Consider the following 71,908-nt stretch of genomic DNA (forward strand, 5'->3'; position numbering starts at 1 on the left):
CACAATTGCCCGTGCTGAAAAATGGAAACCTTTTCTCTTGTGGGAACTTAATTAATGAAGATTTAAAAAAAAAAAGCAAAACAACACAGCAAACCCCCCCTATTTTGACAGCTCTCTGGTAGGCTTTGCAGGGCTGACTAGCTAAGAATTCTTTGACCTTGTAAACTCAGCAGATCCAGAGTGCATCTGAAGCACAGGGTAGGTACCAAGCTTCATTCTCACACATGCTTAAAACCTCTCTGTCCAAACTTACGCATTCAAGTACATATAAACCTTCATCAAAAAAAAAAAAAAAAAAAAAGGAAGTAGATTTTGGCCAAATTAATTTTACTGAATGGTAGCCAAAATACCTATCGTGTGTCAGTGCCTTTCCGTAACTACATCTATGCAATGCTGCATGATTTCAGTCCCTTTAAGACAAGCATTGTTCTCCTATAGACATTCCAACTTCAGGCATGCAGTAGCCTTCCTTAAACCAGGAAAGTTGGATCAACTCCTAAGTACTTTACAGCTTTACATTTCAGCAGCCAGATGTCAAAGCAGCTTGGCACATTGATTAACTCCTGTGTCAGGGAACAACAAGAACAGACCACAAAAGCTTCAGATAAATACAAGAAGAAGGCTGTTAAATGTGTTCAGTGGATATTTATTTACTCGTGTCAGAGTACTCCAAGGCAAGGCATACACAACTGTAAAAACCAGCAGCTCCAATAGATGAGTAGCTTGTCACTGCATGTCATGGAATCAGAGATGTTTTGGAGAAGGGTGAACACACCACATATGTTTTGGAGGAGAGTCTGGAACACTACCATGATGAAATGTCCCAAAAGCATTAATCATTAGCAAGGTTTAGGAGCCAAAGTGCCTCTCATCTAAACTCACTCTTGCTAATAAGCTGAGAAAGGGGGCAGAATCCATGAGCCAAGCATCTAACACTCTTATGGTAAAAGAAGGGGGCTATTAATTTTCTACTAGTAATATGCAAAGGAATATGTTTCTATGCTCCAAACTATCAAATCAATCATGTACAAAAAGAGGCCATCAATTCTTTTTCTTTGGGATTTATTCTCTTCTGAGACTGTCATCCCAACCTTGGCAGGAGCTCAGAGCGAACTAGGACAACCCATCACCTCTCAGGGACATGGATGAGAAAAATGCCATCAAACTTTTTCTCCAGTGTGGCAGCAGATACTGCAGCAGTTCAGTCACATAAATGGCCCATTTATAAGCTGCTGTTCAATATGAGTTAATGGTGATTTTGGAAGAGTGGTTCCTCTAAAACCCAGGGGGAAAACAGCCTATACCTGCAGATGAAAAATAGTTAAAGTAACAGCAATAAAAATACACGGGTTTTGTAGCAAGAATGAGTCGCCCTTTATGCTGGTACCTACTTTTCATACACATAAAGCATTTTTGTAAACACTTTTTACCATATCAGAAGTCGATATCCCACACAAAACCATGACAAGCAGTGAGGTTGGTGACATTTGCAGAAGACAGATTCTGATGTCTGTTTCACATTGTGTATCTAGAGAAGGTACAGAACAGCACCATTGCTGTGCAGTCCCCTTCAGGTTTCTGCAGGAAATCTCTCTTGCAGTGTTGGAAATTACTTATCATACAACATTGCTGTAGCCTTTGCTATTGCATCTGATGATCTACTGATTAATTTTAAATCAGTAGAATTTTAAAGAAAGAAGTTCTTTCCCTGTTAAACATGGCTGTTAATAATATGGTATGTGACAACAAATTTCGTAAGGGTAATTTTGGGTACAAGATAATTCACCTCCATTCAGAGGTGTCTAACAGCTTTCCCTCTGATGGTAATTTTTTTCCCTTTACATTCTAATTAAATAATTTCCAGTGAATTTCTACTGTATCTTGTGCACAAGAATCCTCCAGCATTTCTCTGTCCTTGTTTATTAGTTTCTTCAGGAAAAAGGTTACCCTGTTTTACATCTCTGGAAAGTCCCTAACAGTTGTTCATAAACAGTCTTAAAATATTTCCATTACAACACGCTTCCCTTTCATTTATTGTCATTTACAATTTGTTTGGCATTGGCAGTGCTGGCTGTGGGTGTGGGATGTGTTAGCTTCAGATTACTTTCACAAGAGTAGTCTGTCTCTCCCATGACTTCTCAGGTCCAAAAGCAGTTTGCAATATCAGGATACAAACAGTGGAAGCTGAAATGGTGGGTGTGCATGCACTGGCTTTCCATAACAAACATTCTGTTGAGCAAGTGTAGAAAAAGGTCTCTGGGTTTAAAATTCTTGGCAACCTGTGCAGCTAAATACACACGGAGAACAGCTGCTCAGGAGAGACTGAGTAATTGCTGTGGCTGGTGCCTGCAAAGCAGAGAAGAGGGGTATGGAAATGAGTATGATAACCTGATGTGTACATGGGCAAGTCCCACACATTTCCAGATTCTGTTTTTGTAGGCCATGTATCCCAGTGAGTGCAAAGATGTGTTGGGTAGTTTAGCAACACAGCTCTGTTGCACTGACCTTGTGCTGTCCTGTGGGTGCTTTACCTACAAATACGAGTTTAGCAAAGGGAGGTCTAGGCACTGAGGTCAAAGGCAGTATGAACAAGAGAGTAAAAGTCAGCAGTGAAACTATGACAGGCTGTAGCAGCAGCAATTTGAATCACAGACATTCGGCTTGTCTGGCCCATGGATTTAAGAAACATTGTAGGGTGTACTCCCTGCACTGTGCAAAAGTGACAGGTCCCACAGAGAGTCAGCATGGGCTTTTGGGCAAAGCTCGAGCAAAGCTGTTGAGCACAATTTCTGTGGGTGCTGATGACTTCTTAAACTGAAGTAAATTATTTTTTTTGAACAGAGCCTTTGTCTCTATACAGTATGAAGCGTTTGTGGGCTTAGGGAGCCTGATACCTCGCCTGAGCCGCAGTATGGATCAACATGATCCTAACACGCTGCTAGAAATGTTTCAGCTATTGCAGATACCTCCCCAGTACCATGCTGTACATTAAAGATACATCCTTAGTGTTTCATGCTGCCACAATATTCTTGGAGGTATATGCTTTTAACACATAAGTGTCTTGTGTTCTTTCTATCCCCTATATGAGTGTACAGTAGTGGGGCTGACTAGTTTCAGTACCTGTTTGCTGCAACTTTCTGCATGAATATGTTTCAGTGAAACGCCAGTTTACATCTGCCAAATGCTCTGCTCCTGTGCTCTAGTAGCAAAGCTAAGCAATTCCTACAAGTATTTAATCGTAACGGGGTAGGCCATCCCCAGGTACTACTTTGGAAAATAGACATAACACATCAGCCACAATTATTATAATTGCCAGGCAGAAGTTGAGGTGAAAAAGTTAATCTGAGTGAGCCCTTTAGTAATGAACTCCATTACAATACTCTTTTATAGTGCTGTCACCTAATAAGCTTCGATCTCTGTGTATTTATACAATGCCTGTCTAGATACTCGAAGCGTGAGAGGAGATTGAATTTCATCTTTTTACTTTGCTCTTCTTTGTGAAAGAAGCAAGAGTATGGAGCTGTACACCCAGACTGGTGGCCTCCAAGGAGGCAGGGGCAGTATAAGCAGCAGCAGGAGACCAAACACTTCACTTCCCTGCCCTGCACTCTCCCTGTTCTCTCTGCCTCACAGAGGTACACAGCATCACACACAAGGGCAAGTGACTGCTGGCTGAGTGGCTTCATCATGGAAACCAATAGCAGTAAAAGTGTGGGTGAAAAAAAGTATTGTGTTGATGAAAATACTCCAGCTTTAGTAAAGTATTTACTAATTGAAAAGATGGATGACTGTATTTCAGGAAATTAGCAGGGGACTGTACAAGTAGCGAAAAGGTACTATGATTTCCTTTAATTGCCTTAACATTTTCTCCCTACTAGCTAAGAATTGCATTAAGAACTATTGCATAGCTTGTATATTCAATATATGGTCATTTAAACCAGTATACCCTTTCTCTTGAATTCTGTGATGATACACTAAAATATTTTGCAGCTACACTAGGAAAAAAGGTGTGTGTTTTGAACTAACAGGCTACTTCTGCTTTACTGGCACAACGGGGAAAGACTAAAAGTCATTAACTCTCAATAGTTACTATGGTGTCGTGTGTATGTTCTTCATGGTTATTGTGCAATGTAAAACAATTTTATTATTACGCTTGAAGTACACAGTAGGTACTGCAGAGCCAATGTAGCTATCACAGATTTTTCTGTGTTACTCAGTTTCTGGGAACATCCATACAGTCAGCAGTTGCTCAGTTAAGTCAGTAGGACTTTTGCTATGACCTACTGATTCTGTGGTAATACCCATAGGCTTTGAAAGACATTTTGTCAATTCTCAGAAACCACAAGGCATATCTAACTCAACAGCTCATTCCTCTGCTCGCTGTAGCCCCTTCATTGCTATATTAATCTAACAAAAAATTTTTGTTGAATCTGTTTCCTGCTTTATTTGGCTTCAGCCAGAGTTAATATTATCCTCTTAGGGGCTATGTGAATTTGGTATGAGTCATAGCTTGTTGACATATGGCATTGGAAAGAAAATCACTAAATGTCTAGCCAAATTTGCTGGTTATCAGGGAAAGTTTGTAAACTTGTGAGCATTATTTGGAAGTTGTCTTCCCATTTTACAGTATGTCAATGTAGCTCCGTATAAAGTGATGCATGATGTACACAAAAACACTATGAAATCTTATACCTGCTCTTTGTAAAGATCAGCTGAACAAGTTAGGTTATGAATAGAGACAAAAATTTGATATTGTTCAGGAAAAAAAACAAAGAAAATGCATTTCCAGCTACCCTTCATCTATTTTTCATTCAGGGTAAAATGCCTGTCATTGCAACACTGCAATGTAGTGGGAAGCATTAGATAACCACAAAAAAGTTTTGAAGCAAACACATAATTCACAGGACTGATTTTTATGTGGTGATCAATCCCCTTCAAAATGGAGCATCAGCAGATCTGAGTGAGCAGACATCACCGTGTAGGGTTGATGTGATCCCTTCTGCTGTCATTAAACTCAAGCCTTCTTCTGAATGTCATAAATTCTAAAGAAACAACCAAAGGAAAGAGGTTTTTCCATTTCCAGAGAAGTGAGCTTAGCCTTTCTTCTATACTTCTATGTGAAGTAAGAAGCCTTGCATTACTTTTTAAGAAATTGCCACACAATTTCCATTGTCCTATTGGTCCTTCAAGACACCCATGTTTCATGGCCAACATATGTGACTAGGAATTCTCAGTGGAATCACAACAGTGAAGATTAAACAATTAAATGATACTTTCAGTTATAAATAATCCTCATCTTGTCTACCAAGAATTCTTACAGAAAAAAGACTTAAAACTATCTAATCCCATTTTCCTACTTTATTTTCTTGTCTACTCCTTGAATTTGATTAGAAATAGGTAATAAACTTTTATTTTCCTTTAGTTTATAGGCTTTTACTTGCAGCGCTACTTTTTAAAAACAGATACACGTAAATCTTCCATTTCTAGGGTCAAGTGATTTATCCAAGATTCTCAGTTTATGAGTTTGTAGGCTTTGTGACTGTGATGAAAATCAGAGCATATAGACATGTATTTCAAAGCCTAAACAGATAAGTAAGGAAAATAAAAGGATTGGAAATGTTTTTCAAGAGCCTTAATCCATGATTAGTGAATAGCCAATGTTTGGTTGTGATACAACAAAACAACAACTTCATAAAAGCTGTGGTTGATAAAGCTCCATTTTCCTAAAAGTCTAATGTTTTTTCAAAGTCTTGAATTCTGGGGTTGTAAAATCTCCTTTGAAGAAATGTTCTTTGAAATGCAACATTTATTCCTTATGAAGAATCTTCCTTCTGGGAGTTTTCATTGAAACAACTGAAGACAAGAAGAGTTCTTACATGCCCCAGGTCTCAAAGAGTCATCAGGGACCCAAGGAAGACAGCAAGACATAATAGGGACACAAGGATTTTTGGAATAGGTAAGGTTGGGCCTAAGAACTCTGCTAACACTTTCAATGTCTCAGGAGAGCTGATATGAAGAGATCCATTTACATTCATTAGAAAGATTACTGATTTACTGGTCTTCTAGAGTAGATAGAGAATGGAAACATTTAGCAATTCTATATTTCACAGTTCTTCACTAAGTTCCAAAGTGCTAATCAAAGGTAATAACTTTAAAAATAATCACGTAAATATTAAAAATTTTAATAGCTACTAAGAATATTATTTATAGAAGCCTGAAAATAAGTTGTCATAAGCCATGGAAGTTCAGGTAGTAGTAGAAAGAGTTGTATCACTGAAATAATTAATAAACATATATTTTTATATATGAGTGAGCACATCAGCACTGAGTATTGCCATTGGTTACCCAGGCAGAGAAGGTTGGCTCTTACCAGATCTGCATGGAAGTAGTAACAGGGCAAGTCAGAGCAGAAGACAGAGAAAAGTGGGAGAACCAGTTACTCAGGGTGTACGTTAGCCTATTTCAAATTTACACTGAGAATGTTCAAAGCCTTCAGCATCGGTAGATGAAGAATTCATTGACACATACAGCATACAATTACTGCTGCTGCTTATGGAGGATAAATGCTGAGTATGGCAGGACCTGTTTCCTGTAACGGAATTAATTGTATTTTTTGTTTATCACTCAATTGCAGACTGGCACCAAGAGGACCAAAAAGATAGAAACTGGCAGAATATGATAAAAATTTTATGAGATAAAAACTCTAATTCTTTACTCTTAAGTAAATTCTCTCTAATACCTGTACTCGTACATCTTGACCTATCTTGAATGAGGATCTTGGATGTGGTGACCTCCAGAGGTCCCTTCCAACCTCAACTGCCATTGCAGAGCCTTTCCCTTCAGTGAAAGGGTCAGGAACTTCTACCCCCAGTGAAACCCTTGGAAGAGCTGAGTTAGGGTGTTCCCTGCACTGGTACTCAGGAGCTCACCAGGGCTCCCCCACTGCAGTGTGAGGCTGCCCATTTTCCAGGTCTCCATCTTCAGCACACTGGCCCCATTTCACACATTGACCCTGAGGTTCAAACCCACTTCCAGAACTTCCCTCTCCTCTACTCAGCTGCGCAGGGCTGTGTAGAATCCTTGGTGCCTGCCCTGGGACCAGACATACCTGGAGATCTCCAGGGATTTCAGCAGCATCGAACATTGCCCAGATTTTCTGAGCACCTCCTGAAGGCACGTGCCCTGTGCCAATCCAGCTGGTGTTTGGTGAAGAGCACGGTGCTTTGGGGGCTGGGAGGCTCCAGCTCTCCTCTCAGGTCCCACCACAGTTTGCCCCAGGCAGCTTGAAAGCTGGGGAATTGCTGAGGAGATCCATGTGGGCTTCCCCACAGCTCTCTGTGCTTTTCTCTGCTCCTCTTCTCCCGGCACCAGAAAAGCTCCAGCCCTTTGCCCATCTCTCTTGGCAGGACATAGCACTGGGCAGCATTGAGCCAGACCTGCAGGAGCACAGAGGAGGAGGAGGAGCCCATCAATGCCCCCTCTCCCTGGAAGATGTCGAGGACTCAGCCTGTGTGCTCTTCCGCCTCCACGGGTTCTGCTGTGCCTGCATCCAGCCCTGGGCGAGGCAGAGTGCCATGTGCCCTCTCTGCAGGCAGCAATTCCAGCTGCTCCTGTGCTTGGTGCCAGCAGACAGCCACCACACAGAGGACACAGTCCCCTCACTCACCCAGGGGAATGTACCAGGACCAGTGCCCGGCTGGAAGCTGCACTGGCACAGCACATCCACTTTCAGATGCTCTCCAAGGGTTGTTTTTTTTTTTTTTTTTAATTTTCAGCACCAAAGACCCACTCACTCTAGGCAATGCTTTCCAGCACTGTGTGGCAGCCAGCTGCCCCAGGCTGTGTATTTTGCGAATGGAGAGCGAGCATTTGGAGCAGGGAGGTTGCACTGCTGCCCAACACCAGTACACACATACTAGGGGAGAGCACAGTGCATTGTTCTGACTGAACTTATCTGGCTCCTTGAATTCCTTAAAGGTGTCATTCCCATAACTCTGAGTGCTCTGGGGCCCTCTGCATCCAAGATGATATAGCATTCCCCTGGGTTCTTCACTTCTTTGCTTAGCTCCACTTCGGGGAATGGACTATTTTGTATCTTTCAATATTTTTATGTTGTGTCCAAAAGCTGTGGACACAGAATGCCATGGGGCTAAAACTGACACTAAGATAAGAATCAGGTTTACTCAGAAATCCTAGAAATGCTATGACATTTTAACTCTATCCCTCAAATCACTCTGAAATGAATGTGCAGTCCAAAGCAGCCACAGTGTAACCCTCCTCTCTGCCACTACTCACCATAAATCAGAAGATGACTATAATGCTTTTCACAGCTTGAAGGAATGACCCAAAGCCACATTTAGATTTTGTTGTGACAGACCAGGAGAGACAAGAGCATGTCTCCAGCATCTTACTGCAACTGGCTCTTCTCTGATGTCATTTTCTGACACTTGGTTTATAGCTGTTCAGCACTTTTATTGCCCTCCAATTCACAGAAAAGCTATTCCCTGTTGTTTGCTATAAATGCTGCAGGAAAGGGTGAGACACTGCAGAAAGGCTACTTACAAAGCTCCAGGGGATCTCCTGCTGCCCAGCCGGACATCCACATGGATATGACCCAGCAGCATGGGGCATGGTCATGCTGAGGTGCTTGGGCTTGAGCACCCCAAGGCATTTGGTGGCTGCCCTGTCCCATTTGCTGGGGAATAACCACAGGCAGGGGGCTTTGGCCTCGGTCTGTGCAAAGCAGACAAGTGCAATCATCACTTTTTTATTTATTGGAAATGTTTGCCTGGATTTTCATGGGGATAAAAGTGCAGATATCTGCTGCATAAACTGTTTGCAGGCAAATCCAAATCTCTACTTCAAACCTGAGGTTGCTGGAGCTGGTAGAAGGTCTTGGTACTTTACATCAGGCAGAGAAAAAGCAGTGACACATTTTTTCCTCAGCCTTGGCCCCAGAAATGGGCAAATTATCTTGGCTGAAGCTTTTGGAGTGTGGGGAAAAATCAACTGATAACAGATGCTCATTGTGTAAAATTTAATTCCAAGTTGTTAAAGAACTGTAAGCACAACTTTTCCAGCTTTTATAGCTGGTGCCATCACTTTGTATTCATCAAACAATAATTGCTAATTCTGTGTGCCTTCTGTTCTTTCTGTATGCTTTTTGTTCTGTTCAAATTTCCAACAACACACAATACCATCAAATTTGAAGTGCAGCAGCTGGAGACAAAGAAATTGTCGTTAATTGAATGATTTTCATACAAATACCATGCTCAGGAGCTAATTGGGAAGTTCACTTACCTGAAAGATGGAAAGCTGCTTGGCAAATAAATGTCTTCACCAGGCCAGTACATTTGAGGTAGACATATCTCACTGCCCACAATAGTTTGACTTCCTCATCTGTCATTCATGAGAAGAGATGGACTGAAGAAAAGCATTAAATCAAAGTGACTGAAATCCATAACTCCTACTCACGGGTAGCCCACAGATCCTTCTCCAGGCTCCTCTTTCGCAATACCCCAGAGTCCCCAGGTGCTGCTGTTGTGCGGCCTCTGGCACTGCCAGCAATGCTGTCTCTGAAGGAAGATGGGGAGGAAGAAGTACTACCACCCCAGGGTGGCTGCCTAGTTTGGTGGCTGTGCTTGCCAGGACTGTGACTTTTGATGGACCACAGCTGTAAAAGGCTTTTTTACCCAGTGCTAACATCTCTGAAATATCTGCTGGCTCTCTTACAGACCTAATGTTTTACAAAGAGAAGCCAGATCCCACCAAAATCAACTTAATGAACTAGGGATATAAATATTATGACTGGAAAGTTCCGTGATGCTTGAGTCCTCTCCATGGCCCTTCTGACTAAAAAAGTACCTCTCCTACACTGGGGCTGGTCTGGATCTGATACTGGAGAATCTCAGATGCTGAGAGATTTAGAGATGCTTTAGAGATAATGAATGGTGTCTGAGAAGGTCTTGACTGCCAGGGAAATACAGACAACTAAAAACAGTTTCCCTGCTGAATAGGAGCTAATCTTTTTACACTGGGCAAGTTTGAATAAAAATGTGTAGTTCCTACAAAGGTAAATATCATATACAATTGAAAGAATACTCTTAACGTAACACATTTTCTATGCAAACTACAGCCGCAATTATAGTGAAATTCAAATTTTAACAGAGGCATCAAAAATATGTGCCATATGAGCACACAGTTGCATGTGTTCATGCAGTTGCCTCTGTTGAGTAGCAATGTCTGTGGAAATATTTGCAGAATCCATTAACTGGGACAAAATGCATATATATTTGTTTAGCATTGACATAATCACATTCTTCTCAGTAATGCATTTGGTGTTTGGCTTCTCAGGGCTGCACTGGACATGCAGCACCAACAAACTAAAGATGTGAATTGAAAAGTCAAGAATTTAACTGCATCCTAGCCAGGATTTCAGTTTCCCTAATTCAATCTGCTTTAGTTCTCCTTAGAAATTAAATAAATTACTTTAAAGCACTTTAGATTTTCTTTTTTTTTAATTTTGAATGAGAATATCCAGATAAAAGTGTAAAGAAATTAAACTAATACACCTTAACAGACCCATTCACATGCATTTTCTTGAGGTTGCCTCGAGACACCTTACCTGATTAACATGTGGAGTTCAGGTAGGCTAAAGGCTGACACCTGCAGTTCCTTTCTTATCATTTACTTTTCTCTCTGTGTTGTTGCCCACAGTCAGCAGATGTTAAATGAGTGTCCATTTCTGAACTCACAGCCTTAATTAAAACTGCCATCATTTGCTACTGAGGTACCGATTTTGGGAAAGTAATTGTGTGATAGGAGGGTGGATACCTAGCAAGGAAAATGTTGCTTAATCTGAATATCATGGGGCTCTTTCTCCTCTCAAAGACACAAAAATGAGGGTTTGTTTTATATTTGCAGCCAAACTACACTTGTGTGATTGCATAGGCAAAGAAATAAAGGAACAAAATGCCAAACAGGTCTCCCCAACAATAAAAGTGTTTTCCAGTTGGTAAATAGAGAGAGAAGCAAAGGCTTAAGAGAGGATGAAACTTCAGTACCCAACACAGCAGTGAGCAGCTTAGCCAAGTTGTCCCAAGGAACACAGGGAGGATGGTGATGTGTCACCAAGAATTTTGTGACCACGTCTTAGGCAGCACCTCCTGGGATTTCCTCATACGGTGCTGATGGGAAGCACCAGGCCAAACACCAAGCACACAGGTTTCTAGATTGTTCTCAGGGATCAATATGTGAGAATTTTGCAAAACAGGTTACGTCATGGTGGGTATTTGCAGCTTCTGGGTCACAAGATAAGGAGCTCAGCCTAGAAGGAGGTTTTGCAGGGGGTGACTGTAAGGTAATTTTGTGATTAAGCTTATTCTTGGGTAGCTGATCCTGGACATACCCCATGCAAGTGAGGGCATGCTGGGGAACACACAGAAAGGGAAAACTGAAGAATGAATTAAAAAAAAAAAGAAAATCTACATGCTTTGCATGAATTTTCTTTGAGGTATGGGTCTTTGACACCAATGCAGATCAGTTACCCATGTGTCTGTCACCTTTACCATTTTTCTCACCAACTCCTTGGATTATGGAAGAAAAAATGTATATTTTGGACTATGTGGCTACAGACTACCATTGCCAATTCTGTTTGTTTTTCAATGAGACATAAAAACTCTCTCCTTAACAGCTATTTATCACAAAGTGCAGAAAAGAGGTTGAAATTTGTTGCCTATGAATGTTGAGTGAACGTACTATGTTCATAGCAAGCAATCACAAGCTTATTTTTTAAACATTAAAATATACTATATTCAGCATAAAATACAGTTTACATTAGAAACTTCCGTTTTCATGACTTGGAAAAAAAAGCAATGGGCTTGGAAATTGTTACAGCACAGAACAACAGCTATAGAGCCTTAAATGAAGTTCTACAGGGAGCACTAATCTGTGGCATGGGTTCTGAAATCTGATGAGCTGCAAAAATTGCTGAGGACAGACCTGAAAAAAGTTAAAAAGTTAAATCTTGTTTAAAAAGTCTAGTAGTTAAAACAGAAAGGGAAATAACCACCTTTCTTTGCACTTTCCTTTTCATTCTAAGACTTTCTGGCAGTGCAAAGCTGCCATTCTTTGGTGTCTAGGAAGGTGGTGCTAAACTACAAATTATGGGAAAAGCTGCAGGAGCTGCACTCCCTGAAGCTAAAGGACTTGCCGATGGTTGTTGCCATTTCTTAAAATTCAGAAAGACTGAAGAAGGAATGCTGTAGGCATTCAAAAAAAGGAAGGTGAATAGGGTTAGGATACCATTATTTATCTCTCCTAATGACATTACCAGTTCAGTGTTAGGAAAGCTCAATCCTTTCTGCGGCATCTCTTACTTTTGTAATGTGAAAAACAAGTTCTGCTCTCAACTTTGTGGCTTTTAGTCTGCTTATATTGCAGAGTGATGTATGTGCTCTCTACTCACAGCACACAGTGCTGTGGCTGCTGTTTGCATCATAAGAAAGCTGCATCCAGCTCACAGAAGTAGATTTTACTCTTCATATGCATAAAGAATTTCATACTGTCTCAAGTGACGGGTTTTGTTCTGCTATGCATAAAATTCTTTGATTTGCTGTTTTTTAACCTGAGTTTAAAAGTGAGCTTCTGCTTCTGGGCACATTCTTTTTCAAGTCCGAAGACTTTTTCACTTAAATCAGAGATTGATTGCAGTGCAGGCATGTGGGATGTCCAGGAATCCTAGGCTTGGGCTACTGGACACATTGACCCTTCACTGTCAGTGCTAATGCTATCAGCTTCCTTTCCCTAAGAAACTTTCTATACAATAATGGATTTTTTTGAGGAATGGCCTGAGAGAAATGTTAATAGTGCTTGTTTCCTCAATGTTGTGACATTATCAAACAATTTCTTTACTCATCACTTTAACAGACAGAAATTATGAGATCTTCTTCCTGGAAAAATGGTTTCAAGTACTGACTTAAAATGTGTTTAGAAATCAAGGATTTCTGAAAATGGATCCCTCTGGGTTGCTCAAACTCATTGTTTTGTTCTGAGGCCTCATCTGTCCAGGCTGTCTGCATCTTCAGTTCCTTACCCGATTCTAACAACATCTGGGACAGGTGATTATTATAGCAGAGAGCAAGACATAAATACTCACTCCTGGTCTACAGAAGAGAAGGGTGATAGAATTTATCATAGAATCAGTATTTTCTGAGTGCCAGCTGTGTGCTCATTACCCATTTGTGTGATGAAAAAAAAATCTGCATCACTACTAACATGTCCTAATTTCTACTAAGTAAATTATTTCAGTGTGAAAGTGTGATTTGCACGTAACCCTGTATGAAGCAGTGGTAATGTACAGGCAGTTCCAAAAATACTCATGTTATTTCTCATCTTCAAAATCCCAGTGAGATCTGCATGGACTTGCTGCATAAAACGTGGTCTGAAGGACATGTGTGGTATTGCAGAGGTCTAAAAGAGCAGCCTGCAGTTGTCCTCCAGCAAACTGCCTCTTATTCCCTGAGAAGAGATGATTAGAGACAAGAACCATCCCCGGGGCTCCAAGACTGAGAAGAATATATTTTTAGAAAGCCATCAGATGTCTGCCATTTGAAAGCTGGAGACTCCCACGAGCAGGACACCAGCTGGCACAGCAGCAGAACCCTTTATAAAAGTCATCACACCGACCTCAACAGGGATATGTATGTGCTGGTTGCTCCTGAACTCTGTGGCAAGGGACAGCAATGTAACCACATCCAAATGAGCACATAGCAGAGTACAGTAATTTCACGAATACAAGCCGCACCAATTTGACCAAAATTTTGGTGGAAACCCGGAAGTGCGGCTAATATTCCGGGGCGGCTAATCTATTAACAAAATTCTAAAAGCTGCCAACACGGAAGTGAGAGCCCGCGGCAGCCCCAAGCCAAGCTGGAGCCCGGCCGGCCCCGGCAGAGGTGGGAAAGCCTGGCAGAGGCGGGGCCAGCAGTGTGGGGGGCGGGCGGCAGAGCCTGAACCAGCAGGGCGGGGCAGGGGGGCGGCAGAGCCTGAGCCAGCATGGCGGGGGAGCCCGGGAGAACTGGGGCTAGCAGTGCAGGGGAGCATGGCAGAAGCAGGAAGGCCGGCGGGTGGGGCTGCCTGGCAGCGGGGGAAGCCCAGCAGAATCGGGGCCAGCAGCGTGGGGGAGCCCGGCGGTGCGTGGGCATGCAGTGCCGGCCAGGGCGAGGAAACGCGGCGGCGGTGCAGATGGGAGGGGGCGGCCGGCGAGCCTGGCAGCGGCGGCAGTGCCTGGCCCGCCGGCAGGGCGACTACGTAAACAACGCAGCGGCAACGCAGCCGGCATGCCTGCCAGCGGCGGCAGTGCCTGGCCCGCCGGCAGGGCGACTACGTAAACAACGCAGCGGCGACGCGGCCGGCATGCCTGCCAGCGGCGGCAGTGCCTGGCCCGCCGGCAGGGCGACTACGTAAACAACGCAGCGGCGACGCAGCCGGCATGCATGCCAGCGGCGGCAGTGCCTGGCCCGCCGGCAGGGCGACTACGTAAACAACGCAGCGGCGACGCGGCCGGCATGCCTGCCAGCGGCGGCAGTGCCTGGCCCGCCGGCAGGGCGAGTACGTGAACGCAGCGGCGACGCGGCCGGCATGCCTGCCAGCGGCGGCAGTGCCTGGCCCGCCGGCAGGGCGGGTACGTAAACGCAGCGGCGAGGCGGTGCTGACGGGAGAGGGGGGCCAGTGAGCCCGGCGGCGGCTGCAGCACCACCCAGCCGGCCCCGTCGGCAACCATGAGCGGGCCGAGCCTTCCTGGCCCCGCCCCGAGCCAGTAAAGCCCGCTATGCCGCGATCCTGTTACTAATTGGCCAGTTTGTGAAAGCTGCGCACGGATTCTCGCGACGAACGAAAGTGCGGCTAATATTCGGGGTGCGGCTTATCTATTGACAAAGACAGCAACATTGTCGAGGCACCGGGGGTGCGGCTTATAATCCGTGCGGCTTGTATTTGTGAAACTACTGTACTTAATGCTCTCACACAGCAGGACTGCCCACTGGTTACAGCATTACCTGGTAATGTTCATAGAAGCGTACTACATCTAAAAATATTGACTTCAGTTCATGGAATACATATTGTTTTCTTGATGTTTCAGTTTTTAGAGTATTAGTTTCCCCTCAATTTTGTGTATGCATGGATATTTATGTTGTGGTTATTTTGGAGACATTATGCAGGAACACTTTGTTTAGGAAGCACAGAGCTTGTCCTCCACGAAAAGGAAGTCCATATGTCACATTCCTTGTGTGAGCAGTACAGCATGATGGCTATAGCCTGCGGGTAAATGGGGCTTACTGTGACACTGATGGTTGCTTTAGGATTAATACTTCCCACATGAAAAATGCATGTTTTCACAAAAGCACAAAAGCCATGTTCACAGACTTCTAATTTCATCCCAAAGGCTGACAACCACCAGCAAAGCAGGACCATTTTACTGGCCTTTACCATTTTAATGCAGGATGGCTTATCAAGATGAAACTGCCATCAGCATTCACTCAATACATAAGAGATTAGAATTGACTGGCTCTGATCTTGGCACAAGTCACATCCTTTTGCTTATCTGATTTCTTCATAATTCACCTTGAAGAATTTGCCACTCAGAGATGTCTGGAGCTTTGGTACCTGTCAGTCCTTGAAGGTTTGGATGGGGTGCTGGATATTAAAATGCTAAAAATGAAAGTGTCAATTGGACCCATCATCCAGAATTCAAGACTTTGTTCCATGAGACTTAGGAGGGTTACAGTGCTCTCAGGAACATCCCTGGAGACCAGCTCTGCAACACAACTTGGTCAGTAATAGGATGTGTCTGTTTTGTAATGGCCCTAGAAGCTGGTTTATTTTGATATTACTGGAAAAGCTTTCAAGATGAAGTCAAGAACATAAATACATACATGTATGTAGATAGGTATTATTTTGTCTACATAATGTATATTCCATATATGGTCCACGTTATATTTATACTGGTTTTATGCATAGCTCTATATAGGTATAAGGGCAATGAAGCTGGTGAAGGGTCTAGAAAATGTCATATGATGACAAGATGAGGGAGATTAGCTTTTATTCTGCTAAATTAAGTATAGGCAGAGACAGGCAGACACGGAAGTTAAGCACAGCATTTTGAAGGAAAATAGAAATACGTGCAGACTCCCCACAAGAAAGGTGTTAAAAGAGAAATTCAAGGAAAATAAGTGTGTTAAAAAAAAAAAAAGCACAGTAGGACATTTTTCATGGATGTTTTCAGGAAAAAAACAGTTGTGGGTTATTATGAGGCTTTTATGCTCAAGGCAACTGACAGAATGCTGCTGTTCCAAATCTTGAGATGTCTCAGTTATTTCTCTCCAGCACTGTTATTCCTATACCAGTGTGAGACCCCTGAACATGGTGGCTTTGCAGCCACACAGAGGAGGGGAGGGCATCTGCACCTCATCAGGTATCACACCAAAGAGCAACTGGTGGCATTTTGCAGATCTGCACTCCAACACTGGGATTTGTCTCCATTCTATTAAAACACAGGATAATGCATGGTCCCAGCCAGCGGACAAAACAGTAATTCACTTCCAGCTCCTCTACGGAGGTAGGAGCACTAATGAAGCAAATCACATCTCAGGGAATATAGCCATGATTTAGTATGTGTATAACTGTAATGAAACGTTGTTATGGCTGAGATTGTTATGTTTTTAATGGAAAAAAGAAGAATTAAGATTGAAATTGAAAAACAACCCAGTTCCTATAAAAGGTAAAAATGTGCTTGGATAAAAGGTTAATAGAGTTAATTGTGGGGAGTAATACAAGACAGCAACTCATGCTAGAGAAGATAATTGTGATTCTGATAAAGGGGAATTGTAATTAAATAGAGGTTGGATAAACACGATTATCCTGAAAAGGTTTCCCAGCACAGCACTGGGAGGTTTAAAGATGCAGAGGCAGACGCCTGTACGTGATCTGGAAGTAGAGACACCGCTGCTGCCAGCCCTGCTGGGTGCTCACCACTGCGGCACACTGCCCACGCTGCTGCTCTGGCCAGCCAAAGGTAATAAATTGAGCTCATTTTGAAGTTAAGTTCCCTGCAACACTGTCTTGCTCTCAACTCCCCAAGACTTCTCATTTGTGCTGGTGCCCATTTCCACCCCCATCCTGCTGTGGGGGGAGCAGCCCTGGGTGCTGGCCAAGGTTGATCTGCCGCAGGACGGCTGTGGGCTGGAGCAAGTGAGGGCATCCCACCCATACCACGCTTTTTCCAGAAATGAAAGAATTTTTTATACAGATATTGAAAGGAAATGCAGTAGTTTGATACTGAACCCTGAGAGGGAAACAGAGGCATTCCACACTGATCTGTTTTACTGAAATGGGTATTTATGCTTAATATTTTTATTTGCTGAGTTACAAATGTTCCACAATAACCTATATGAGATAAAGGGAATCAAATAAGCATATTATTGGCAGGACATGCGGAAGAATCCCAAACCAAAATTGTTTTTGTTTCCTTTCTTTCCTTTAAACTGTGAAACAATTTTACTGTATTTTCAGCTTTTACTATGTATCATTAAAAATATATATACTGAATTTGAATATAGGATGGTATTAATTCACATTTTTCTGTCATTCCTATAGATTATTTTACATAACACATACAGAATAAAAAACCCTGAGAATTTACTAAGAAAAACTATCAAATACTTCTGCTGCTCAATTATTTATAGTACTGTTTGGAATCACTGTATATCATATACATTCCCAAAAGCCTAAGGAAAATTTCTACCGGAGTTCTATTATTCCCTATTCGGAGCAAGTGAGCGTCTCTCTAGGGACTAAGCCTTTTTTCCCTGTCAAAAAAAGAGGGGGAAGATCTTTTTGCTTTCAAATTTTTGTTTTTCCAGTGCCAACCGTATTCCAGATCTTCAAGCAGATTTCACAACCCCATATACAGAGACTAGTTATGAGCCCTTACTGTCACCTTTAAGCTTGCCCCTTCAAACTTTTTTTCCTTTAAATTTTCTTTCCAGTCTCTGTGCTTGCCTTATATATTTGTCAGTTTAAAAACTGCAGTGAATCCTAAAAGTGGACCTGGACTCAAAATGTGTCCTCAGAGTTTTTTGGGCATAATCTGCAACACACTGGGTTGCTGACAATATACATATTGGAATAATCCCACAAGTATTAGGGTGGATAGCATCTGTTGTGATAGTGAATGAGACTGAGACCAAAAGTGAATTGAAATTACTTGTGGAAACACCCAGAAGATTTTCTTTGGCTTTTTATCTCTGCAGCTGACACACAATAAATAGTCTTATTCACATTCCTGTCTTCTCTGCTTGTTAAGTGAGTTTGTTGAAGTTTCTTGTATCAGACACGCATTTATTTGCAACCATTTCTAAGATCATGACTCTATTGCCTAAATCAGTTGCTGAAACTTGAATTCCCTGCAAGAAATATTTAGCTATCAAAGTAATTTTTGAACTCAGTCATGCACAACACCACCTTTGCTTCCCAGTCTACAACTACATTTTCTTTGCAAGAGCTCCTGTTTATTGAAGTTTAATGAAAGAGGGTTTTTATATATTAAAGTTTCTACTGAGTTCATTTCCTGGAGGGATATTCCTTTTTGTCACTATGCAGCAAGTATACACAGACACAGGTCAGAGATGACATAGCAACATGATTCCCACAAACCACCTCTAAGGATATTGGTTGCCTATGCTGCATACACAGGTTTTGGCATCTGAAAAATGAATGTAGAGATAGGAATGTTAAGACCAAGTTGTACACCTACCTAAAATACATTTTGAATAGTCTGCTAGTCAGTGTTCCTGAAAAAACCTTTCACTGTTGAGTGACATATTTTCACTTCCTAAAGGAGAGAGGGATTTAGAGAATATATATTTTTATTAATTCTGCAACAATTAAAACTGAACTCTGGAAAGTGTGTTTAATTTCTACGAAAATGCCAGTCCTTTGGCTCTGACTTGCTGGCAGTGATTTTCCCCCAATGCTTTAGCAACAATAACATGACACTTTCACTTCATAAAGTGGCACATGCTGTAATTTTGTGTTTTCCCAGGAGGAAAAAAGCGCAAGAGCTTTAAAAAGGAAACAGTGAAATGGTTACTGCTTGTGTTTACCAACAACTGAAGGTGAAACTTTCAGTTACTTTGCTGTCTCCCCAGCCTAACATGAGGAACACAGCTCCCTGCCATGAAGAACCTCTGCACGACTTACAGGAAGTGCAATGATCCAGTAAAGCAGGGCAGCTTCATAAGGAAAATTGAGGCTAACACTTCAGAATTGCAAAAGGGGTATTCTAAAACATTATGTTTAAACTCAGTGAATGCAGCTGTCCCACTCCAGTGCAAACTACCAGTAGGAAAGGTGATACTGCACAAGACATCAATGTTCTCTATTCTAGATGTCCAACTCATCTTCACCAAAATTTTGATTTAGGCCTCTCTATGTATGTGTTTGCATGAAACAGAATTTAAGAAAATTTTGTAAGCATGGGTGCCAGCCTGGTCCATAAAGATCAAGAGAACTTCAGCCTCAGGAGGAATACGGAAAGAAGTAATCAGTTCCCATAAGACTTCTAAGCTTAACTTTTTTTTTTCTGCAGAAGATCTACATTCCTATAAAGCTTTAATACTCCTGAAGTTTCAAGGAGCTTAAATAATCTTGCTGGCGATAGGTATCTAGCTAGTACAAAGTTGATAAATCAAGCTATGAAGTGGTGTTTTTTTTTCCTTCACTGATGACACGTTCCTAGAAAAAGGATTCCAAAAAGCTTTCCTCCAGTGAGACTGGAAAGCATTTGAGCCTTGTATTTGCCATTTCTTCAAATTAAGAACAACAATACATCTAAGGACAGATAAAGGTGGATTTCTTCTGCTACTTTTTAATCTTCATTTTATCAAGCATATTGTCAGATATTTCACAACACAGAAGTGATGTCCTTCGCAGCTGTGCCCCCCATTCACAAAATATACTGAAGCATCCTGGTAAATCTGCTTAGCTACCAAGGTGATGCAGGTAGTAAAAGAAAATAATGTGGAACACTTCACGGATGAAAGACATGCCCTGATCCTGATAAACACCACATGTGTGTTTATCACATGTAGATGCAGACAAGGTGGGAGAGAAGTTTAAATGGAATATTGTGGTTTTCAAAACATTGTGAAGGTAATGCCCAACCCAAATTCCTCCTGACACAGCTTGAGGCCATGTCCTCTTGTCCTGTCACTAGCTGCCAGGGAGAAAAGGCCAACCCCCACATTTCTACAACCAGGTGGAGCAGCATGGCAAATACCAGAAAGAGCAGATGGTAGTGATGTTCTGTTTGCTGGTAATTTATTTAGATGACACCAATATTAAAGTCATTATCTTCAGTTATTTGTCATAGGTGTGTGCCTCCAGCATTCCTACCCTTACATGCCTAGATATCTTTTACATCACTAACGTTCTATTCTACCTTCTTACCTACAAAGGTATCCAAAATGAACACAGTCAAACTAACCCTTTCTTTATTGCAGTGGTAGCGGGAAATCCAAGCCAAGGAAGACAAAAAAATCGCCATTCAAACCTAAAACCTTGGAAAACTCAGGTTTTGGGTGTGCAGAAGTATTATCCAGCATTAAACTGTTTATTAGGAGTCATTATTTTCCTATGTTGAGAATATCTGCCATGATAGTTCTGCTATATTTCATTGGTTTCACTTTAAATCCCGTATCTGTCTTTATCAGAAGTCCTCAGTGGAGGCCCTGAGAGGCTCCTTCCTGTAACACAGCCCTGAAGCTGTGAGACACAATTGGCAACAACACACAATTCATGTGCAGACTGGCTACAACATTATCCGATGTGAGATAAGGTAGCAGCTTTGATCATGGGCTATCTGTTGTCCTCTATGACAATGGTTCTTCTTGGATAGGTCTCAACATCCACAAATATGTAGCGAACCTCGTATCTTCCTGTTTCAAGATTCTGGAAAGAAAAGTAATTTCAGAGTGTTTTTTTCTCTTTGGTAGTTTAAATTCAAGACTAAGCTTGTCAGGTGTATCAAGCAATTGTACATACCTCTTTGACTTCCACATGGACTGTTCCCTGTTTCCCTGATTCAGTGCCCTCAATATAGAACTTCAAACGCATATGTTTCAGTCCGTCCTTTACGTATTCAATGTGACTAAAAACAGCAACACAAAACAAAAACCCAACCACCCAGCAAGAATACAGATTATATGCTAGTTAAGACTTCAAATTTAAACTTACTTAGAGGAGTTGCTTACTTATTTTGTAAGAAAGTGTATTCCGGTGGTGTCCTTATGCTACCTTGGGTTCCTTCTCTACTGTTCCTCTCAAGCTTTACTGTGAGTGCCTAAGGACTAGTGGAGTTAGAAGAGCTAATTAGCTGCTGAGGATTAAGAGATGAAATGCTTAGATGTCCTCACCCCAGTCCTCCCCTCAAAACGGAAAAGTGATCCAGTCCTGAAAACTATGGAAATTCCTTGTATTTATCCTCAAAAAACTCCATATTTGGAGCCTGACATCTAGAAAGGGATCCCACATCACCAAGACTTCGAGATCTTTTTTGGGCATTGAGTTTAAGTTATCAAGCCAAAACACACACAGCATGTTTTTCCAAATTAATTATCAGGTTGGTTAAACCATAAACATAAAAACAAACAGTTTAATACATGCTTTGTTGTGTTACTGTAATTTTGCTCTGCTGAAATAGTATAACTTTGGCACTAGTATGAAATCTTCAAGGTAAATGCTGGTATTTAGACTGGAGTTGGGTTAAGCTCAAGCATTAAATAAATAGTAGATCACTTTCAAAGTAACCACTTTGGGAAACTAATGATCCCATGAGAGTTCTGGTGCCAGTTTATGTTTCCTACTGAAATTATTAACTGCTGTTTAGTACCAATCTCTTATTTCCATCAGTCATGCCCAGGTACATGCTGTGAAATAAACTTCCAATACAGTTTAAAGTGACATGATGGGGTAGAGAGAACAAATATGAAGAGCCTTACTGCAGTAAATTTATATTCAAGGTGTTAATACACAAAAACACCCTGTAGATTTTTGAGACATTAAGGATCATTCTTATACTGCAGATGCAAACTCTACCATCTTACACAGCTCTTAGCTGGAAAATTTATTTAAAATACTGGGCATTCAAAATGATGGAAATTAAATAATAGGAAAGCTGATTCATAATACATTTACTTATTTACAGAGAGATGCTCAAAATGTTTGTGCATATCAATTTCATTTAGCAGCTTCACATTAAACATTTTTTCACAGAGTCTGGTGAAGAGATAAAGCTTCAACCAGCAAAAGTCACTTTCCTCAGAAAAAATAAAAAAATCTCAATTTCATGGTTCAACTTGTGTCTGGGCCTGTGTGTCTCATCCTATATGAAACCTCACTGAACATATTCCTGCCAAATAACCCAATAAAGGCAGAACAGGGAGGACTTAGGTTTTGTAAGAAATAATTCTGTTGTTTCTTTCAAAAGGAAAGTAATAAATTGACACACTCATGAAAAGTTTAGGTGATAGATGTTTTAAATACACAGTAGATATGTTGCCTCAAGTAACAAAAAGCTGCATTATCAGCTCAGTTTAGTTTCAGACTGTAAACTTCTGTCAAATTACTATTCCCCTCATGCAAGCCTAGGCCTCTGTACCTCTTTTCAGAATCATCCTATTTTTTGGAGAGCTGTCTGTCTACCATGATGACCATTGCTTGTTTTGAGGCACTCAGAATTGGCATTTTATATTGTCTGTACTTAGTGGTATATGGCACACGAGAGGCACTGCAAAAAACTTCTATGTTAAATCAAAAGTGACAGGATATGTCACATACAGTTCATCACTCTAGAACTAACTTGTGATCCAAAAGTATCTTTGCTGTGCAAAAACTGATGTCTTTATGGAGCAAACACCAAAGGGTACCTGACATGCTGTCGTCTTCCTCTTCTTGTTGCCTCTCCATAACCTTTGATAGAGTCACCAAAAACACCAATTATCTACAAGAGAAAAGAGGTTTGAGCTGTCAGAAAGGATCACATACAAACAGGTATTCCAGTATCAGCTCATGCCTCTGCTGTCAATGCATCTTCTTGTAACAAAATGCCCCTGGAGAATATAACATGTCAAGGATAGAAGCGTTTATGAAAGAAAACAGTTTAAGTAAACTTCTCTGTATTCCAGTCCTTTTTTTTTTACAGTCTCGTATTAAATGCCTAAAATAAATCCTATTGATATCTTCCATTTGTACTGTTCTCTGAGATGAGGACATGTAAACTGACATTTTGTGTAAAAAGAAAAAAAGAGCACAAAATATTAGCTCATGTCTCCTCCAAGAGAATATGTTTCAAAGTTTAAAATGCAAATGCATTCCCCTTCATACTATCTAAAAAAACCCACTACTGAATAAGAAATTCAGTAATTTTTTTTCAGATCTGTAAAGTCAAAGTATATCACCTTAGTCTTAAACTTAGTTTACATTTGGTTAGAAGGGAAGGTTAAGTTTTATTGTGCAAGTACTGGGAAGAAGTTTTAATTCTACAAACTTGTTCCAAGCAGTCTTTATTTTTATTTGAGCAACAACTTGTCACTTCATTCCTAGGTTATCCTCAAAGGCATCTGTGGCAACCTTGTTTGCAGGGATGTTTTGTCTGGAGTAGTGGTTTTTAAAATCTAGTTTGACATTGATTTTTGTTTACACCTAGATATGATGACTGTGTGATCCCACAACTGCTCTCCGCCTGTTTTCCTGTTAGCCACATGAATGCTGATTGTGCTTCAAACGAAGAATTTAAATTCCTAGCTATCAGTGCAGTGCTTCACAGAATGACAGCACCATAATGAAGTGTCACAATAGAGTAAGTGTGCTGAGAAAAGGTAGCAGGTTAGATCTACAGAACTTAGTGGGATCAGTTGCCTCTCTGACCCACTGAATTCAAGTGCTACATTTAGCAGGCACTCAGGTAAGTTCTGAAGACTTTCTGTATGGTGGCGCAATCACAGTCTGAAGGGCAGATTGTATTTCCATCAGTTTTTGTGCTGTGGCACACTCACTTGGCTTCCAGCAGGCTAGTTCACACAAGCTCAATGCCTGCACTGACTTGTCCTAACGAAGGCTCTGCTCTGGAGCTGACCCACCTCATGCCAGCTAAAAGCACTGGCAGAACTGCTAAAGCACTACATGGGCTTCATTAGTTATGTGAGATTCCCAAGTTTTGACTTGAAGAGAGGCAGTAACTACTGAGAAACACAAACTTATGACTGAAGTTCAAAAACCAACCTCAGGGTGAGATCTGCATTTCTCCAAGGCATCTCCATAGATCTTATTTGGACTAGAAGAAGAGAATAGCTCTTTAAAAATCACATAGAACAAACCACCTGTAACAGAAACAACAGCAGATGGAATGAAAACTTATCAAAACGGCTGGAATTAATGAAAAGTGTCTTCTGATAAAGAATGTAATTTAAAAAAATAACCTGTAACACCAATTCCAACAAGCACCACAATAAAATAGGTAAAGTCTCTTCCAGCTTCTTTCACTGAAATTAAACAGAAAACAACACATAAGTAACAACCTTGGATAATAAGACTTGTATGACTTTCTTACATAAATGCTCTTCTGTTAGCATGTAGCTCAAATAACATTTTAGCAGAAGAAAAAAAATCCAGTAATAGTTTCCATAATGCCTCATTGCCATAAAAGAGACCATGGAAAACATCTCTTAGATTGTACAGGGCACGTTTACATCTCTGTTTACAGAGATCCTTATTCCTTTCTGTTTGCCAGATGTTTTCAAGGTCCAAACTACCAATTACTGCTATTTTTTAGGTATGTAAGAACTAGATTTTTAAGGATTTTTAAGGAACTATTTAGCACTACAGCATTCATGCTACCACCTAACCCCACAATCGCTGCATTCCTCATGCAAAGAAAAGAAATAAAAATAAAAAAGTGAAACCTTTTAAGTTGCACATGCTAAAAAAACCTGGTTTTATGAATTAGTGATCAACAGAACAACAAAAAGGAGAGTATTAGACCCAATTACACATTAACATAATTAACTGTTGTATGTCTGATTAGTTTTTATGTTTCAATTTTGATCTAAAGTACAAATGTCAGTACACACTGCAAAAGAAGTCATATGAGATTCTCTGTTTCGAAATATTTGAATATTTGGAAAGAGACTACCTTTTAGCGATAAAGTGCACATTTCAGTGGAGCACAAGTTATGGAGAAAACGTTAATAACTCTCCTGCAGTCTTCTAATCAGTTGAAGATGTTTTTCTTAAGTAATTTCAAAGTACTTAAATTATCTGAGACTAATTATGTAGTAATTACTTTTCACTGAAGTGAATGAGACCAACTAAAGTGGAAGCAATCTATAAAGAAACTACCATCACATGTAGAGCTTTGACAATTTTATTGGAGGTGAACTTATTTCAACAGCCCTACAGAGAGGCTGCATGTGATAGAATTTCCTTCAGAAAAGGCAAACGAGAGGCTATTACATCTTCTGCCTGATAATTAATTACTTAAACCAACAGACTGTTAAGGAGAAGTCACATAATTTGTTCTGATTGTGCAATGCATACACAGAAATGCAACAGCTGCTCTAAACAATACGATGAGAAAAGAGACCGGCTGGGTGTGCTGGGACTTTTTTTTTTTTTTCTAGATACTTGACGTTTGGAACTACAAAACTTTAGCTGCAGAAGGAACCGTCTCAAGCCCTGCTAAGTAGCACACAGCATCCTCCGCCTTACCTTTCTGAGCCGCCGACACCAGCGTTTCCTCGTTCACCGTCCTTTGCACGGACACATCTTTGCTATTCCCGCCAGGTTTTGCGGCTTTCAGCCCTCCCGCCTGCGTCCCGATGCTCTGGCGGGCGGCCCTGAGCAGCAGCGGGGGCTGGTGCCGCCACCTCGGGCAGGAGCAGGTCCCGGTGCCGCTGCCCAGGAGCGCCCACCCGCGAGTGGCGAGCAGCCAGCGGCCCAGGCAGCCCCGCCCGAGGGAGGCGGGCAGGGTCCGGGGCAGCATGCCGGGCATGGCTCCCGCCGGCCGAACGGAGAGTTCGTGCCGCTCTCCCGGGGAACCCTCGGGAAGTGCCCGGGCAGCCTCCCGCCCCGAGCGGCCGCTGCCCCAGCTCAGGAGCACACCTGCACCTTCCCCGCCGGCGGCCGCCGCTGGCCGCTGCCCCGGCGGAAATGTTTGGGCTGCCGGAGCAGCGAGCGGCGGCAGCGGGTCCTGGGAGCCGTAGTTTGAGCGGGCTCCCCCTCCCGCCCGCCGCCGGGAGCGGCTCCCAGCGAGGTCACTACAGCGCCCGCCATGCCCAGCGCCGCCACAGCCACAGCCCGCCCTCCGCGGCTCGCTTCAGGTGGGCAGGAGGGGCTGCCTGCGGTGCCGCTCCCCCTTTTAAAGATGTATTTTCATACATGTTTTTCTTGGTCTTGCACACATATATGTGTTAAAGCGATGCAGCTGGCGCTGATGGAGACGGCTAGAGGGATCTGGACAGGCTAAATGGATGGACCGAGATCGACGGCATGAGGCCAACAAGGCCGAGTGTCCTGTGCTGCCCGCAACAACTCCAGGCAGCGCTTCGGGCAGAGTGGCTGGAAGGCTGCTGGTGGAAAAGGAGCTGGGGGTGGTGATGGACAGTGGCTGAACAAGAGCCCGTGTGTGCCCAGGTGGCCAATGGCTTCCTGGCCTGTAGCAAAACTTGGCACTGTTGAGGCCACACCGTGAGTACTGTGTTCAGTTTTGACGCCCATGATTTAAGAAGGACACTGAGCTGCTGGAGCGGGTCCAGAGAAGGGCAATGGAGCTGCTGAAAGGTCTGGAGCACAGGCCTGATGAAGAACGGCTGAGGGAGCTGGGGATGTTTAGCCTGGAGAAAAGGAGGCTCAGGGGGACTTAATCATTTTGTACAAGTCCCTGAAAGGAGGCTGTGGCCAGGTGGGAGTCAGTCTCTTCTACAAGGGGAAATGGCCTCACGTACCAGGGAAGGTTTAGGTTGGACATGAGGAAGAATTTCTTCACAGAAAACGCGTTTAAACATTGGAATAGGCTGCTCAGTGGTGAAGCCACACTCTCTGGAGGTGTTTAAGGAAAGACTGGAATTGGCACTTAGTGCTCTGGTGTAATTGACACGGTTGTGTTTGCTCATAGGTTGGACTAAGTAATCTCAGAGGCATTTTCCAACCTGATTAATTCTGCGGGTCTGAGGCCGAGAGCTCCGCGCTCACTGTGGGCCAGGGAGCAGCCAGCTCCCGTCGCGGCGGGACGTTAACGCTTCCCGAGAGCCCCACACGGGCGCTCCAGCACCGCCTTCCCCGAGCCAGCGCTCCCGGCACCGCCGCCTCCCTCGGACTGGCACCGTCCCACCCCGCTCCGGGGCGTTCCACAAGAGGAGGCAGCGCTTGTTTCGTTACTTCCCTCCCCTCCCCGCCGGCGGTGCGAGGCCGGTGCTGTCCCGGGGCGGAGCGGCCATGGCGGCGCGCCGTGGCAGGTAACCATGGGCACGCCGAGCGGGGCTCTGCCGGCCCGGGGCTGCCTGCTCGCCCTTCTGCACCTGCTCTGGGGAGGATGGTTTGGTGTTTTCCATCAGCTCCCATTGCTCATCTGGGAAACTTACTTCACCTGCTCCACGGCTCTGGTTTCTAGCTCTCGACTCTTCACGGCGAGGGCTCTGGCCATGGTGCTCTCCTCGCCCTGCTCCTGGCCCTTTGGACACCTTGCAGTGGGAAAACGCTGGTGTTGCCAGGTGCACATAGGCCTGGGTTTAACACTTTTTTACTTTTTTTTTTTTTTTTTCCTGGGAAGGGGAGCTTAAACTTAGCTATGTCTTTCAGCTTGGAGTAGTGCTATAACTTGGTATGACGAGTTTGCACAAAGTTAGTTTAATGGCTGCTTTATGTGTGTTCAGGGTGATTAGGCCTTTGTAATAAATAGGAGGGTTTCACTGTGGAAGGTGTGATTACCTTAATTCTTACAGCACAGGTTCAGCTTTAAAAATTTTAAAGCATCAGTCTTAGAGGCAGAGTTGAGAAAGCAGACCTATTTGTACAACCTTGCTTTTCATAGCAGTTTCATTCCTCCTGCTGTTTTTTTTCTTCATCTTTTTTTTTAACCTGCAGATGGATTGTGGTAATATCCATATTTTAAAAAGACTGAAATTGTTAGCTGAGGAAAAAACAACCCAACCAGCCCATGTCAAAACATTTGTGATTTTTGTTTATCCCCAGATATGCTTTAGCAGGTGGAAGAGACAGGTTTTTTTACTACTTAAAACTTTGTGTGTGTTATTTGAAATGTTACTTGAAAGACAATTGTTTGCTGACCATCAAAAAACCAAGGTGTATTGCAAGTATTATAGGGTGTGAAAGTGGAAATACTGGTCCAAAACTGAGCCCCACAGGTTGGAAGCTAATGAAAAAGCAGTTGAAGTTGTTGTGCCTCTTAAGTAAGATCATCTCAGTTGTTCTAGAAGTCTCTAAAGAGGGGGTGTAACAGCTGTCATTGACTTTTATCTTAGGCTTGTCTGCCCAAGCTGTGTCAATGTAATGTAAAAGCATTTTGTTAATGCTAATTTAAAATCTTAGCGCACACAGTACTTGAAAAGTAATTTATGGATTGGGTTTGCGTTTTGTTTCTTCACATCTTGAGAATATTTTTATTTTGGAAGGTGTAAAATTCAGTAGGTTTTTTTTAATTGACACTTACAAAAACAATAGCTATTGCATTAAAGTTTTCAAGGCATGTGTGGCCAAAATATTTCTTTCCTCAGATATTTGTCCCTGGGTGAAGAAGAGGGAAGGATAGTCTAAATGAGTGAGAAGGACTGAATACAGGGTATACAGGTTATGCTTGTCCAAGGTAGTGTGTTTTAAAATCCAGAATCCAACTTCTTATCCAAATTATTCCTGTGCCTGGAGTCTGTGAAGTTGTGTCCTTACAGAGTATGCCCAAACTCTCTGCTTTCAGCATATATTCAGGGCAGATTAGCCTGGGATGTGCTGCCCTGAAACATACAGAAGTGCTAGCTCTGCTGTTGTTGAACACTTGTGTCTCTAAATCCCTTTAATGGCAGTTTGGCATCATCTAAGTGTTCTTCATAGTGATACATGAGTAAAACCCTTGTTTGATCTACAGGTTGTATTTACTATAAGACTACTTTTTTTTGTAGTTGTTAATTTAGTTGGTCTAACACTGGTTGGCACCCAAGCTGAAATGTGCATGTCTTTTTGTTAAGCTTACAACAATTCTCAGTAAAGTGTCTCAAATTTTTAATTTTTTTTTTTACATAGTACAGTTGAGAGTGTAGACCAGAGTTGTTAATTTATTTTGATTTTATTTTCCTTTGAGTATAAATCAATCTTGATCAAGAACAGTAGGTATTAAATGTATATGGTACCTATATAGTTCAAAATTTAATAATTTTCCCTCCATATGGATTGGTTACCTTGAAACCCAGAGCTGGTTTGACCAGGTGTTGGAAATCTGCTGGCAATTTAAAACATCAGTAATGCAGTTAATGGGGAGCTCTGCCTGCTTGGTGGCATCAATGGGTATGAAGTGTAAGTATTTGGTTTAAGATTGAAATTCTGTCTCCATATTTTTCTCTGTGGGTTAATGATAGTATTTGTTTGCAATTCCAGCTTACAAAGTCCTTCCTGTCAGAAACTTGGAAAAATGTGTGAGTGGTTGAATTGTAAGAATTTGTGTTAGAAATAGCAAACTTCCTTTATTTTCTATCCAAATTGTGATGTGGAATGTTGCCAAAATAGGTTCTTTCACTGTGGTGTGCAAGAGGCCAATTCAGATACAGAGTTGAGGTATTTGATATATTTACAGTTCTGCACAGAAGGGGATGCTGGATGGGAAGTCCACAAAGCCAGCACACCAACTATCAAAACATTTTACTATTTTATACGTTTTAGCTAAGGAAGGAATTAGTTTTCCTTGGCTACAAGATACATAATTCTCTTGTTAATTAGTTTCTATTTACTAGATAACGAATCTTTTATTGGTTAATGATTCTCTTGCTTCTCATGCTAATTAGTTTGCATCCTCAGTCTTTCTCTTTTTAGAGTCAGTGAGTTTCTTGGGTCAGTGATCACGGTCCCACACTTCTGGAAGCTGGAGCTGATTCCAGCACAATTGCAGAGTTGTCTTTAACAGTTTCTTCCTTATCCTGGAAGTTGGTCCAGGTATCCTTGAGGCCTGTAAATTCTGCATTCTTTGTGTCCGCTACCAGTGGCCACTCTTCTTCCCAAGCTTTGTTAACCTCCCCCTGGGTCTGAAATAATTGAAGCATGTCAAGCCCTAAACCTTAACAAAGTATTTCTGCTGAAAAGTAATTTGTCTAACACCTGGGCATCCCTTAGAGCTTGTTAGCTGCTCTCTGTTTCATGGTTAAATCTCCTTTCTTGCTGTTTATGCTTCAAAGTACACAAATTCTTTTTGACCACTTTCTGAGGAAGTTTCAAGGTATTGTTTTCATCTGATATTTTTTAATAGTTTAGTGAATTTGGGTGGCTCAAAAATATCTCTGAAGTAATGTTGTGAAACAGACGATTAATCAGTAAGTTTGACTTGCTGCAGGGGCCTCACTTGAGCTTGGTTGTGGTGGCCACAGTGGTGCAGTGGTCTAAGGGTAATAGACTCTACTGGATTCAAACTGATTTGGGGAGCAACACTATTCCCTTTACCTGCTGTGAGAGATCAATCACAGGATTTACAGCTGTGAGTTCAAATCTGAATCTTCCTGATGCCAGGTATTTTAACTTCGGTGTAGTTGTTGAAATTGTGATTGCCATGCACTATATTCCCTGCATCCTGCCTTGGTTGAAATGTTGTGTCTAGGTATGCACAATATGCTTGTTTATTCATTTTGTGAATATGTGACTCTTAACAGCTCTTTTCCTTCTTACAAGGATGTTAAGGACCTTTGCTGCCAGGCCTGGGGAATGTTCTGAAACTGTAAATGCTGGAATTAAAAGTCTGTATTTGACACCTCCCATAAAACCGAATCGAAATGTGTGCATTGAGAGGTGAGTATATCTTTATGTTAAGAGTGGAAGTACCCCTGTAAGCTGTCTTTTGACTGCTTGCAGTAATTATATTAATATCTTGGAGATTTCTATGTTAGATATTCTGAATTGAAAAGATTTGCTTTCCTGGCCTACTTTGGGATCCTGTGTTTACCTTCTAATGTCTTCTGGTAGGTTCTCCTTTGTGTTCTTTTCCAAGTTCATAAGGAATGTGTAGGTTTTCCAAGCCATGTGAAGCCTTCAGCAGTTCCTTTGCAAGTCATGGGCAGTGTTGTTCCTTGAGAATAAGAATGGTTATTTTATTACTTCAATGAAAGCCAGTTCAGAATTAAACTTCTTATGTTTCTCGTAGTTATTGGTTGTCATCAAGTGTATCTTAGTGTATAGAGAGGCTGAGAATGGTGGATTGAGATGAGGGGGGAGGAATAAATATGGCTGCTGCATATTTGTTGCAAGGTAAATATTTTTCTTCCTGCTTGACTGTGAAAGGGCACTTTCAATATAATTATGAGGTATTTTTCTCTCTGAAAATTAGTTACATTTAAAAACAAGTCTAAGCATATGTTACCTGAAAAAATAATTAGTTCTCTTTGTTTTATACATTTGATGGCTTCCTGTGTAGTGATTTCTCTGTTTTGCATTGGATGGCCAGTTCAGTACCTCTATACTGGTGTAATGGTGAGAGAAAAATGAAAAAAAAAATTCTTTCAGCTTCCTTCAAAGGAGAAAGAACACGGTTGTAAAAACTATTGAGAATTCTGGATCAAGCATATTATTTTAGCTAATTTGCAGCTTTTTTAAGGTATCACTTTAATTATGTCTGGAATGAGTGCACTAATGGCTTTGGGCTCACAGTGTATGCATTATTTCACGTAATAACAATGCAAGTTTTGGCATATTGTTTCTATGTCAATGCAACCAAGATTCTGAATTTAATGCAAGCATTGAGGTATTGGCATTATCATGCTATCCTTTAAAGCTCTCTGCTTCTGAAATAGTGTTATAAATCAACAAGTGTTGCAAGTAATGCAGTAGTAAAAAAAACAACAGGCACAGCTGTTGTGTTGACTTTCACAGCACCTTTTATTTTCAACAGTGATTTTGATGACCATACTCAATGCTCAAGAAAATTAGAGTATACACTGCATGTATTTTAAATTCTGTGCAGTAATGAGGTACTGCTTGAATGGTATGAGGTTCCTGCCTCTTAATGCAAAAATCACATTGACTCATCTCCAGAGTATGTTCTACTTGTCATGCTCAGACTGGCACCTATATTTCAGGCAACCTTCCAGATGCACAGAGAAATTGACATTTTCAAGGTATCACTTGCCTCTTACTTTGAAGTTCACATCTTTCTGTTGACATAAATGAAAACTGCACAAGACCCCTGAGCACATACAGTTTGAAGATTATGATGAGGTAGAGCATGATCTTGTGGTTAGGCTAGGACATTTCTGTCCTGATGCATCCTGAGACCTGACACTGCAGTCAAAAGTTTTGCAAATGCTGGTGCTTATGGAATAAATGTTGAAATCATGGTACGAGCAGTAAGAAACTGAAGCTAAATGAGGTAGCTGCATGTCAAACCTAGTTAAAGTTAACAAAGTTTAATGGAAATGCAAACCCATAACTTTTCGTGTAATTGTGCAGTGCCACTTGAGTAAGTTGTGATGAATTATTTTAGGCAAGTGCCACATACCAGAGAGTGAAGTTAGAACCCAAACTCCGCAGTTTAACTATTCAGGTGGTTTTTGATTGATCTGTTTACAACCCGCTGTTTTCCACCTCTTCTGTCTGATTTGAAATTAAAATTCTCTGCCATTGCCATTTCTGGAGTTTACAGGCAAGTCTAATAGTATTCTTGTTTCTCTTTTTTACTAGTATGCCATCAGAAGTATTGCTGAAGATATTTTCCTGTTTGGATGCCGTGTCCCTGTTGGCTGTTGGTTGTGTGAATAAGCGCTTCTATGAGCTGGCCAATGACAAGTAAGGAAGCGGGAAGGTCTCAGTTGTGCCGCAGTTGTGTTTACCTGAGTTATGAGTCTTTCTGATTTGGTTTCTGTGATGCCAGAGCACTGATGTGTGCACCTATGGGCAGTTACTCTGCTGCAATTTCTCTGCATAGCCCACAGTATGTGTTGCATGGAATTTGAGCTGTGCAGGGCCTGTTGTTTAATGGGAGTTATGAGGCAAAAACTAAATCCAGTGCTTTGAAATGTTGCTGTTACCACTTTTTTGTTTTGAAATTTACATGTATTTGTTTGTATTCACATGGACCTGCACAAACTTCTTGGTTCAGGTGATCGTTAATGTTGTGTTGTCAGTAGCTTTATGGAATTGTCATAGCTTTCACAATTTTGAAGTCCTACTTAATTATTTCATCAGGTTTTTACAGGGGGATTGATGCAATCAGATGATCCACTAGTGTGCTTTTTATCTGTTGTTCTGTTTGTGAAGTTTTGGTAATTTTTAAATGAGAACAAAAGAGATGAAGATAAATACAGCCACATTTTTTATAAAGATTGCTTAGACAGAGTTCATAAATTGCTGCTATCAATATCGTGATAATTTTGTGAAAGGGTAAAGAGGAGAGATCCAGGTTGGTATGTGATAACTAGAATCTGGGCATCCTTTTCTTTCTAGGATTCTACTGCATTAGTGTTCTTTGAATGAGAAAATGTCTTCCTCTCTGGTATGAATCTATTTCTCCCTTATTTACTAAAACTTGTACAGTGAATGAATTGGTTATCTTGACATTTACATACCTTTAGAACTGATGAATTTAAAGGGAAGATCTGTAATCCAGATTTAGGTTTTGAGGCAGTCAGAAGGTAAGGATAGATAAAAATTGCATAGTTGACACAAATTTCCAGTCTTGGTATGTGTTTTCCACTTCAGGGTGGTAAGGCAGGATAAAATCACTGTGGCTGTCCAGGGGAAGATGATTCATCTGTCTCCATCTCGATGATGTCTGTTTCCATTTTCTAATCTCAACAGAGATTAGTGTATGTGCACAAATGGGACTTGGGGAAGAGTTACTTTATCTTATCTAGGAGCCTGACTGGTTCAGTGGGACCAGGTCATTTCTTCCTGATGGATTTTCATGGACCTTCTCAAGACCCTGAATCTTGCAGTGAATGAACAGAAGCTTTAATTGAAGTGCCTGCATATTTCTATGACAAATCTGGCCTTGGTTTTTAGACTATCTTTTCTAGGATATTTCTGCTGTCCTTGATGCAACAAGACAATCAGTTCTTTCATTGTGGTATGTCTGTGCTGCCTAATGCCGTAATTTGTCTTTGGGTTGTTCATATGCAGTGTGTGCTTGAACAGTTCTTGGCACTGATATCTCCAGTATAACTGTTGAAGACAAGGAAATGTTTGACCCCTCCTTTCTGCACCTCCTTGCCCCAGCATGGCGCATTCCAGCCTTCCAGCATGCAGTGTGGAAAGTTCACAGATATAATCTGGCTGCAAAAGCCTGAGGATTCTGATCACCAGCAGAAGGTGCTTGTGTGAGAGGAAATGAGAGCACAAGGGAAGGTCTTTTTGCCATTGTGGTCAAGTGATGGCTGATGATGATGTGTCTTAATCTGACATTTGAGTTGGCAGTAAAAGGTTTGTTTGGCTTGTTGTTGTAATGTCCAGTAAGAGGCCTTGAGATGAGTACTGACAATTTGAGGCAAGGAGGGCATGTATTCTGCTGTGAAAGAAGCAAACTTGTGCTACCCTGCTGGATGCCTTTTTGATTTATCTGCCCTGAATTCTTCAGAAGTTGAGGATGAAGGGGCAGTGACACCTTCCTAAACACTTGTGATTCCAAGTCCTTCTTCATCATCTTCCATGTCTTCCTGCCCCAGCTGAATTTTTGAGTTTCTTCAGCTAATTTCTTTGCTGGTTTTGGGAAAGGAAAAAGCAATGTGTTACTGAGAGTGAGGATGAGGATGGTAGATATTTGTCATTAGTCTATCTTCAATCAACTAAATTGCCTGAGTCTGCAACTTGAAAGTGCAGGAAATGCCTACTTCTAAGCCCTGTCTTTTCAGCAAGATGCGGAGTATCTCTCTCCATCAAAGGATGTCACTCTTGGGAAGGGGCTCCTAGTTAATAGGAGAGTTTTATAGGAGGTTATTTTACTGGACTTTTAAGCTGATGAAGACCAGTTGAATGATACACAGCTCAAATTCCCCATGTGATGTTATATTAAGGACATCTCTCTTTTTTTTCATCACTGGACAATCCTGAACTGCTTTAGAGTTAAAAAAGAATTTCCCCCCTCCATCAGAAATATTTTATACCATGTGGTAACTTGGCTGCCTTTTAAAATAGAAATATCATAAAACTTCGTTTCAATTATGGGATTGTTCTTTATGTTATCCTTCCCACTCTTCTTCTGGTGAAAGGAAGGTTGAAAACTCATGTTGACAGTGAACCCACCTTTACCCGTCATGGTGGCTTATTGGTTTGTGTGTTTTAGACACTTCTGTCTGAAAAAATGGCAGTGGGGAATTCTGTATATATCTCCAGAGCAGCAGGCTGGAAGATTTTTGCAAAATTCCTGTGTATGTTTGCATCAATAACCAGAGCTTGGCTCTCAGCATGTGGGGACTTATTCTCAGCAGCTGATGAATTGAGAATGGTTTTGATGGGTAGGAGGCAGTGTGGGATGGATCTAGTCCTTGAATGCTTTAAGGAGAGGGGAAGATGTCATACAATACAAGCTAGTGTAAGTTTGCCTGAGGATAAGTGAGAGCTGGTAAAGGTAATCTTGCTGATAAATGGTAGAAAATGTCTCTTGAGAATTTGTTGCCCTCACTATTCATTTTCTTTAGTGCAATTATATAAACTGTGTGTCTAGCACTTCAAAATTAGAAAATTTATTTGCAACTTGTGTTCACAGATAACTGTTTGAATTCTTGTAGGTTCCTGTAATCAATATTCTGTGAGCAGCCCTAGAGATACTGGGGTGTGGGGGGCTGAAATGTGACCTCATAGTTTTCCTGGCATGAAAGGGATGAACCCATTATTGCAGTCACATATTTCTTTGACTTCAGAAAGTCATGTCTTCTCTTGGCTTTTCCAAAGAGTGCAGAAGGGATTGATATGACATTGGTACCACCAAACTTTGGTGATTCTAATTGTCCTCCTCCACCCCACTTTCAGCTGAGTTTGAGAAACTTGAAGCATACAGATTATCTTTGTTGACCAGGAGCTATGAAACCACTTTTTCCATTGGCTGACTTACTGTGAGGAGGGCACATCATTGTTTTGGGGTGGAATTTTCAAATTTTTTTACTTAACCTTTATCAGTTTTCACTTACTTTTCTGACTATTACTATGCCATCACAGAGCTTCATCCTGGATCCCACATTTTCAGGAAGACAGACAAGATTGTTTCTGTGCTAACACCATGCTCCTTGGCAGCTGAGATGTGCATATAAAAAAATGAAGTGACTATTCTTGAAATTTATTCCTCTCTATTCCGTTTTTATTTTCAGCGGAGTTTGGCTGAAACTCTATTCCAGTTCTTTGCAACCAAAATGGACAATTTGGAAAATGAAGTCTAAGCAAACAGAAACTGTGTCTTTGGGCTGTGCTGCCATACATGATAAAAAACCTGGGTACTGGAAGAAAGAATACATCTTCAAACAAACATCTGCCTTCAAAACTAGAGTAATGCGACTTGTTAAATTTCTAGATCCTTATACAGGTCTTCCATGTAAAAACAAAGAAGCTATGAAGTAAGCAATGCCTTGTCACAAAGATTTACTTGAGAACAATGTACAAAATATTAATGGCTTGGGGGGTATAGAATTAGAGCCACAAAATGTGGGAATAATGGGAAGATAGTGATAATCTATAAATGTCTGAAACTGAGAAACCTAAGTAGCAGTTAGTAGAAATACAACAATTCTGTTGAAAGCATAGTTTTAGTTTTGTAATTTTGGGAATTTGTTTTTAAACGCCCCTCTTCCCTCTCAATTCTGAAATAACAGAGTCTCTGGCCTGTGTTGGATAATTGTTCTAAAGGACAAAAATGGAAAAGAACATATAGTAGAGAAGCCAAACCTATCATTTAAGGACACATCTGTGACCGTACTTTGGTATGGAACAGACTGGCCATGCTTAGACATCCTGTCAACCCTAAAACTGTTTGGAGTTACACCATTGCTTCCTAACCAAAGGATACCTCCCAGCAAGAATGGGTGAGTTTAAACATAGGATTTTTAAGGATTTTTTGGGTGCAACTGGTTGATAATGTGATCTGTAGGACTTATCTGACATTTGTTTGACTCAGTAACTTAACTACTCATTAAAAAGCCTCCCTGCAATATTTCTTTCTATGTTCTTCTCTTCTTTCTTAGAGCTTTTTAGCAAGAAATAGTATAATACAGCAAGCTATAACATTAATTCATTGGTTAATGTAGCTATTGGCTCATGATATGTAGACTGCTAGGTCCTGACTTGGAAAGCTGAATCTAAGACATAGACACAAGCATGAAAGAAAAATGTAAATCTAGGAGAATTTGTTGTAAGAAATTTAACTTGGAAAAGTTCATCAGTTTATTTATGTGGCTACAGTCAAGTAATCTATATTTTAAAAATTTATTTTCTGTCTGGTAGGTGTGTATGTTAATTTAGGGAACTTAGTGTTTAACTGTGTGTGCAGTCTTCAGTACATGCATATAATGTCACGCAGTCCACAGCATGTCCCTTGTTTTTTAACTTAAATGTGTACAGTGGTTTTTGTCATTATATTTTAAAAATATATTTAAATGACAAGTGTCTATTTGAGATATTTGGTTCCTGTCAAGGGTTTTGCACATACAGTGTCAGCTGTGTGTTTCTTATACAGATTCCCTAACCATAGAGCTCTCTACAAACCACCTGGTTCCTCAACCAGAAGCAAAGCATTTAATTAAAAAAGAAATCAAGAGAAGCCTTTTGTATAAAGTTAGCTGAACAAGTTTTGCAGTCAAATTATGTGGGAAATGTAGTTGTTTTACCAAGATGATGATTCATATGTAGAAAATAAAAAAGCTTGCAGGCAGTTGATGTATTTGTTTCACAGTTACAAATTTTTAGAAATCGTGACTATAGATGAAGGCAGTGCTTTTACCAATTTCAGTATGTCATTAGTAAGACTATAAGGCAGTAGTGCAGGAACAGGCCTGTTTGACTTAAAGATGGAAAAGGCTGATGTTGATTAGGAAGAAATTTTTTACTGTGAGGATGGTGCAACACTGAAGCAGGTTGTCTGGGGAGGTTGCGCATGCCTCATTCCAGGCAGTGTTCGGTGTGGAGTTGTAGGTGATGCTACATGGACATCTAGGGACTGTTTTGAATATAATAAGAACCTAAGTCTGAAAAGGATTTTAGAAAGACTTTTTTTCATTCTGCATAGATAATACAAACTCTACTTTCTGCTCTTTTTTTTAAATGTGTCATTAGTTAGTAAGGGTGTCCATGAACTTTTATTTAAGAGTGTTTTGGAGTTAAATGGCTTTAATAATAGGTAAAATATAGAAAAAATTTCTAAAAAAGGAAAGCTTCCTGTAACACAAACTTTTAATTTATTATAGGTACAGTTTGATCCTTTCCTTTGAATTTTGCTTCACAGTGATAAATGTTCAGTAATTCCATCTAGTATCAATAAAGTATCAAAAAAAATTGTAGAGTAATTCTGTATTGTGAAAAATTGGACAAACACGTAAGCTCTTTTTTTCAGAGTGTTTTAGGAGGTCATATAGTGTCTTTTGTTTCTTTTCTTGTTAGGGATTGAGATCCTGCTAGTACACTGTAGTTGTTCAATTGCAGAGTTTGATTCTGCATTCCAAATGCTTTCAAAACCATTTTCATCATGGGCTACTGGTCAGACTTCAGAGTTAAAAATGAAATTAGGCTGAACTTTTACGTGAATAAGAAGACATAGCCTTTTTGCTACATTCTGTATGTTCTTTTCAAAGACCTCGTAGATTTTCCTTGATTGCTGAATACCATCTTGCTAACCTGACTGAAAATAATGTAGCAGTTGGTGCTGATGAGCTTGTCCATCTCTTCAGTCTGAGTCCAGGACTGTTAGTAGGAATTTGGAAGGTAAGATAACATTTTGTTTCAGTATTTTTTCATGATTTGAAGGAACAGGCTTTTTTTTGCTTGTAGTTTGGGTTTGGGAATGGCTTTTTTTTTTTTTTTTTAATCTTCTTTTTTTCCCCCTTTGGATTTTGAAAGATCTTGTCTAAACCAGTTACCACAAAACACATGTAGGGACAGTGGGTGGATGATTTATTATATCCAGAAGAGCTGTCACAGAAGTATATATTCTTTAAAAAATCAACTTCTAATTAAAAGATCGGCTATGTATCATTCTACATTAGATACTGTGTTTAATTTTATTTATTTCAGTCTTCACATGCCTAAGTTTGATATCCTAGAGTAATTTTCAGTAGAATGTTTTGAGAAGTGCCTCTTCCTCTGATTCATGCCATTACCTGTCCATATCACTCAAAGTGATGAGTTCCTACACAGCAATTTAACTTTAATCTACATCACCAGGTAGCTGTATCCTACTCCAGCAGTAGGAATACTGTAAATCATGCCCTCTTGGGGGTATTAAATTCTTGGTATTAAGCGTCTAAGTAAAGCAGTTAGCCTCTGTAGGGTGGGTGAAGAGATGAATGTCTTTAGAGGGCAGTGCAGAACATCTGAAGAAGACTTCTACACAAAAGGAATCTGCATCTTTGCAAGGAATGCACTGGGATCTGTGTGTCTGCCTGTAGCTATGTAGGGCTGGGTGGTATGGAAGCCTATCTCAGGTGTTCTACTCTGGATCTGAATTCAGAGGTGGCAGCCCTTTTTTCCTTCCTTCAGCCATACTATAGATGTAGACTTAGGTTACTTGGCACTGGCAAGGAACTTTGCTTAGGGAGGCTGTGAACAGCTCCTCAAAGTTGTGTCTAATTTCCAGCTGGAAACATGCTGCTTGAAATGTGCACAATCACCAGAGGCGATGTTTAAAACCACAGAAGGACTATTTCTTTCACTCTTACTTAAAATAAAGAGTGAAAGTCCATTTCCTAGAAAACTTGAGACTGCCTGACCAGTATAAACCTGTTACAGGTTGTTTCAGTCTGTGAAAATGCTGCTAAATGAACAGCCATTTCTCTTGTATTGTCTGAAGTTTTGTAGACAGGTGTCCTTGTATTGTTGGCTCTGTAGACTTGCTTATGTATTAGCCTCATCCATGCTTGGAAAGAGAACTCTGGAAATGGTTCAATCATAACCAAGTTCCACGTAGTTGTTAAGAATTGAGGGCCCCACTCTAGTCTATTTTTCCCGGCTTGCTTTTCTGAACAGCAGTTCTTATACTCTGTAGGCAGAGTAATATGAGGTAGTTAAGTGTCATTGGTTGTAGTAATTGTAAATGCCACACATTTTGGTTTTTTGCACGTAGCAAAACCGCTTAACAGAAACCAAGGGCAGGTTATGTGGGCCTCTTGGTATTTGGATAGAGAAAGACTGAGAAATGATGTGATTGATAGATCTCCCTAGTTAAATCCTTTATAGCTGTAATTTTGCACTACAAAAATACAGGAGCAGTTAAAAAGCCAGAAGTTTGAATAGAAGATGTAATTTTCCCAGAAAGATGAAAACAGTAGCTGTCCACATTTCAGGAGAGTAATAGACTTCTGGCAGTGAATAATTGTCCTATTGACTTATGTATTTGTAGAGGTAGGATTTAAAAAATGTATTCGAAGAAAAAAGCCTAGTATCCTAGCATAATGTGTTCTTAAGGTAAATGCAGATCTCTGTCTCTATTTAGTATTCACATTGATGTTTTGCTATGTTTTTAATGTTTTGCCAGGAGTAAATAATCTGGTGAAGACACATTTTTTACTTTGAAATTCACAATTTCTATTGAATAATCCTGTATTCCTCACTGATGTTAACCTGCTTTGGAAATAATTCCTTATATAGGAAAATAAACTAGATACTTCCATTTGATTCTGTTTAGGTATCTTTTTAAAGTGGTGAGTAGAAGCTAGGGAAGTACAACTCTTGTATTGCTCTTGTAATTTTTGCCTTGACATAGCTAGTTTCCCTCTCTTTCCCCGTAATACAGAAATGTTGCAGTCTTTTATATATATTTTGTATTCTTGTGAAAAGACAGTAAAGGTTTTAGGAGTCCACATGTTAAAGCAAGCCATTACTAACATTATTATAGTAATCGGCAGAGTAAGAAGCAGCAGCATTTATCTATGAATTTTAATGCTCAGAAAGACCTTGTGAAAAAAAGAATTTGCAGATGAAAATACATCTACTTTAATTAACTTTTCAGGAGAAAAATGAAATTGCTTTTGTTATGGCGAATCTTCATTATAATCAACTTCTTGAGAGAAGCATATTGGGTTCTGCTACTGTGTAAGTTTGGTTTTCCTTTGTGTGTAGTAAAGATAACTTTTTTGAGTAAAGCTTTGAGTTTTACAGTTAAAATTGACTGCTGGCAAGAGGTTTATATTTAGGCAGTAATTAACTATTGTTTAATATAAACAACAGTTACAGTAACTAAATACAAAACTATAGAAGCGTTTCATACTAAAATATTGCCATTGTTATGCTGTTAAGGAAGTAATTTAGTTATACAAGTGTACTAGGACTTGCTGTATTGAGCTAGTTAGAAATACACTGCACATACTTCCCCCCTTTTCACAAGCAGTCTTACTGTTTTCTCTATCTGAAACAAAGAAAAGAGACATTTCAGGAAGTAGGGAAGTAATCTTTGGCTGTGTAAGAGCGGGGGGAAAGCTCTGGTAAACTGGTGAGGTGCCTGAATTTATCTTTTATTGCTGTTGAGGAAGTAGCTGTGTTTCCAATGAGGTATTTGTATATGTGTATATAGCAGTGTATAATATAATACAAAACCTGTTTATACATTGTAAGCTGTTTAAAAATACAAATTTTTTTAGCTTTAGAATAGTATTTGGGGAATTTATTTCCCACTCAGCTTTCTGGTCAGATACTGTTGTGTATCTACCAGTAGTCTTAAATGCCCACCATAACTTACAGTGGCTCTTCTCTCACAGAATGCAAGATTTAACACCATCTCCCTTAGTACCAAACTGGATCCTATGCAGAAGTTGCTCAGTTGCCTCTGGCATGTGGTTTCTTTAGGTCTCTTGTCTGCAGTAGTTATTTAGTTAGGAACAGACAAAATTATTTTAGTATTTGGTACTTCAGGGAAGTCTCTAGAGCTAGTGAGCCTTTAGATTTCTAGTTAAGCTGATGCTTTTTCTTTTTCGTAGACAAATTCATGTCTTGAAGTTTAACAGATGTACCTTTGAAAGTTGACTGCTGTATTTTCTGCCTTTGCCTAGGCTGAGCAGCTGATCAGCAGTATTAGACACTATGTTAACTCAAAAGAGGCATGATGAATTAGAGATGTCTGATTTTGAAACTGTCTTAAGATGACAGTCTCAATGTAGGGCTACGTGTTATATCTCTATTAAGTCACCCCCCCTTGCTAAATTCTACTTTTTGTGTTTTTTTCAAGTCAATATGTTCCTCCACCTAATAAACCTTTACTGGATGATATTGACTCAGAATATGGACTGCATGACTACAGCCTGCATCTTGATCTGCATGGCAGAAACTGCATGTACCTGTGTGGATCATTCAAGTGCCTCTTCTGCAGAAAACGTAAAGTTGATGGAACAATATCGTCTGTTTTAAAAATAATCCCTGCTGTTACATCTTTCCTTCTTGCATCCAGTTTCTCTGTTTTAAGGGGTGAAACTGAAATGGAATTTTAACAGTAAGCTGTCTTTCTGTTCATGGTGTGGTTTCTCCATGGTGCTTTGTGTGGCGTCCTAAGCCTGCTCTGTAGTAGGTCTACCTGCTGTTACATTGACACGGTGTCAGGCCTGGGACACAAATTCTGCAGATTATCAGGATCTTTTCTTTTAGTTCCGTGCTCCATTAATAATGTAGTAGCACAGTTCTTGGTGCAGGTTGATTTTTCTTTCACTTGTATTTTATAAAGGAGAGATAGTTTGTCCTCCATGCATTTTGGAAGCTGGTTTATGTAGCATTCTCCTTGAGTATACTTTGGGCGCACAGACAGATTAAATATATAGATAAATTTGTAGAAGTTACTGTGAACTTTAAGATTTATAGCTTTTATTTTGGTGAGCTTAAGGTTGCCTGTTTTGACATCTTTTCACTGTGTGGTACACAACTTCAGTCATTGTTTTTAACTACTGCTCAGTTATGTACTCAGCACTTCTTTCCATGAAACACGATTGCCCACCTCTGTTCTTCTCATACAGTTCAAATTCATAATTGTGTTGGGGCTTTGAAAAATTCATGGGTGATCTCTCTTTTGACATAGCTTCAGCATAAATTCCTGCAGCCACACAGCTGTCTTTCTGTAAGCAGAGACAGACTAAAATATTAAAATTAAACACCATCATTAATTTAATTTATAACTGTGTACTGTAAATTAATTATTACTCCCCAGTACTTTTTTTAACCAGCACTCCTGAGCAGTGTGGATTTCAGAACATACTGTTTTTCTGTCAGTAGAGGGTGCTGTTGTCAGACATGAGTACTTCTACAGAATTTCTGCGTGATTTGGTTTGGTTTTTCTCATTTAAGTTTACTGATTCCAAGAACTGTCATTTAGACTGCAGCCTTGTGCAGCGGGGAGTGTTGTAGTCCTTGAACCTGAAATATACATGTTTTCAGGTTCCAGAAAAGCGCCAAGATTGAATTAAAGGAATACTTCTAAGGCTAAACTTCAGTGAAAGTCTATGCATGTAGCAAGAAATCTTACCTGAAGTGTTGAGCAGTACAAGAGTCCTCTTTATGTTCTCAAAAAAAGAGAATCTTCGAATCTTCTCAAAATTGGCCAGAGGGTTGAGTTTTTGGTATCGTGTTGGTTTTTCTTGTTTAGGTGAACATCATGTTTTGTTTTCTAAAATGAAAATGTTATACTTCTAGCAATACACTTGCACAAGAAGAAGTATTAAGTGGCACACTTCCTTTCTTGGTATCAGTTTCTTGCTACTTAGAAGCTACTTCTACAAAAGATTAAGCTGATGTTTATGCAAATTGAAGCAAATGTCCATGAGCTGCAGTTGTGATGCCATCTTGCTTTGCAAGTTACAGAATCTATTTATGCTCACAAGTGTTTTCTGAATTGCTTTGGTTTTGTGACCTCCAGCAGTGTGACAGCCACCCCATTCTGGTCTCACAGAACATCAGACAGCTGAAGCCATGGTTCTGCAGATAATAAGCTCATTTGTCATGTAGTCCCTTCCATGTGCTTGCACAATAATTCCTTTTGGAAAATGCTTTACTTCCTCCAAAAATGGTGTCATGAGGCAACATATGGCTGTCTGCTGTCACATTTTTCATTGTAATTTGTTGTTAGTTTTTCTCATTCTGTTGAACATTGTGTTGCTGAATGTGGCTGGCCCAGGTTTGTCCAAACTGGTTGTGTTTGATGGTTTGTGTTTTGGTTTTAGGCTCCATTCTAATAAAACTCTTTGTCCCATCCTCTGAGAGGACTCTGAAGCATGGAAGTCTGCAGAATATTAGAAGTCTTGCTATTTCTGTAGCCAGTTCCAGTTTTGTCATAGATGTGATGTGCCTATGGCAGTTTCCACAACTTGAGGCACAGATCAATTGTCAGCTATTATACTGTTGTTTTACTTATTTATTAGTTTTCATTAGGAAGCTCTAGGCATTCCTAGGTTACCAGAGAATGCCCATTTGTATTTTGCAGAATAACTGATTTATTTGTTCAAGATTAATTTTTGTCTGCTTTTTGATAGTGTCTTTAATATTGTGCTTCATTTTGCTACTCTATTTGCAATTCTTTTGCAGAACTCTTAATATTAAATTTAAAAAGGTTATGTCACACATCATTGAACCAAGCAGATGGAGTGTATATGACTTCAGATTTTTTTTTCTTGTTATTATACTTGCATTGTAGTAACTAGCTGTTTTGCCACTGTTTTGGATGGGGTTTACCATTTAATTTTATGCTCCTTTTCATGTAAACAAAATTGGTAATATGGTCTCATTGACAGATACTGTAGGGTGAATATGTTAAATACTTTGTAACTGAATTGAAAATATTTAGAAAACTTCCCTTGTTTTCAGGAAGTTATGACAGACTTTTCATACGACTGCCAGACATCATGAATCCACCTTCTTAATAAATATTTTTGAAATGTATTTTTGAATGAACCTAGGTTTTCAACATTTTAATCACAACTTTGTAGCCACATGGTAGTTTCAGCTTTCACTTTTCAATGTTATTTCTTGTTGATATAAGCTGATGTGTTATGCTTGCTAAATGTAAGGGTTGATTTTTGTGTATTTAGAGAGCTTTTAAGATTTGTTTGAAAAATTTCATATCAGGCATTTGAAATGTTTTGCTTGACCTTGAAGATTGATTTGCAAGTTTAAATAATTTTGGTGTGGTAAGGCTGGTTGTTGGCACCAGAATTAGTGTTAAGCACAGTTTTTCCTCTGAAAATACCAATCAAATGACAACTTGCTGCAAAGGCTTGGTTAGCAAAACAAAGTTCCTTGGCTTTTAGCTGAAATAAGTGCTTTGGATCTATTGGTCTATTTGTTTCTTTCCCCTGAGGTCTGTCTACATGATTTATATTCTCTTTGTTGGTATTACCTTTATTTGGAAATACTTGTTCCCTATAACTTACTCTGCTGCTTTGCTGCTGTACGTGTCTTGCATAAACCAAGGACTAGAGATATTATATGGGGACAGTAAAACAAAGTCTGAATCAGGCTGAAAAAATCCCTGCCCAATTTGCTTCCTCTGTGTTTCTCTTCCTCTGTTTAATATAGCTTATTCTGCCCTTTAATTTCGTTTTCTCATCTGACTGGGGTGAGGAAGGGGAGATTTCAGTGCTTAACTTTTAGTTTCTTGCTCGTTTCTAAGCAGACTTTTCCTTCCTTCTGAATGTGAGGACTGCAGTGGAGCTTTTATAAGAAAACTTTTTTATAAAAAACCCAAACATATGAACACTGGATTAACCAATATATGAATAATAGGCCTTCAGATTCCTGATCTGTTGTCTATTTCCCTTCTGGCTAAAGTTAAGAAGTAACTGCAACACACCTTAGCCAACTGATCTATCTAGCAATGATGTATTAATGCCATGCAGCAGTGATGTCCTGGTCTTCATTAATTTATTAGCGTAATGCTTTTTTTCAATCCATTTTTATTCCATTCAAACTTCATTTGATTTGAGTGAGTAAGAGCAAGAGCCACTTCCATTCAGATTGGAATTGTGGATAACAAAATAGTCATTTTGGTAAACTGCATGTTAACTGATGTTTGCAAGTCTCTTGAATAAAAACTCAACTTTAAATGTAGACTTTCAGTGGTTAGACAGTAAACTATTTAAATAAGGTTTTTTTTTTTTATTTTTACCTTAATTGAAATTTCGTCATTGAATTTGGTTTACTGAGGTTTTTGAATGGAACCATTTGGACAGGTATTAACTTAATGGCCCTTTTCTACTTTGAGCTGGATCATGGAAATGAATACTGCTTACATTTTCCTCAATGATTTCTTTTGTACTTCACTGCAAGGACAGTGGGTATCACAGTCTGGAGGATTGCATTTTGCTTCAACTATACAAAATATTTCCTACAAAATACTTTCTGGATGTAGTCATGTTGGTTTCACTGTATTCACACTCCCGTTCCAGACAATCTCTGGAAAAAAACCTGCAGCTGCTGTTCTGTCATGTGCTGGGCTGCTTTCTCTCTGGAGTAAGTGTTCTTTGTACAGTATATCCCCACTGGTGAGTGATGCCTTTCCAGTATTGGTTTGTGGCCAGCTGTATCTTGGGAGTTGCTTGAGTCTACAGTACCAATTCAGAGAAGCTTTTGACCTCTGCGTTAAAGTGTGGGCTTTCTTGCTCCATCACTGCCTCCAGCTATCTGTTTCAAGCAGCCACCAAGCAAAGGTTTTGTTGCCACTGCATGCTGGATGCAGTTATTTAACTCACAGCCAGCCTTTCTGATGTTGTCTCTTCTGTCTGTAGCCTCATGCTGTTACTTAGGCTTGGGAATCACAGGCAAAACACCAAAACACTTATATTTTTTCACTCTTGTCACTTGCATCTTAAACCTCTGCAAGCCCCTTCACTTGTTACCTTACTATTCAGGACCTGCTACTGGATCCTGACAAGCATTATGTTCCTGGGAATTCCTTCTCTCCCTTCCCATCTGTCTCCCACAAGTGCTAGATATTTTCTTTTCGCACTGAGGTCTCTAGTGCTTTTGTTTTGCTCTTTTGAGAGAGTATCTCTTGTTCAAGGAAACTTGTTGAAGGGATGTCCTACCAAGAAATCTGCTTTTTTTTTTTTGCTTTTCTTTGAAGTCAGATTGTGTTCACTATGACGTACCTCAAGTTACAATTAGACTGTTGGACTCCTTGGTTAACTTTCCTTCTCTGATAGCAAAGGAAATTAAAAAAAAAGTCAGTCTCTTCTGAGAGGAGAGGAAGAGATACCAAAGATAAATGGTTATATGTAGTAATAAAAAAAATCACAAGTCATAGCAATTCTGAAAAAAAAACCCCAACAACAACAACAAAAAAATAAATCCCAGGGGCCTTGGAAAGTGATTTATAAAAATGAAAAAATCCATAGTTTAAAAACTTGATTCAAATCAAATTGTACTGCATGTCAATTTAAATGATGCAATATCCTTTCTAAGGAGGAATAGTTATCTGTATACCCTTTGTATTGGGTTATTTGAGTTTGCGTTCAGAGCTGAGAGATTTAAATAACTTGGAAAAAGAAGACTGGGAGAGGTACCTCATAATTTTATTTTGTTTGTTATTGTTGAGCTTGACTTCTGGGAAATGGTCAGTGATGGAGGCACTGGTGGCACAAAATTGGAGTGTTGAATGTGAAATTTACTCTATGCATCCTTGTCCAAGTTCTTTAGGTGTTGTTCCTAGTTTTATACTAAAAAACACAAGAGTATTTTTTAGCTGCTGTTTCTACTGTGGATCACAGATTTAAAGCTCTGAACTGCAACTTAATTCCTCTATAATATGTTTGATAGATAGCGGTTGGTGTATGCCAGGGTTTCTTACTGGTGGGTGGGAAGAAAAAGACGTGGAAAGAAGATAAGAGAACATTTACAGTGTACTTGGGCTGAATTTGATTTATACTGCTGTAATGTTGTATATTTATATTTTCAGGTGACATTGAAAATGGATACCTGAGGCTCAGAGTTGTAAACTTAAAGGATAATAGGAAGCACTTGCCTATTATTGGGACACTTGGCATATGCTGGGAAACAGATGTGTTTAAAGGCAATGTAAAGGTCAGAAATACTTCTTGTTTCTGGAAATGCTTACCTCTAAACTTCATAAGAGTTATGTTTGTGCATCCTAAAAATGTTAATTTTTAAACAATTCTTGATTTGAAAATGTCTGTAAGTAGACAAAAGCTTCTATTCCAATATTACAAAAAATATTTCAGTTTTGAGGAAAAATACTTTCTCATCTCTCTCATAGAGTCTAGGTTGTATAATAGACCCATTATGCATGTGTAATTACTCAGCAAAGATGCTGTGGCTGACCAGCCCTGCTTAGAAATGCTGAACAAAAAAAAAAGTATTGCAGATGTAGGTTTTTTTTGGTTGGTTTTTTTTTTTTTGGTTTGGTGTGAGAACTGGGTTTTGTTTTTATTTTTTATTCTTGGTTGGTTGGGGTGTTTTTGCAAGCAATAAGCCTTGAACCTCTGGGGAAATGCTCCACAGTTCTGTGCTGTATATGCAGTAAAAGTTAGGAACTGTTGGGGAATGTTAAAATGCCAGTGGATCCAGGCAGAAACTACAGTCCACATCCACACAGTCAACACCATCAGTCAGCTGGTTGAACTCTATTTTTCAGAGGAATGCTCACACATTCTATTGGATAAAATTCCTAAAATAATTGTTTCAAAGTTTCAGAGTAGTTCTGCTTTAGTAGCTGTGCTAGTAGTTCTAGCTTTTGCAGTAGTGGTGAAGGCATATATTTTTAAATGTACAGTAATTTCACGACCATAAGGCGCACCCCCAGGGAGTTGGCAAAATTCGCAACTTTGTAGATAATATAAGTTACACCGGACTATAGGGCACACTTTTTTTTTTTGCAGCGAGGCTCCACCCCCAGCTCCCCCTGCACGGCTACTGGCCAAGGCCCCGCCTCAACCCGGCAGCCATTGGCCCCCGGGCCCGCCTGTACCTGGCGGGGCCGGGGCATGGCCGATGTTGCTCTGTGCCCCCTCCCCAGGGCCGGGCTATGCCTACCGCCCCTCCGTGCCCCCTCCACGGGGTCAGGGCATACCTGTGGGGGGGCTGCCCCGCCTACATGGGGCTGGGGCATGCCCGCCGCCACTCCGCCCCGCCTCCACCTGGCAGCCGTGGCTCTGCCGGCTCCCCCTGCGGCTTGCAGCTCTCACTTCCGGGTAGGCAAATTTCCGAACTTTGTCTGTCATATAAGGCGCACTGGACTATAAGGCGCACTTCTGGGTTCGGGGGAAAATTTTAGTCAAAAGGGTGCGCCTTATAGTCGTGAAATTACTGTACTTTATCAGCATGAATGTTTTAGAAGTCATGAAAATTCTGATGAATGTAATTTACGCACTACTGAAAAATCATCTAGTTCAACACTTGATTTCAATTTTGGCTCTTCTTTTGAAAAAAACCCTCAAAATTAATTAACCTGTTGTTTCTGCTAATCCTGTATAAATATGGAATGGAAGACTGATGAGACTTTTTTACCAAGGCATGTAGTGACACAACAAGGGACAATGTTTTTAAACTGAAAGAGGGTAGATTTAAATTGGACATTGGGGAAAAAAAACGCAAAAAAATTTTTTCTCCATGCTGAGCACAGTGAGGCAGGGGAGTTGGAATTAGATGACTTATAAAGGTCCCTTCTGACCCAAATCATTCTGCAAATCTATAGGATTAACAGCTGCTTGGCAGAATTTTCTTTTTTCATGAAAATAATCCTGAGTAAGTAGTACATAAGAATTTAGGAAGTTATCTGTCAGAGGAAACAGAGCTACAGCTGTCGTCTTCTTTCAGTTTTAGTCTTTCTCCTATGTGCTTACAGAACAAAATATATTGAATAAAGGATATTATATTTTTTATTAAACCGCTCATTTTGTGGGTGACAGATGGAACATGTCAACATATAGCTGTGAGTTCAATTCAGTGTGGTTTTTTCCATAAGTCTCTAAAATTCTTAAAACATGTGAAGGCCAAATAACATCAGCCACAGAAATAGAACATTGCACTGTTTGAATTTATTTGAATTTTGTTTAATACTCTAAGGAAAACCAAAGAACCCAAAAGCTTTTGTGGCACTTCTGGGTTTTTAATTAAAAAAAATAATTGCTGAAGTACAGATAGTTGGAAATTGTCATGGCTTAGGAATGTTGTTCTTCGGTTTAGTGTTCTCACTTTAACCACTCCAAATCACACTGGCTTGCTTTCCTCTTCCTCTCCCCTGTGTTGGGCTGGAGAGGAGAACTGGAGGCACAAAAGGTAAAGATCAAGGTTGAGATAAGAGCAGTTTACTGGAAACAGCAATGAGATAAGAAAATGGAGAGTAGCAGCACCAATATTAATAACAAGAAGGTACAAGAGATGGGAGTGATTCACATGCAAATGCTCACTATGGAGTGCAACCTGACCATGCCACAATACCCTGACCACCAAGAAGAAAGCCCTTTCCTTGCCCCTGGAAATGAGGTGGTATAGAATAACTTCCCTGTCTTAGCCATGCTCCCTGCTGGCTACTGGAAAAATTAACTTGGTCCTGACCAGAACCAGCATGGGAAGATCCCATCATCTCACCACCCAACACCACCCTGCTTTACTTTTCATAATTGGCCTTTTATGTGCAAGTTGTCAGACCAGAAAATAGTAGTTCTTTCTTGTTTCCAGTGATTCTGTAGCTCATACAAGTTATTACACTATCATTAGGTTTGGCTTGAATTTTGTATTTTCACCGAGTCTACAGTAGAAAGCTTAGGGAGGCTGTCTATCATATTGCCTCATGTTTGTGCCATCTGGCTTTGTGTTGTTTGATTGAAGTAAAGTAATAGTGAAAGCAATGTTAGAGCAACAGGAGCACAACTACGTAGTACAGAGATAGAAAGCATTCCAAATGAATTTTTTTGGCATGGAATATGTGGTGTTGGTTTGTTTATGCTTTTGGAGCACAGATACAACACAATTAAGATAATTTGATTCATTTAGTGATTCAGAACTCATGAGAATAAGGAACAGCTGATACTAACAATGACACACAACTCTTATGCTTCCAAGGGATGTGCTAAATTATCAATTTGCAAAGACCAAAGAACTGGCATTAACATTTTAAAATTATCTAATTGTGTAATCTTGTAAAGAAATATTTTCAGGAATTTGTAAGAGGAGGAATTGCATGAGGAGTATTAATGTAACCTATAACTGAAGCTGTGAACCTTTTAGAAAGCACTATTTTTTATACAACTACCTTTGAAGGGTAGTTGTGTGTGCACTGCCTTGGGTGGTCCCCGAGTATCGTTCCAAACACTGCTGCATTCACACAAGTTTAGCAGCCAACTTTAAATTTCAGTAGCTTTTTTCTTTGAAGGGACTGTCATTATTTTAATGGTAAAGTAACTGATAATTGAGAAAAAACAGATGTTTAGGGCTTAAAAATGTTCAAGAAATAATGTTTGATTTGGTTTGGCAGTGGTACCTTCTGTTTAATGTCTGTAGGTTACAATTTTGATTTCTGTAGGAAACCTATAAGGATGTATTTGTTGCAGTAGGTCAGTGAAGCACTATCAATTTTATTTATTAAAATAACCTTTGTACAAAACTCTCGAAATCCTTGATATTTCTTCTAAAATCAAGGACAGATCTACTTAATGTGCCATGACACAGGGAAATAATCTCTTCTGCTTGTGTTTGTAGGACTGCTTTGTGATGGATCTGACCCTCTTGGATGAAACTGGAAAGCCCTTCTGGTGTTTTAGTGCTCCAGTCCGCATGGAATTGTCTGCCAAGTCATCTGGCCTTTATGACTACATGGGTCATATCTATACTGCAGATTATTCAGATTCAGAGGGTAAAGTCTGTCTTGAGTTTGTATGGTTGGAAGAAACCAAGGAATATATTATAGTCAGTTTGGTGCTTTATGTAAGCACCAAGAAGGTAAATAGCTGGTATGGAACAAACTACTGACTTAATTAGGTCACTAATTTCCTTGCTTTAAAAACCAAGCAAGCAACCCTCCCACAGCAAGAAACACAATAAACCATCTATGCTTAAGATTAACACCAACAAGGAAGACTATTCCTGCAAGTTTTCCAGTTAACAAGTGCAATTGCCTAATTTTTTCTAATAGGTGCTTGAGAGATTGAAGAAGCATGTTGATAAAAGTGAGATGTTTTCTTTTCTGTTGAATATTGCATGGTCACACTGTTTCTCACTGGCTATATTGGAATTATTTTTAGGAAGATTTTTCTTTGTAGAGACTTGTTACTATGGTTAAGGAATTGCTTCTTTTGAGAGCCATACTGTGAAGATGCCTTACCTTACATAAGCTGCACTGGTTTTGAGAACATTGACTTTTATGTTTAGTAATAAAACAGCATGTGTGCTGTTCCCTCCAGATTTGTTGGAGGGATATTGGTAAAGCACAGGTTTCATTAAATGCTTTTTTCAGAAAAACTGCACTTAAATATATTTTAGTAAAAGATTGAAAGGGTAGATGGGAAGTCAGATCTGAAAAATGTCAGTTGAGGCATTTGTTAAGAAAGACGTGTAAAATCTGTTTATGACATTTCTTTAAATTCCTGTTTGTTCTGTTTTCCCATGTTGTAACCTTGTCTGATTTGAGTCTAGATACATGCCTCACATGTTGACCTAGGAATAAGTGTCCCAATTAACAGCCAATCTGAGCTGTTGTCTGTTCTTACGGAATGTATGTAACAGTCAGGTGTTTCAGAAACAATGCATATCTGATATTGTTTATCTAACAATATGAATCCATATAAAAATTGAATATATGTGCCTGATTTTTCCAGTTCCTAGAGTAACTTTAGAATCAAATTTTCTACTTCCTGTGTAAAAAAAAATAAATTGCATGATATTGTGAGTCCAGTGTCATTACCTGCAAGGACAATTATGTGATTGACTGCTCTGACTTTATCATGGTAGTGATTTCCTTTCAATTCTCTGTATTTGTTTACATACCTTAATTGGTTTGTGCAAACAATATTCATATATAAGCTTTAAGAAATCCCTTGAAGTGATATGAAGGTGTTAACATACGGACTGGGTGTGATTAATGCCAGAACAACAGACACTGAAAGTGATCTGCACACAAGTGGCCAGTCTAGATTTTTTGGTTTTGGCCAAATTTAGTCTTTGAGATACCAGCTTTAGCAAGGAAATGGTGGCTTAGTCCCAAAGTTGTTTTCATCATTGCCCTTACTGCTAAGCTTGTAAACCAAAATGTAGAAATATTCCGGTTACATTGTTCCTTTGAAATATGTAAGAGTGTTCTCTTCCCTACTATGAAGCTACCAAATGGCAATGAGCAATCAGCAGCCATCAAATGGTGAAAGGTCTGTCACTGTTCATTCTAGCTGAATTTTTATTGTATTTCCAATGTTTCTGGGTTTCGAGTTTTTAAAATAAAAGTAAAATACTTCCTTTCATAAGCAACTTCAATTTCTGAAATATTTGATTATTTTATACAATTGAATGTTTTCTAGAAAATTCTGACATAACTGTTGAAAGTTAAACAAGTGTATGCTGTCCCTACCCCTGACAGGCTAATCTAGTAGCCTGAAACTTTACTAACTGAATTGATTAGGATGAGAGTAAGTCTAGCAGTGTTCCCAACCTAAAAGTTGATACAAGGCAGATGTTGGGGGTTGGCTTTTCCTTTCTTCTCTGTGTGCGGAATTTTTTCCCATTGACATGCTAAGGAGCACTGGTGGCTGGGTCCTTGAGACCTTGAGATGGGGGGAGGGAGAGCCTCCCTGTTTTTTTTTTTTTTGGAGTTTGTCTTGGAGGGTGGGAGGGAAGTGGGGAGAACAACACGAGATTCAAAGCAAGTAAAGGAGAATGGGGGGCAGTGGCTGGCTCGCTTGCTTTTGGCTTCGGAGGAGAACAGTCGTTGCTACGCCCCCCAACATCCCAACACCAGGAACTGCTCTTCTGGTGTTGGACCCTGCACGCCTGCTTGGACATCCTCCTGCTTCAGCTTTCTATCTCCAAGCATCCTAGTGGACCACTGGGACTGACACTGCTCCAAGGATTTGTGAGCAGAGCCTCTCCTCCCCACTTCCCATCTGGGACACAACTGGCATCACCCTGAGCACCCCCGCAGCCTCACGGAATTGCTGCATCTGCCCCTGTCTACTGGGAACCTGCCAGAGTCACTGCCAACTGGGACGGTAACTGCACTAGAGGGGAAAGGGGCCCGCAGCCAAAAGAACTGTTACTGAGTTCCTGTTCTGTTTGTTGTTAATTTCATAATTGCTGTTTTGTTTTACTGTGTTATATATATTGGTAAGGAACTGTTACTCCGATCTCCATATCTTTGCCTAAGAGCCCCTTAATTTCAAAATTATACTAATTCAGAGGGAGGGATTTACTTTCTCCATTTAAAGGGAAGGCCCTGCTTTCCCTAGCACACCTGTCTTTTCAAACCAGGACAGCAGAGCAGTTTTCTCAGTTTATTGCTGGCTTACCTCTGCTGTTCATAAACATCTGTATTCAGCCAACCCCATCAAACTCTTCCAAGACCCTAAAAAATGGACTCAACTGTTGCAGAGTTGTTTTCCTGTATCCTTCGCTAGCTGTAATTGTGTCCTTTCTGAGGATATGAAGGATGTGTCCTAAAACAGGCCTCAGATGGATCTAAACTTGATTTTGTATTTTATGCCACTCCTTTGATTTCAACTGACAGTTGCTTTTAACTTGCACAACGGAAGTAAATTCAGTAGCTACCACGTGTATGATCAAACCTGCTAAGTTACATATACCTTAACTCAAGGTTCCATTTCTTCAACTTGCATCTTCCTTTCTTTATATAGGTAAGGACATACACTGAACCTCTACAGAGGAAAGGGTTTACATTAGGTAAACTCTACTGGCCCATTTAATGAAAGAAAGCATCTGTTCCAAAAATTGATGCTTTGATAAAATCATCATCTAGTCTTCTAAGTCCCCTTTTATATACCTGGTTTAAAAGGTGGTAGAGTGAGTTGCATCTACCACTGTACAGTAAAAGATTCTTGTTCTATGGAAGACAAGTATTAGAACAAACAGGAAAGATGGAGGCACAGGTTGAAATCTGGTCTTGTGACAATTGGTCATGACAATAAGCCTTACAGCACATTTTTCCTTTAATGCCTCAGGATTTCTTGCAGCTACTTTTAATAATTTTGTGTTATGTACTGAAGCCAGAGCAACATGTTTGCTGTAATTTTATCCTTTGTACAAGTATTAAGACAATTTCCATGAGAAGAAGTATAAACACTTGTAAGTTAAAGACTTTACTTGTACTTGTGCACTTCAGGTACCAACTCTTTCAATTAAAAATAGAGCAGCCCCTACCAACATCTAAATATGTAAGTTTAAGTGCTCTGCAACAGACAGAACTGTGATTTTTTTAAAGGGTGATTTACATGGTAGGGAAGCATAAAAACAGTACTTATGTTTATTTAGTGCAGATATAACAGTGCTCATTTAACATGAGTTTAAACTGAAGGGTTTTCATGAGATTATTGTAATGGTAGAGAAGGTGTCATCTAATAGAACTACACTAAATGTTAATCCTGCCATTTATCCCTGTTTTACCAGATGTCTGCTGTGTACCTAAATGCTTCTGTATTCTGTGTTCTTTATTTTTTAAAAGTTATTTTGGGAGGAATTTCTAAAGGTAAAATGACTTCAATGAGTAATTTGTTAATGTTTTTGGGCATTTAATGTGATCTTCCATTGATACAAGCTGGAACTGTTGGTTTATATCATCTGAACAATTGTCTTTAATTTTAACAGTGCCACTCTGGAGTCATTGCTCTTTACTGCAGTTGGCTTACTATAGTGGGAAGCTAATAGCAGCTATATATTCTGAACTCTTTGTAGTGTAGGCAAGTAATTGCAGTATTTTTCTTCTAACTGGCCTTTTAGTTGCTTTGGCTTTTCTTCCTTTCTTTTTGCAATTGCTTTTATAATGCATTTAAGTTCCAATGTGCTTTTTGGTACTTGTGATTTAATATGGAAAGTAATTGTGTGGTGGCTAGTCTCATTGACTTTGCTTTTCCCTGCCTGGCCTCTCTCCCTGTTTAGCAAGTATGTTTTGATTTTCATTCATCCAGTAGAGGTGTTTAGGTATGGTCTTTGTTGAATGTGTTCTCATTGTCATGTGCTTGCTTTTTGAGACAAGGACTATCTTCCTTTCTTTTTTTCCTTTCTTCTTTTTTTTCCCCCCGGGTACATGGCTACCTCGTACTGGGTATTGAGTGCTTAGCAGAAATATATGAATAGGATATTGTTAGCTGAAAGGGATTAATTCTATTTCAGATTAAGAGTCTAGGCAAGTGATTAAGTTTTATATGTTAGGTGTATCTGAATCATTTACTGCCTGGCAACAGTTATGTAGTAGCCCACCTTGTATTTATCAGATCATTCAATGTATTCAAATAATCAGGAGGAGACTGAGGTAGAAGAACTTGCTCTTCTGTCATTGTTGCAAATTACTATGCCTCAGCTGGTCTACTGTGTCTAAGTGAGTTGTGATAACTGAATCTGAGCTCAGACATAATTGCATTAGAAACTTACAGAAAAAAAACGGTGTTCCAAGAAATTAAGATGAGAACAAGTGATGGATTTACATTTCTGTTTGTGTGTAGTGAGTTGAAAGGACTCGTATGAAAAGTTAAATCCTATCTCTTGCATCCATCATAAATCAGAGGCGGAAATGGTGGCAACAAGAATAACTAGGGAGTTGAGTGTGGTGAGGAATTTATCATTCTGAACGTCAAAGCACTGCTTATTCTATTCTTTCTCAGACTCTTAAATGGCTTAAAATATTTTCTCATGCTGTGTCTCTAAAAATGTTAGTGAAAAAGGAATAATGATACTTTATGTTAATGCTGCTTCAGTTGTAGAGGGGTTTATAATGAAGTTGAAAACTGTAAGGCTTTTAAATGTATTGAATAAAACTAAAATGGGAGTAATTCTTTCTGGATTTAAGTTGTTGATCACCTTTGAAGAGAGATCAACCTTTTTAAGGGAAATGTGCTTCTCAGTCAGACAGTGATCATCTGTTGATAGGTAGAATTACTTTTGTTCTGTATATAGGCCACTTATAATATATATCAACAATTATTTCTGTCCTGAATCAGTCAAAAAGTTAAATTCAACTGTTTGATGAAATGTTACCCAAAAAATGCAAGGTAGAGAAAAATGTGTAATAGCTTTGTTATGCCCTGTTTATTCACTGAAATACTATAAAGCACTTTAATCTGCAGGGTTGGAAAGTATTTAACCATTGAAAAAAAGATGCCATCACCAAACCCCTTAAGCTAATGCAAATGCTTACCATACCAGAACTCAGAATCCTCAATATCTCTTCTGTACCAAAGAAGCAGTATACTTAGAAATAGGGCAGAAAAACCCCTCATGATGTTTATCTGAAAATAACGATCATAGATGAAAAAAAACCCAAACAAAACCTTAAAACCTTAGAAAATATACTGAAAACTCTCCATGTTTGGAAAAACATGAAAATAATGAATAAAGTTAGTTATTCTTTTTTGTGATTATCAGTGGGTCTTTGTTCATTGTTTTCTCATTTGTTTTTAATACCTTGATTTACAATTTTACCTTTTCTGATAGAAATGTCTAAAGACAAGTACATTTGTGTACCTAGTGAAAACATTTAACAAAAACCATGAAAGAGAAATAAAGTATTCTATAACTAAATAATTTTATTCTGGGTTTGCTACCTAGATGAGATGGGAAATAAAACAATATTTTTGAGAAAAAAATCTCATTGTAATAACTGTGCCACGTGTCCACCATGTTTTGTTCTAATGACACGTGTATATAAGGATCTTAAAATTTCAGTTTTAATTCTGCTGTAGAGTAATAAATGGAATATTTATGTCTGAGGAAAGGCAGAACTTTTTAAGACTAGTGTTCTCCCATCCTGAAGAGACATTTCAAAAGTAATGGTGTAATACAAGTATTTATTAATTTTTTAATTTCAAGTTTTGCACCTGCTTTCATGTATTGTAGGACACATGGTAAAGACTGAATTGGAATAACTGTCTTTAGGAAGTAGTAGAAGTAATTGATAGCATGCATTTTTTAGAAGCTCAGCATTTCATGTTTGCAACTTAGATATTCAGAGCATGAGCAGAAGGCAGTTACTTTGGTCTTCAATTTTCGCTATATTTTGTAACTATGTAGGAATTTATGGAGCACAAGCATTCTTGCCCATATTCCTCAGTATTTCTGAAGGATCATAAATGCAGACCTCTGTCTGTGGGTTGGTTTAGGGTATTCTTTTGGATTGAAATGGTAGTTAACCTGTTGTTGAATAGTATATGAAAAAGTTTGCATTGTTTTATGCAGCTCTGTTAAGAGCCAACCTGCAGTGAATTCTTTCTAAAAAACATGAATTCAGAATGTAGCCATTACTGATAAGTACATTGCCTCATTAGCCAGCAAGCAGAACTGGGAGAAAAACTGCCACAAAGTTTATTACTTTCAAGAGACAGAGGTTTTTTTCTGGCATCTCCCCACAATCACTGTTTGCAAGTACAGCATAACTGGGCCTTCCATTTCAGCTACTTGGTGCACTTACATGTGGAAAGTAAATTTACTGTCACAGAGCTCTCCTTTATTTCTTCTGCTATGCCTCGGTCCCTCATTTTGCACCTGCAGTAATTTTGTGCAAATTGTGTACTGTAATAATACAGTGCAAAGAGGAAATGTCTGCAAATTTTGAAATCCAAAGAGAGTCCCATCTGCAAGTCAGACCGCACATTTGTATTTGTGTTACATGGGACATTTATTCCAGGATTTATTAAAACTGGAGTTTTGGTTGGAGGTTTTGCTCAGCTCTTTATGTTTATTCCTACTAATTCAGCAGTAAGGATTTGCAGTAAAGATTTTCCGTAAAGATGTCCTTTATAATGGCCTGTGTCTGTGAGAGCTCAAATAAATTGTCTTGCAGTGAAACTGGACAGAATTACATCCAGTATGAAGAAGAAGCTTTAAAATTTTGATTTGTGTTGATATTTTGTCTTGACTGTTGAAAATTCTGTTTAAGCAAATGGCTTGTTTCCAACTAATACTTGGATGGTCACATAAAAACAGGCACTCTTTTTTGGCCAGAATCTCTATAGAAACTTATCAGACTACCTCAAATTTATGACTTAGTCAACTGAAAGCATTGCATGCCATCCAAATTTATAGCAGCTACTAGCCCTTTTTCTGAGATTCCTCTTCAAAAAAGTAATTTATTCTGTTTTAAAGAGAAGAGTAACAGAACTTTCTTTACCCATAATTAATAATTATAAAATAGTTTTTGTCAAGCTCTCATTAGATTTACATTCTCATAGTGTTGACATTCTTACCTAGGTAGAGCATATGTGTATATCTGTTTGTGTAAACTGATGAACAGGTAATCATAACTTTTTCTATCTGTAAATAATTTGCTGCCTATTTAAATCTGCAATTTGAATGCATTTCCAAGGAGTGAGTTTTGGAATTTGTTTTTATTTCAAGACTCCAATGCGAATTTAAGTCAAAAGATGTCTCTTACCTACCCCCACTTTTTTTTTTTTTTTTTTTTTTTTTTTTTCGGAGGCCTAAGTCACATCATTGTAGCAAATAATTCTTGGTTTATTCCCTTAATTATTTTTTCTTATAGTCCTATGGAAGCATCAAGCATTAGACATTCCTGGCATGTCCTGTGTAGAGTATCTAATCTTTTCATTCCCTTTTTCTTGTTTCAATGTAATGTGTAACATACACTAATGTGCACACAAAGCCTTGCTCATGGAGAATGGCTCATGACAGCTCACTCTGTTTCTGTCTCAGGCAGCAGCTGGCACCTGTGCAAGGTCACTTGCAGTTTAAACATTCATTTTTTCTACTGTTAGGATGCTTTGTAAGACACCTAAATAGCTGGTCTAAGATAAAATAGTCCGGCCATCTTTGTAATCTCTTTCCATTGAATGTTTTTTCTTGCAGATGCTTGCCTGCTACTTTGATTTCCTGCTGTTTCCTCTAAAGATGGTGGTATGAGAAAGCAAAGACCTTCTTTGTTACGAAGGGGTTATAGTGTAGGCAAAACCTAATAACTTTTAGGCATAGGTCACTACCAGTGTTTCATACGTCTATGACTTCATCTAAAGAGCTTAAGTTCCAAAGTTCTGCTCTCTTGGGGGAAATGTTTCCCCCTCCTTGGTTTCCTTCAGGTACCTCTTGCTTTCCCATGATGGTAGCAAATGGCTGTAGTAACAGGGAACTCACTAAGGCTCATGGAAATTGGTGAGATAAATCTAAGGCCTCTGAGCCTTAGATGTGAACTTTCTTGGACCAAGGTAAAGTAAAGAGCTTGTCATGGGACAAGTCCAAAAGGGTGATGGAGTTTGGGTAGAAGCAAAAAGTCATTTTGAATGGCTCATGGAATGCATTGGTCTGTTGTAATCCTTATGGAGAGGTGAATTATTTTTATTTCCAGCATATCTCTCAGAATGGAAAGTTTGCCCATGACCAGTTTCTGGGCAGTTTCGACAAGTCTTTCTGTGATTTAATTATGTTACTGATGCTACCCATCTCCTTTGCTGTGGGACACTGTTAGGGATTCAGGGAAAGTGGTGTCGGTCTGGTACACGTAGCCAATATATGCTACTCTTTGCAGGTTGGAAACTGCAGCAGGAATCCGCAAGATACAGGTCAGTTGTGTGTAAGAACATGGATAAGGGCTGCAGCTGAAGGTGGAAAAAGTTTTGTACTTCAATCTTTATCTCTTTTCTCTTATTTTGTTCTACTGCTTTTGCTTCTTTACCTGTTTCTTCCCGCACTTACATCAGATTCTGCCTTTGTCTTATCATAATCCTAGTGGTATTCATAGAGGGGATCATAGAAGGATTCATTTATCTGCTGAATTATTTGGCAGGTTTGCTGCTGGGAGCTGCCTTATCTTTTTTAGCCTCATCAATGTCAGGCAAATTGTCTTGCCACATAGTGACTACCATAAATCTTGTTTCATCTCTTCCCACAAGCATGGAACTATCTTAAGCAGTCATGGGGGCAGTTCCTGATGTCCTTGATGAAAACAGTGGTAGCTGCCCAGTGGATTACAGCAACTGAGAGACAGAAGATTGCAGTGTAATATAAACTTGTAAAGTTTATACCAAGTATGTCACTTGGGTAGCATCTTTTTCTACTGGCAGAATTGGACAGGTTATAGAATAGATTTCAGCCATTTGTAACATAGGTGAACTGAAGCATTAATTTAATATGTAGCTGCAATCTGCCAACAGGGACATAGTGAACTTTTTAGTCATCTATTCTCTAAAGGACATAAATCATAAATCAGTACTTCCCCCCTGAAACTTTCTCTAATGCTCATTTTTGCATTGTACTCCATAACTTTGAGCGGTAGCAAGAGAAGTCCCACAGACATGTGAGATTTATTGCATCTAAAAGAACAGGGTATAAAATAGGGAGTGGAGAATTCATGGGGGTGCTTTTGTGAAGAAGTTCAATTCAATTTCTGTGGCACCTTCTGATTGTCATGGAGGTACACAAAAGCAACAACACCCCCCCCTTCCCCAAGCCCCTCTTGCTTGGGGGTGCCTGGGTTTGCTTTGCCCAAAGGGTCCCTTAAGGGTATCCAGTAGAAAAATCACCCCCGCAAGAGGAGTGTTGAGGGCACTCAGTCCCAGAAGTATCCTTGCCTGTCATCCCAGCACCAAGGGAAGGGCTTCCCCTCAGAGACCCACTACTCCCAGGAAAACCCCACTGTAGGAGGGTTTCTGGCAGGTGCATATAACCTGGTCGGACTGGGGCTTTGTGGTCATGCATAGTAACAGTCAAGAAACTTCTCTGAGCTTCAGTGTGTCTCTGTGTGTGTGTTCATCCCCTTAGGGGATGAAGAACATGAAGGGCAATTTAATGGGAGCACATAAGTGAGTTTAATGAGTTAGCTTAAAAGGAATTTTGTAATTGACACTGAAATTGGTTAATTTTATTCATTGGATTTAGAAAACTCCTGTTGATAATATAGGTGATGCTTTTCCTACTTTGCATTTTAAGAGAATGTAAAGTTGTGGAAAGTACTTCTTTTAGGCAGAGATACTCTAAGTGGGTCAAGAATGGTGCAAGGTGCATCAGCAACTTCACCCTGTGCCTGCAGACATAGGCAAGTAGCTCCCCAGTCATGTCCTTTCAGCTTAGCTTCTTCTAGAGGTAGCAACGATGATGCAGCAAATTAGCATCATCATCATCATCCAGAAATTCCACCCCACAGTAGTAGAAACCTGCAGTGTCATTACTTTCACATTTCTTCAGTTAACTGTGGGGAGAAAAAAGGTTTTGATATGCAAGTAGTTCATGCCTGTGTTGCCTGCTTTTCAGTTACATGGCCTATCTTATTCTGCTTCCTTGAAGTTTATAAGGTAGCATATCTTATCTCATAATGAAAGAAATCTATGTTGAATTTCTTTGACTGAATTTTAACCAGTGACTTGAAAGGTGTTTTCTGCAAAATCTCTTTGAGTATCTATGCATATATCTCATTTAGAATTTTGTGAATGAATTCACCGTCTTCTTTTACCCAGGTCTTAGGGATTTTTTCAGTGAGAATATTGACAGAATAGCTGTGGGAAAGGGTTTGATCCCAGCAGGACTTAAGTGATAAGCATAATTAAACATGTGAGCATACATTTGAAATGTCTGAAGTTCAGTCAATACGTAATTTACGTTCTGTGTTCGCATTTCCCTCACTGACTTTTTGAGAAGGTGTATCCTTGTATTCATTGGAATATTTCTTTATCTTTGTAGCATTTATATAAGAAGCACTGATCTTGTCTTAAACCACTGCAGTCATGTAATGTAATGAATGGTAAAATACATCTCCTTGTAATGGTTCACAATAAGATTATTGTGAGAAGGGTCATTTAATGAAGTCTTTCTGAAAAACACTTCTTCACTTCTCAGAAAAAAAGTTTAATGATTAGAAATGAATGCTGAGAGGATTTCTAAAAGTAGCTGAACTGCTGCTCCAATTTTGCTGGCTTAGCTGAGCAAAGCGAAGGGTTCATGTCCTTTAACATTTTCCTTTTTCCAGTCAATGTATCCTGAAACTGCAGCAGTAAACCCAGGGGTAGTCAGGCAAATGTCCTTTCCGGGTATCTGCTCTCCCCATGTGGTTACATAACTGCTCTCCCCATAGAGTTGCACTGATGAACAATCTTTAGTTTGTAGGTCAGGATTATTTGATGATGTGTGCTTGGTTATCCCTGCCCTAGAGTCACTCATTGAAGAGCCAGTTACTGAGTGTGCAGTTCTAGTTCACACTTACTGTTGACCCTGGGGATTCTGCTTTTGTCTTGAATAATGGTTTTCACAGATTTCACAGGATATTCTGAGTTGTGGCTCACATGGATCATCGAGTCCAGCTCTTTAGTGAATGGTCTGTACAGTGATTGAATGGGGACTGAACCTGTGACATTGGTGTTACTTAGCACCATGCTCTAAACAGCTTTTTCAGTATCAACCAGCTACCCTCTAGCAGTTCCTATCTCCTCAGTTAATTCTATTCCAGGTTCCTTGTTTTCATTTTACCGGAGTCAGTCCCAGTGTTTCTATATCCTGCTGCATTAATTTTTACAGGATATAGAAAGAAGCTTTCTTGGGGTGATCCCACTGTAAAATGTTCAAGTGCGGTTGGTCTTTGCTTCTAAAGATTGCATAGAAAGTGGTTTGTATTTCACTTCCTATTGTTTCATTACTATCGTTGGAACAATTGCTCAGCTAATTTGAAGCAAGAGAGTGCTTTGAAATGTTTCTTCTGCCAGCAAATCTTAATCACTGAACAAACAATTTTTATAGATTTTAAAACTCTTCATTGTTTCTGTTCTGCGAATTACTTAGGTATTTGTCTTTGGTATCATAACAATGTTTTTGTCCAGTTCTCCCTTAGAACTGCTCAGTTTACTGTACCACATGAAGCTGGAGAGATTCAGAAAAAGTTCTGCTTCACTTAAAAATCTCAAAAAGGCAAAGTTTTGGGGGAGCAATCCCCAAGTATTATTTTTATTATAGCGTTTGGAAAATCTCATAATTTGTATTAAGTGTTTGGCAGTGCAACTTTTGGCAAAATGGTTCCTTAGTGTAGATTTGTAGAACTGTGTGCAGGCTCAAAGAAAAGTATAGCTATGGCAACAGAGGGCTAGTATGTTTGTATAGACTGTGTTGATACAATTTGGGAGCTGGAAGCAAAGTGTTAGCTTGGGTATTCTTCTAACTACTCTGCACAGCACACAATAAAATGTTAAATAATTTGATTAAAAAAAAAAGGCAGCCCCAAGGCTGAAAAATTGTAAGCGTTCTGAGTTATTAGAAAGTCCAGTTATTAGTCTTCCAGAATAAAAAAAACTAATAATAAAAAATCTACAGGCTACACTGATTCTGAAATTGATGTGCAGCATCTGAAGGTAGCCAAGGGACAGTCTAATATGTATGTGATGAGGTTAAATGATGCACAACTGTAATATGACAGAATAATACAATATTTCTTATACATGATGGACAACAATAGTCCCGTTTATGTTGAAGCCCAATAATATGGTATAATGGATCTAACTTGCAGTAAGTAGATTAACCTTAAGTAGTATGCAAGGTCACTGATAGCTTAAAGATAATTCTAGTGGATAGTAAGAAATAAATTATTTTCTGAAATAAAAAGCAAGATGTGCATTGCAGCAGCAAATTTGTGATAAGATGGAAACATGATAAATCATTATGGTGCTACAGAAAATGCTCCAAAGAATAGATTATAAATATTATTGTAAATAGTAGTAGTAGCAGTAGTAGAAGAAGAAGTAGTATTACTAAATTACAATAGTTGTTTGGCTTCACAGCTTCCAAAAAATTACACACTCAGTGTTCTAGTATTAGGGAGTCATTGCATGATGTATACTTCACTCAATCAGGCATTTGCATGGCTTTATTTGTTTCAAATGTTCTCTGTTGTGCATATGAGAGTAATTTATTTTGGCAGCTGGAAAATACACTTAAATCTGTAGAATACATTGATTTGTAATTTTCTATTTTCTTGCATGCTGATGGCATTTAAAGACTTTGAATTGTTCACAGCAGTAGATGTTTATTCTAGGGGAGGTATAATAACATTCTTACACATTCAGTTGGATCTTGTTAGTGCACCCTACTGGTTTTGGTATGCATTTGAATAAATGGATAGATATGGACAACACTGACTCGTGCAAACTCATAATTATCTGCACTACGTGAGACGTTTTAAGCAATATTGTCTCAAAATCCTATTGTCAGGCACTGCAGGGAATAAAGATAAAACTGCAGCGCAAAACAGGCTGCCTTTGGCCAGTGGGGAAGAGGTGTATTTGTAGAGAGCAAAACACAGCATCGGAGTTAGTGGGATGACTCAATGAAAATAGTCATCTGTCAGCCAAAAATTACTGCTCTAAAGGAGATAATCTAATAATGTAAGTCTCTTACACAGTCATCAAGTTTTGGAATGTGATGGCATAGTGCATCTTTCTCAGTGTACTTTGTTGTCTTTTCCCTACCTGGCAAAATCTAGAGAGGAAAAGAGGAACTGCCTCATTTTACACTAATAATATCTCATTTCCACTTTCTGGAAGGCTTTATTTACTTGGGTGGCTGTGTTTAGTAATGTTTACTTCTAAAAGCATAGTGAATATGCTGTTATCTCACATGTCAAGTGCAGATAATTATTTTGCTGCTTCCTGAGGTATATCTCTGGTCTGGGATCCACGGGAGGGAACCACCCCTTTAAGAGGAATGATGAAGCTGGAGGTGACTGCAAATTATTTTATAAAAGCTGATCTGAAGTTAATTCCTAAGAAAGCAGTTGTGCATGGTTCTAGAAGGCAACTGGTTCAAGGCTGTGATAACTGCCTATATGTAGTCACTCTGTCGAGAGGCTGGGTTCTGTTGTGAGCTAACTTTTAACTTTTCCTGTGTCACTGTGCTTCTGATGCTGATGCCTTCAAAATGCTATGGTGCCCTCACAGAAAATACTTCAGTTATCCTAAATCTTTCAAATATATAGCTTTATAAGGGAGTAGCTGGGAGTGGTTGGTGGTTGTCACTTCTTAAAATTTTCTGTTTTCTGAAATTTCAAGACAGAATTTTATATTACAGTTTAATTTAACATTTTTCAACCCTGCCTTTTTGGTTTTGCACGGTACTGATTTACAATAAAATGACAAACATAATTGCTCCTTTGCCCATCCAAAAATAAAAAGCCATTGTCATGCAGATACTTCTTGACACTTTAAAAACATGGGTGCTCAGAATGAAAAAATACTTCAATGTAAGTAGATCAGCTTAATTAAACCTGTTCATCTGTTAAAATCTGCCTTGTTAAGATAAATAGATTCTAAGGAGTCTGACTTGGACGAGGAAAAATAAGATATTGATGTCTTGTACAATGTACATGACATGAGTGCAACTAATCTTTTCTTAGCTTGTATTTGTGACCTTCTATTTGCATTGCCAACAGTTCTCTCCAATTAAAATAAATATTTTAGCATGGGCAGGGAATAAAATCTTTGTATTGAGGTAGATTCTCATAATGCTTAATACCTTGTGGTTTTAGAACGTAATTGCAGGAGTGGTATGTTGACAGGCAAGTGACAGATGTCTTTTTCTGTTTGTCATTCCTGTGTTACAATATTTGAGGAAAAAGAGTGAACTTGTGGAAATGCTTATTGATAAGAGGTACATATTTTAGTCCAGTATTTTGTGCAGAGCCTTCTAGAATGCAAATACATTAAAAGGAGCTGCAGTGATTAAAAGTGGTTGTGCCAATCTTCATCTTTATGGCAATACCTTTTCAGAATGACTTCCATGACTTTCACCTTAACATTTATACTTTAGCTGGGGGATATTTTATACTACATTTCCCAGCACACTTATGTGGCTCATATTTGAATATTCTCCAAATAAATCATAATCTCTCATTTTGATGCCAGATTGATGGCTTTTGACTTTCTCATGTAGTGTCATGATCGATTCTTCTATGAAGTGCCTTATTGTACAAAGCTGCATAATAATGTATAAAACTGTGTATTATTTATTATTTGCATCCTGAGGCTCTATTATTTCATTAACTCTCTGACCTTTCCTGTCAGATCTTATTGTTTCAGCAGAATATTTCTGCTGCAGAATTAGAATTTTGATCTCAATATTGATATGTGTTCCTGCATTATCTTATTTATATGCAAATGGAGTTTCTTTAGTGTTTTTAGTAGGAGCTACTTTTTCTTTTTTGCAGTTCTTTCAATTTCTGATAGTATTCCCTTGCTCATACAACCAAGACTGACAGAAGCTTTGATGCTTAACAAACAGAAGTTCTTGCTAAGTATGATCAAGAAGTGAAGGTCTGCTTGAAGTTTGTCTATAACAGGACAAGCAAACTAAAGCTGTTGTAATTTGGGACTCAAAATCTTCCAGTGCAAACCAGGATTTTAGTCTCAAAAAATGCTGTGCTTATTCTAGAAGTTTTGATTTCTGAGCAGGGGCATCATTTAGGTGTCATGACCTTTTCCTTCAATAATTCTTAATTTATACTAAAAATAGAGTAACTTGGGCATAAATGTTTTCAGGTGGCACTGATACATCATTACTTAGGGCAATGTAGATTATGCTGATAATATAGTCTCAGTATGTCAGGGAAATGAAGTGCTAGACTACCGTATTCTTGAGTCCTATACTGCACAAAAATACTGATGTTACATGTGCTAAATTCTCCTACAGACTGAAATTACAGCTATGATCTTCACGATTTGTTGGATGAGTCCTTCAAACACCTGCTTGTCTGTGTTCAGAATTCAAATGTTTATAAATAGCTGGACTAAATTTGACAAAAATGGGGCATAGCCAAGTTGTGTATGCTTGTCCTAGGCTCTCCATTTTTCTTAGATTAATTATGAATATATGGGACTGCAAGGTTCTTCCCTCCACTGAGGGATTAGAGTAGGCAAACAAATGGCTGCTATTTTGTCTTTTAACATTTCATTATTTATGATTGCCACCTTTATTTAAACCATGTGAAATTCCTCTCATGGTTGGTTGTTCTCCTTACAAATTCTTTTGAAGGGCCTTCAGCAATATAAATAGACGGTTATCAGCTGGATCTTCTTTGTCCTGCTTCTTGGTTCTTTCCTAAGATGTAGAAAACTGGGAGATGTGACTCCCCTTGACAAAAGCTTTCCTGATTCTTCTTTGGTGGGTCATGCCCACTTACAATTGTTCTGAAGAATTGTGATTGTCAGGTTTATTCGTTTGTAGTTCCTGAATCTCACTTGGAGGACTTGAAAATTTGCAACATGATTTCAAATCTTCTTTTCTTATGGTACAGAGACATTTTAAAGATCAAGAGTTTGAGGACTATTTGCTACAATTACTATCTTTTATGTAATTTTTATTGTTGGTTGAGTAGAAAAGAAGTGAGAGGTACTTTGTGAGTGTAACAGGGGTCTTGGTCTTTGTATCCCTTGCTTGCCTAGGGAAAATAAGAAGACTTCCTATTCTCACTCAAAAATAGAAAATTTGTGCTCTTTTAGCCTGATATTGACTTGGTGCCTCACAGAGGCAACACAAAAATGCCTCCTGAAATTTCAAGTAAACTTTTGAGGTATAAGCCACTTATATCACTTCTATTTCTGAGCTACAGACTAAATTAAAACTTCGAGTTTTGAAACCATTTCTGTTTCCCAATATCCTCTCCCTCCCAATTAAAACACTTCAATAGAAACACTGCTGCCCTTTCTAATTTGGTGTTTATTACTTTTTCTAATTTGTGGTTATAGCACATTTCGAAGTGTCTCCTGTGGGGAGAGCTGCTGCTTCCACATTCTTGCTCTTTTACTCAGTTGCTAATACAACATATTTGATCTCACTTGAAGGATGATTTTTCAGTTTACAGAAGAGCTGATGTGAAATCTCACAAATAATACTTACCTGGGATTAAAAAAAAAAAAAGCTATACTGCAACCAGGCTCTGCAGGGACATGGTATTTACAATACTGAATTAGATTCTGTAAACAACAGGGTCCAGTCACAGCTGATAACATAGAAGCTACAGTTGTTTACTTTATTAGATATGGTTCATTAACAAAGTTGGAGTGGGAAATAAATACCAAATCTCCTCAAGAAAATACTAAACTTAACTCTGAGCAAAGTGGAAAGAATTTTGATTTTTAAATGAGAACATTAGCAGAACTAGGCTTTCTTACAGACTTCCTGTTTTATATAAAGTTTTGTTCAAAGCAATGTACTGTAGGTGCCATTTAACTATTTGTTACTTTGATTGTAATAGCTCATGCTTTATAATGAGAGCATGACAAGCTTTGTCTTTCCCTTGGTGGTAACAGAATCACAGAATGAACTAGGTTGCAAAAGATCTTTGAGCTCATCAAATCCAAACTATGATCTAACACCTCCTCTTCAACTAAACTGTGGCACTGAGTGCTGTGTCTGTTTTTTTTAAAAACATATCCAGGGATGGTGATTCTACTCCCTCCCTTCCTGGGCAGGCAGTGCTCAATCACTCTTTCAGTGAATAAATTTTTCCTGATGTCTAATCTAAATTTCCCCTGGTGCAGCTTAAGGCTCTGTCCTCTCATTGTCAGTGGTTGCCTGCGAGAAAAGACCAACCCCCACCTGGCTATGAGCACCTTTCAGGGAGTTGTAGAGAGTGATAAGGTCACCCCTGAGTCTCCTTTTCTCCAGGCTAAACAAGCCCAGTTCCCTCAGCCCTTCCTCACAGGGTTTGTGTTCCCAGCCCCTCCCCAGCCTCGTTGCCTCCTCTGGACGTGCTCCAGCATCTTGACATCCTTGCTAAACTGAGGGGCCAGAACTGGACACAGCACTCACGGTGTGGCCTCACCAGTGCTGAGCAGAGGGGAAGAATGACCTCCCTGCTCCTGCTGGCCACACTATTCCTGACACAGGCCAGGGGCCATTGGCCTTCTTGGCCACCAGGGCACACTGCTGGCTCATGTTCAGCTGGCTGCTGACCAGCACCCCCAGGTCCCTTTCTGCCTGGGCACTGTCCAGAAACACTGTCCCCAGCCTATAACACTGCAGGGGGTTATTGTGGTCAAAATGCAGGACTCGGCACTTGGACTTGTTAAATTTCACATTGTTGGACTCAGCCCATTGATCCAGCTTGTCCAGGTCCCTCTGCAGAGCCCTTCTACCCTCCAACAGAATAACACATGTTCCCAGCTTGGTGTCATCTACAAATTTACTGATGGTGGAGTCAATAATCTCATCCAGATCACCAGGGAAGATATTGAACAGGACTGGCCCCAGCACAGACCCCTGAGGGACACCACTGGTGACTGATCCCCAGCTGGATGCAGCACCATTCACCACTCTCTGGACCTGGCCATCTAGCCAGTTCTTAACCCAGCAAAGAGTGCTCCTGTCCAAGCCACAGGCTGCCAGCTTTTCCAGGAGTGTGCTGTGGGAGATACTGTCGATGGCTTTGCTGAGGGAGTATCATGATCCATCAAAGGTCTCCCAAAGCACTCCCCAGTCATTCCTGAAGTCTGGCCCCACAGGACTGCACCTGATGCAACAAGCCCAGAGTCTGTTATAAGAGACAATGGCAAACTTCCCCTGCCCAGGGAGGTGCCTGGATTTTCCTACCTGGCCTGGCTATATTAACCCATTGGATTCTGTGCTTTTGAGGAAGACCTTCACCACCAAGAAGACCATCTGGAGATGATCAACTGAGCATTGTTTGGATCCACAAGGTGGTGATATTTTCCTTATTCTGTCTTTGTCACTCTTTCTGTCCCCTCTGCCCTATCACCATGCTGTACCATGGCTTCCAGCTCCTTTTCTTTGTTACCCATGCTGCATGCATAAATGTACATGCACTTCAACTAGGCTGCTGATTGCACCCTGAGTGTGGCCTGCCACCTTTGTGCTTGTTTTCTGGAGAACCTATTTGCATCTCCCTCCCCTTTAGAACCTAGTTTAAATCCCTCTCAATCCATCCCACCAATTCATAGGCTAGAATCCTTTTGCCCTTGATAGATAGATGAAGCCCATCTGACTTCACCAGGCCAGGTGCTGTAAAAGTGGTCCCATGATCAAAGAACCCAATAGTCTGCTGATGGCACCAGCCCTTAAGCTACTTGATGATAATGTGGGTTGTCTTGTTCCTTTCATCATTTCTCCCTGCCACTGAAAGGGCTGAGCAGAACACAACCTGTGCTCCTGCCCCATTAACCACTCGACACAGAGCCCTGAAGTCCCTTTTAATTGCCCTGGTGCTCCTCTTCTCAATCTCATCATTGCCAGCCTGGAGTATCAGCAGTGGGTAATAGTCCGAGGGCTGAGTCAGCCCAGGGAGTCTCTCAGTGATACCCCATACCTGAGCCCCAGGGAAGCAGCAAACCTCTCT

The 71,908-nt window shown here is 39.7% G+C and overlaps 2 protein-coding genes across 3 annotated transcripts; one reads left to right on the forward strand and one right to left on the reverse strand.

Moving 5' to 3' along the window:
* Positions 1–20,354: 20,354 nt before the first annotated feature.
* On the reverse strand, positions 20,355–26,236 carry TIMM21 (translocase of inner mitochondrial membrane 21). Its single transcript, XM_033074440.2, has 6 exons — positions 25,822–26,236; positions 24,534–24,596; positions 24,337–24,434; positions 22,983–23,056; positions 21,100–21,205; positions 20,355–21,006 (listed from the first exon to the last, which is right to left on the reverse strand). Exons 1-6 carry the CDS (start codon positions 26,102–26,104, stop codon positions 20,914–20,916), a joined length of 717 nt encoding a protein of 238 aa, XP_032930331.1. The 5' UTR covers positions 26,105–26,236; the 3' UTR covers positions 20,355–20,913.
* A 186-nt stretch (positions 26,237–26,422) lies between these two features.
* FBXO15 (F-box protein 15) lies at positions 26,423–53,221 on the forward strand. 2 transcript variants are annotated; one of them, XM_033079028.1, is made up of 10 exons: positions 26,423–27,566; positions 30,994–31,110; positions 32,995–33,099; positions 36,612–36,854; positions 37,110–37,319; positions 39,081–39,210; positions 41,453–41,535; positions 42,665–42,810; positions 48,368–48,492; positions 52,129–53,221. In XM_033079028.1, exons 1-10 carry the CDS (start codon positions 27,547–27,549, stop codon positions 52,396–52,398), a joined length of 1,449 nt encoding a protein of 482 aa, XP_032934919.1. In that variant the 5' UTR covers positions 26,423–27,546; the 3' UTR covers positions 52,399–53,221. The 2 variants fall into 2 exon arrangements, with proteins under 2 accessions (XP_032934919.1, XP_032934920.1); XM_033079029.1 differs by lacking the exon at positions 26,423–27,566 and adding an exon at positions 27,590–27,821.
* Positions 53,222–71,908: the final 18,687 nt, after the last annotated feature.

The sequence above is a fragment of the Catharus ustulatus genome, chromosome 1 (assembly GCF_009819885.2).
Source record: "Catharus ustulatus isolate bCatUst1 chromosome 1, bCatUst1.pri.v2, whole genome shotgun sequence".
Lineage (NCBI taxonomy): Eukaryota > Metazoa > Chordata > Aves > Passeriformes > Turdidae > Catharus > Catharus ustulatus.

Coding starts and splice junctions, on each gene's coding strand:
- TIMM21 (XM_033074440.2), bottom strand. CDS start 26,104: ATGCCCGGCATGCTGCCCCGGACCCTGCCCGCCTCCCTCGGGCGGGGC. Junction 23,057..24,336: donor AATGCAGATCTCACCCTGAG/GTTGGTTTTTGA, acceptor TTTCTCTTGTAG/ATAATTGGTGTTTTTGGTGA. Junction 21,007..21,099: donor TCCATGTGGAAGTCAAAGAG/GTATGTACAATT, acceptor TTTTCTTTCCAG/AATCTTGAAACAGGAAGATA.
- FBXO15 (XM_033079028.1), top strand. CDS start 27,547: ATGGCGGCGCGCCGTGGCAG. Junction 33,100..36,611: donor TATGAGCTGGCCAATGACAA/GTAAGGAAGCGG, acceptor TTTTATTTTCAG/CGGAGTTTGGCTGAAACTCT. Junction 37,320..39,080: donor ATACCTCCCAGCAAGAATGG/GTGAGTTTAAAC, acceptor TTCTTTTCAAAG/ACCTCGTAGATTTTCCTTGA.